Source organism: Cololabis saira, chromosome 3 (genome assembly GCF_033807715.1).
Source record: "Cololabis saira isolate AMF1-May2022 chromosome 3, fColSai1.1, whole genome shotgun sequence".
Taxonomy (NCBI): domain Eukaryota; kingdom Metazoa; phylum Chordata; class Actinopteri; order Beloniformes; family Belonidae; genus Cololabis; species Cololabis saira.
Window position 1 is genome coordinate 6,370,846 of NC_084589.1, and position 72,089 is coordinate 6,442,934.

Consider the following 72,089-nt stretch of genomic DNA (forward strand, 5'->3'; position numbering starts at 1 on the left):
TAACAGGGGACATATTCAGGTTTTTAAAAACCCGAATATGAGCAAATTGGGGTTATTCAAAGGGGTTATTGGTGTTTACATGGCCGTGCAAATACGGGTTATTGCCAATATTCGGGTTTTAAAAGAGTTATTGATGCATGGAAACGTAGTCTGTGTGCTGTGTGGATTCTGTTCTCACTGCAAACGAACCGCTCCAGGTCTGGAATGGAAGTGAGCCGAGACCACCTCTCCTAGGAGATCTCAGCTCGCTTGTTTTGTCCCGCATCCCAGCGCGATTGCTGTGTTCACATATACCAAACCAACCGATCTTTAGGGGGAAACGCTCCCTGTTCCAAACGGTTGTAAAGTGATGATGAGAAAGGAAAAAACCCAGGCCTAGACAACTGTGTGTGTGAAACAGCTGCCAGCTCCCTGATCTAGAGACTGGAGAGGTCCATCTCTGCCCAGGGAGAAGACACTCGGAGGCGTTTCATTGGTTGGAAATAACCAGTGTTGTTGGTTTGTGTGCAGGTGGGAGGAGCTGACGGCGCCCCCTTCAGTGTGTTCCTGCTGTGCTTCCGTCTGCAGAGACATGGACCACTGTAAGTCCTGAAACAGCTCACATTAACCCAACTACACCCCCGCCGGTGTGTGCAGTGGCGGAGCGCGGGTCTCAGTACAGAGGGGGCGGAGCTTTCTCCATGGGCCCTTATGATTGTCATTTTAACGTTCAACAACACCTCATCCTACCCATCAAACAACATTTATTCTCACTTTTATTGAGCTAAGCCTATAGGCCTATGCTGCAGAAAGAAGAGTAAAGTCACAAACTTGTTCAGAAGAACACACACACACACACACACACACACACACACAGGCGTGACAGCTGTCAATCACATGGCGATGAAAACTCAGATAGTCACGGACTGACGGTCATCTCCTCCATGGCAGCAAACTTGTTGAGTCGGCAAATTGGCTGTAACTGTTAAGGCTGATTTATGGTTCCATGTTACCGTAGGGTACGGCGTAGCCTACGCCATAATGTACGGCGTACCCTATCTTAGGGCGTAGGATACGGCGTAGGCTACGCCGTACCTTACGCCCTAAGATAGGGTACGCCGTACCTTTTACGGCGTAGGCTACTGCATAGGGTAGGGCGTAGGCTACTGCGTAGGGTAGGGTGTAGGCTACGCCGTACCCTGCTCCCTAAGATAGGGTACGCCGTATCCTACGCCGTAAAATAGGGTAAGATACGATATCGATATTCTAGTTACATACCAATTTTACTTTGGCAATGGAAGGGATTCTCAAAAAAAACTAAGGGTTGGTAGAGGGAGCAATGACCAGGAATGACTTAGGTAGAGCACTGGGTGATTAAAATGGTGAAAAAATCTGAATAAAAAATTAATTATTAATTAAAAAAAAAAAAAGTTAAATCGAAACTTGGATTTATGTATCGATAATCGTTCCTACACATGTATATCGATATTTTTAACGGCAAATGTCAAAGGAAGTGAATCATCCGTTCATGAATCTTCCACAAAACCCTCTGTTAGATTTTTGGGATGTACAAAGTGATACTGACCAGTCAGTGCAGACATTTGTGTAGTCTGGCGTAATCCGTGTTTCTTAAAGACGTCTATTATTTAATACTTTTCTAAAGTCTGTTTTCTTCTCAGCTTTCAAGGCCAAGGTCAGAAGTCCGGGCTGGCTCGTTGGGCCGGAGGAGAAGAACCCGGACATGGACGCCATCCATTTCCAAGCCGAGGAAGGAAAAGACTCAGCGGGCCAAGGAGAGGAGCAGGACGACGGGGTGGACGTGGTTCACAAAGAAGACCGGGAGTCCAAGACTGTGGAGGGGGAGAAGAAAGGGTGGAAGCTGGGCGTTGTTGTCCCGCGGGGACGAGGAGAACCGGAGCCCAGCGAGGATGAGGCAGGGAGGCCCCTGGAGAAAGCACATGGCAGCACGGCATCTGCTGGAAATGACAGCTCTCCAGTCGGGGAGAAGGTCCCGTATTTTAGAGATGATTTTAAGACCTCCGGGGACAACACGAGCACGGCCCTGGAGTTCGGTGTGGAGTACGAGCCCAGCGTTAGCGCCGGGGATGTCCTGAGAGTCTGTCCTGACGGGGACGACGGCGTCGGCTGCCGCGACACCAAAGAGGCGGCTCCGCGGAGCTTCACCCCCGATGATGGGAGAGGTTCTCCCGATACAGAAGATGTGGGGATCCATTCTGCCACCAAAAAGTATGAAGGGGTTGTTCCTGAGCCCAGAGTGACGGGGAAGGGTGGGCTGGAGTGGAACGAGCTGGACGACCTCCCCTGGTCCAAAGAGGGGAATAAATCCACGAGCAGCGTGGCCCAGATCCTGCCCGTGCTGGATCCGGCTGAAGCTCCTGAGGGAAACGAGCTTCAGGTCGGAGCGCTGAACTCGTCTGCTTTCAGAGACCTGACCTGTGTAGACGCAGAGTCAGAGTCTGGAAGTGAAGATGGGCCGCTGCAACTCTGCAGGTAGGGATGGGAATCGAGAACCAGTTCTTGTTGAGAACCGGTTCCCAGTGTTTCAATTCCTTGGAATCGTTTGCCTTTTTTGCAAACGATTCCCTTATCGATTCCAGTGGGCGCGAATGCACACGTTGCGCAACGTGCGCATTCGCGCCCAGCAGGAAAACACGGGGACAAAGCGGCATAAACGCTCGAAAGTTTGGTTACATTTCACCAAAAAGGTTGACAACAGGGCGACAATACTTGCAATGTGGACATTTCACCAAAGGGGGGAAACTGTTAGGACTCGGCCGGCTGATGCGCTGGGAGCGCGGAGTCAGCCGGCGTGTGGTAAGGCTGATTTATGGTTCCGCGTTAGACCAACGCAGAGCCTACAGCGTAGGGTACGCGGCAACGCACACCGTATAAGATATAAAACAGTTATCCTAAGGGTTCTTTTTTCCAGAAAAAAGAAACCTTAGGATATCTATCTGAAGACATAATGATCACAATACAACTATAAAACAAAGTTGATACTAAAATTGTTTGTCCTTTTTTCCAAATGAGAATCGATAAAGAATCGAATCGTTAAACAGAATCGAAAATGGAATCTGAATCGGAAAAATCTTATCAATTCCCATCCCTATCTGCAGGTTTACCGGAGGAGTGAAGGAGGAAGCGTCCGGGGATGTGAGGCTTCAGAGCTCTGCATCGGCCACTTCAGAGCCCGTCCACGAGGGACATCCCAGCCATTCGGCCGTGGTGACGGCCACCTCCACCTCCGACCAGGACCAGGACCAGGCGGGGGGGCCGTGGGTGCAGGCCGGGCCAGCTGAGAGGGAGCCGGCACTTCTCTCAGGTTAAACGGCAGAAGACACCTAGGAAGCATCAAGGACAGGCTGCTGGTGGGACGACCTGGAGACCTGAACTCATCCCATAAACTGTTTTTGTTGACGAGTGGAATGAAATGATGCAATCTAATCAATCTCAGCCTCCAGGTTAACAGTAAACCCAAAGAGTGCTTCATTGAGACTGATTTTTCCAGACGAGGAACAAGGAGCACAGGGTCATTTTAGCGTCTCTTGATACGTTTTGGGAAATCAGGCCGTTTCTGAGCAGCAGCCAGCTTCCAGGATTTTAATTCAAACTCTACAGCTCCGGGAGTTCCTGGTGTCTTCATGAGTCTCATACCGCGCCAGAAACCTCGGAGTTCCCACACCTGAACACGTTTGAACAGCATGTACCTTAAGAAAAATAAAATCCTATCTGACTACTCAACTGGTCCAAATCCACAGTTTTGTGTATCAGCTGCAATTTCCAGAATACACCCACTACTAAATTACAATCAGCAAACATCAGATATTTAGGCATAGACATCTACCCTAGGCTGTCAGAGCTCACAATTTAGTTTTATGTTCAGGTCAGCACGCAGCTCCCGAAGCTCCGGCCTGCAAACATGCACAAAAGAGAAAAAAGGGGGCCAGCACAATAAACTACAGGAACGATGGACAAAAATGATAGCTATGAGATATTTATAATAAATGGAAATGGAGAAGAGACTAAGGAGAGAGGAGAAGGGTGAGAGGCACCGCGCAGTGGATCATGTCGGTGCCCCCTGCAGCATAGGCCTATAGCAGCATATCTACCACCAAGCTATATTTGAGACTAACTATTATAGTCTTGTTCTATAGCTGCAACTATGACTACTGACTCTAACACACTAGAGTTTACACTAACTAGAGATTTACCAACACCAGCTAGAGGTTTACTAAACACTAACTATAGGCTTTACTAAACAGAAATGTTTTAAGTTTAGTTTTAAAGGTGGAGGTGGTGTCAGCCTCCTTAACCCAGATTGGAAGTTGGTTCCATAGTAGTGGTGGCTGATAGCAGAACGCCCGCCCTCCAAATCTACATTTAGATACTCTAGGAACTACGAGTAAACCTGCACCCTGAGAACGGAGAGCTCTGCCAGGAACATAAGGCACTTTCAGGTCTTGTAAATACTGCGGAGCTAAGCCGTTTTGGGCTTTATACGCTAGTAATAACATTTTAAATTGGATTCTGAATTTTACAGGTAGCCAATGGAGCGACGCTAACACTGGAGAGACGTGGTCTCTCCTGCCGATTCCTGTCAGTACTCGTGCTGCTGCATTCTGGATCAGCTGGAGCCTATTCAGCAAATTACTTGGACATCCTGCTAACAACACATTACAGTAATCCAGTCTAGAAGATACAAACGCATGAACTAGTTTTTCTGCATCACTCTGGGAGAGGATTTTCCTAATCTTGCGATATTACGGAGATGGAAAAATGCTATTTTACAAACCTGATTAACATATACAAATCCTGATCGAAAACAACACCAAGGTTTCTCACTGTTGCACTGGAAGCCATCGCAACACCATCTAGTCCCTTCCTAAGATGCTCTGGACCAAGAATGATAACCTCTGTTTTATCTGAATTTAGAAGCAAGAAATTTCTGGACATCCAGTCCTTGATGTCCCTAATCCAGGGCTCTTCAACCTTTTTTAATCCCAGGGATCCTTGGATGAGAGAAAACCAGAGCAGGGACCCCCGCTTGGAATTCTTATTTTTTCACTTTTTTTTTTTATATGTTTCAAGTTTTAGTAACATAACTTTTGAATGTGTTTTATTCTGCTTTTATCACCTTATTAACCAATTCCTGACTGAGTTATTAGCTACATGTGTTTATGGTTGATGAAACTTTGGCCTTGTCAGACGTGGAAGGAGTAACGTTAGGCCGAGCTGGAACGTTACAATCTCCAGCTTTAGGCTTCGTTATTGTCACTAATTTATCCTTCAGGTCTAACTAGCGTTAAATATGAAATAGCCAAGTCAATTTCCAAACAAATCTTTTCTTAAACTTAAACTAGCTGGTTTTTCTGCTCTAAAGTTGACATTAGTCACATGACTCACGTCATGGAATCATTTATGTTATGAGTTGTAGACTAAATAGTAGATTATTATTGCCTGTTAATGGAGTTTTCTCAATCACATACAGGACTGTCTCAGAAAATTAGAATATTGTGATAAAGTTCTTTATTTTCTGTAATGCAATTAAAAAAACAAAAATGTCATACATTCTGGATTCATTACAAATCAACTGAAATATTGCAAGTCTTTTATTATTTTAATATAGCTGATTATGGCTTACAGTTTAAGATTAAGATTCCCAGAATATTTTAATTTTTTGAGATAGGATATTTGAGTTTTCTTAAGCTGGAGAGACGAGTGGGAACATGGACGTTTTCTGAATTCTGTTTGAATGTTGTCACCACCACTCAACTCCTTACAAATCAGACCAGGGCAGACAGGAGAGTATCTAAAGCAGCTTTATCAAACATCAAGGAAACAGTCAGACTGGCTGTATCTGCAGTTACAGTTGTTTAATGGAGAACAAGCGTCTAATCGTACAACATTTCAGCAGCGATCCAAAGTACTCTGTATTGTTTTAATTCAGCTGTGATGAGGAGTCCTTGATCCGGGTTAGGGTGCAGTCCTGCGTCTGCAGACCCGGTCCCCAGAGGTCCCCGGGGGTCCCGTCCGGGACCTCCTCTCAGCAGAAGAGCTCTCCCACCACATCTAGGAGTTCTTCTGCGGTACCTTGATGGTCACCTGGAAACCAGAACAAACCGGATTCAGACAGAAATCATGGAGGCCGGACCGTTTCCTCGTTTATACCGTGATAAGTGAAATCCACGAAGTACCAACCTTTATGTTTTTTTTTACAATTATTATACAAGGCTTCAAATTGCAGAGATCAGCCCCGCCCCACCACGACCCCAGTTATTGGATTTGAACGGAAATGAAAAATGATTATGAAATCAAATACAATAAGTACAGTAGGATAAATAGTGACTGGTGTGTATTCCACTGCTCTTCTGATGCTGCTGCATCCTGACTCTGTAGTGTCTTTTTCTTCTAAAGCCGCGGTACAGGAGTGTTTTTTCCAGAGAAGAACATAGTTATGGGTCGTTGTTGTCGCTCTTTTTTCTTCTTATAAACCGACACCATGGATTATATCTGAGACTGTAATGAGCGATTCATCAAAAGGTCCCGTTCTTGAGCTGCTGCTGAAGCTCATTGGCCGTTCTCAGCTTGTTGCTAAGCGACCAACGTTATTGACACAGGAAGTGAAGAAGCGGGGAGACTGTTTAGCCCGGGGATCAGCAACCTGCGGTTCTAGAGCTCTTTAGCACCGCCCTAGTGGCTCCTGGAGCTTTTAAAAAAATGTTTGACCTTTTTTTTCCTTTTTTCTTTTCTCCTTTTTTCTTCTTCTTTTTTTCACTTTTTTTCTTCCTTTTTCCTTTACTTTTTAATCTGAACATTTCAATTTTTTCTCGATATTTTGACCTTTTTTCTCAACATTTCGACTTTTTTCTCGAGATTTTACTTCAACATTAATCTCGACATTTCAACTTTTTTCTCGACATTTCCACTTTTTTTTCCTCGAAGTGCATAATGAAAAAATAAATCTTCCCCCAGTTCTAACTAATATAGAAACATGCAGCATGTGTTGTTTTCATTCTAAGGCTGATACAAGACTTTTCATTTTTTGCAGCTCCAGACATATTAGTTTTTTGTGTTTTTGGTCCAATATGGCTCTTTCAACATTTTGGGTTGCCGACCCTGATTTAGCCAATCAGAATGCAGAACACGATACACAATGCAAATCCGTGAAGCAGCGAGACGGGAAAGGTGAACCGCGTTTTAGCCAGTGATTGCTGTACTCTGGACCCTCCCTGTACCCGGGACGGTTGTTTGGGGGGCTGGGAGAAGGCCTTCCTGGAGGGGGGGCTCCCAGTACGGGGGGCTCCCAGTACGGGGGGTCCCAGTACGGGGGGCTCCCAGTACGGGGGGTCCCAGTACGGGGGGCTCCCAGTACGGGGGGCTCCCAGTACGGGGGTCTGGGTCTCCGTACAGACGCAGCAGGACTGGGGTCGCGTTGCTGGCAGCAAGTCAGACTGGTTTCAGGTGGGAGTTGGAACCTGTCAGTCGTTCAGAACAGCAGCCCAGTGATGGAGGGTTCATCTCTGATTCCTCCTGTTGGCCTCATGGAGCCTCATGGAGCCTCATGGAGCCTCATGGAGCCTCGTGGAGCCTCGTGGAGCCTCATGGAGCCGTGATCTTCAGCAGGAAACACAATCTGGACCCCCAAACCTGACACCAACAGCAGAACCGCACACAGAACTACACAACTACACGACGTGTAGTTACCGTTTTCACTTCCGTGTAGTTCTCCAGGCCGTACTCTCCCAGCTCTCTGCCGATTCCTGAGGACTTGTAGCCTCCAAACGGAGCCTGAGCTCCAAACACGTCGTAGCAGTTGATCCTGCAGAGGAACGGACACACACAGTAACGTTAATACTAACAGGGAGGAACAAGCACTAGATGATGTTGGTGCTGAACTGTCCAACTACATATCCCAAGATGCTTCAGGAACTTTACCAATCCTTTACCTTCCCGTCTCTGATTGGTCAACTCTAGGGGTGTAACGATACACTAATCTCACCATACGATACACGATACTGAGGTCACGATAACGATACGATATTATAGCAGTATTTTTTTAACAACCTTGAATGAGGAACATATGACTGGAAACAATTGTTTTTTATTTGAAAGACACAAAATACAAAACAATACTGTGCGTTTGCCCTATTGTTCCAGTTTGTAATGCTTTATAACTGTTTAAGTTTTAAAGAGAAAGCCAGGCCAACCATTTTCCACAAACTGAACTAAAAGTAAATGTCAGGTTTGCATTATGATCTTCAGTTTCATACAAGTACAAATATTTAGAAACACACTGAATAGTGTTGTGCGTCGCCCATGTGAAATCTGGACTTATAAATGTATGAATATTTTGTGATTTTGAGGACCTGTAAAACCAGACTTTGCCCCTTCTTCCTGAAGTCCTGCGACCCCCCGCTGCTAACTCCTGGTTATCTCGGCCTGGGTCGAGATAGTCCGTTTACGACCCCACTGCATGGCCGGAGATCAAAACAAGGACCCAGCAGGGTTTCTGCCAGGGAAAACAGACTTCCTTGGGGTTTTATGACACCTAAGCAGGGGTCGGGAAGCAGCGGAGCCCTAAAACCAGGCCTCTTTGGACAGACACAAAACCTACCAGCAACCCCCCCAGCCTGGAACTGGCTTTAATGTGCCTCATAAAATGGCGACCGTGCCATGAACCACAATCCCAGCATGCCTTGCGGGATGGGGCGGCGCCTGAAAGCGCGCACATCCAATCGCAATGAGGCACCGATGACGTCACCGCAGCGCGCGTAGGATCAAAACCCCTGCCGCTGCTCCTCCTCGCTCTCTTCCGATCACCCTCTCATCCGAGCTGGATCGTTTGGCTCTGGGCCAAGATCCCATCTCCCTTTCTCCCCCCGGCTGGGGGGAGGTGTAAGGCCCCATCGGGCCGCTCCGTTGGACCTGCAGCCCGTTGAAGCCGCGGTGCACGGAGCTGCCCCCATCTCTTCTCTTCCGATCAACCTCTCTTCCTGAGCAGCAGGACCAAAGGATCCCATCTCCCTTCTCTCCCCCCGGCTGGGGGGAGGCGGAAGGGAAGGCCCGCAACGGACCGGGCCTGCGGAGCTCCGGCTCCCATTGACTCTCTTCTTCTCCTCTTCTACCCTTCTCAACTTCATCTCATCGGCGCTGGATCTTTGGCCAGGCCAAAGCATCCCATCTCCTCTCTCTCCCCCCGGGCTGGGGGGAGGCAGGAGGCCCGCACCGGACCGGGCCCTGCGGGGTCCGGCCGTTGAAGCCGCGGTCCCCCGGGAGGCTCCGATTTCTCACTAAACTCTGTTCCTCTTTAAGTTCACAGATCCAAGCTTCCGACGCCCACGCGCTCCCGGCAACCAGATCGGGACACAGCTGCGATTCAGACTGAACCCCCCTCCCCGCTCCGAGCCCCTGTCTGCGAACCGGCGCAGGGATCGGGGACGGACGGCCGGCGTCTCGCCCGGCGTGAGCTCTCCCGGGGCCCGGACGGCCGCGCGTCGGCGACCGGCGCAGAGAGGGAAGCACGGCAGGAGAAGACCGGTCCCCCCGCCGCGCCTAGGAATGCGTGTGAGCCTCCGTTTGGTCCGGAACCACGGCCCGGCACGAGGCGGCCCCGCCGCTGTCTAATCCGTTTCAGGGGAAGGGACGGGACGCGATAGCCTGACTGCGAAACCCCAGCAGGACCGCGAACCCAGTCACAAACCCGCAGGCACCCGATTCCGGATCCCAGAGGAGACGTGAGCCCGCGTAGCAGTGATCAGTAGGATTTAAGAGTGTTCAGAACTGTGTGTGAGATTGTGAGACCTGGGTTATCAGTAACTTAAGAGTGTTACAGAGCTAAATCTGTGTTCAGAGCTGAGATTACACCACCATCATTATAAGGACTGTTTTCATTAATTTGTAGTCACTACTTTCTGCTAGTCATTCATGTTTTAAGGCGCTGTTTTCTGCAGTTGATCACGGTTTAACACCGGGATCACCATCCGTTCTAATTGCACGTGGCCAAGAGGGCGCGTCCATCTTTAAAAGACCACAGGAGCCTCGCTTGAACTGTAGATGTTCTGTATCTTCGTTATTATTGCTTGATTTCTTTTTTTTTGTTTTCATTCCATGCATTTAACTTCCATGTCCTATTTTTCTAGTGATGTTTTTCTAGTTAATTAATTGTTCCATGATACTTAAGCCATTTCTGCCATCAGGTTTATTTGGGTGTTGCGTTTATCATCTTTTGACACCCGTATGTAAATAAATTCCGATTGATTTCTTTATGAGTGGTTGTGTTATTTCATGCAAGATTTGGTCACAAATTGATTTGTTTAAGCAGAGCCTAGTGTTCGGATATCACGCCTTCACTGTTATTCTGTAAGATTTGCTGTTCTGCAGGATAGTTCAAATCATAATGAGACTGATTTTCTGCTGTTAGTTATCGAATCCCACCGGAAGTAAGGCCCCGGCGGTGGTGCCCCTACGAGAATTATCATTTTTGATAATACAATTTGATAAATAGTCAACTTTATTCATTATTAATAATTCTTTAATAGAATTATCATTAGCCTTGATAACTGGACAGCCAAGCTACCTATGAGTTGCACAACAATAGTTTCTCTCATGTATGACTTGACTTTTTTCTTTTCCAGAAATTTAACAACTAAAATTAAATAAATAAATAAATAAACTATGAAGTCCCAAACTCCAAATGCAACATGACTATTATTTAGCCTATGGCAGAGCTAAGAGCTTACAATGTTTAAGCCTTACAATGTTTGCAGATTGTTTGCTCCTTGTCAGCCACTCGGTCGCCTTTTCTATCCACAATTGGAAATCCAAAATGTCGCCATACAAGTGACTTAAATGTGGTGGGAGCGTCTTCTATTGCTACGCTGTTCTCCATTCTACTTGTAAATCTTACACGCACACTCTGCTGCAACAAAAGCATTGGAAAGATGGGAGAGGGGGGAGCGGCGCAGATTAGTCACCACCAGCTCAGAGCGCCCTCTTGTGTTAAAACAAAATCACTACATTGAAAAAGAAATCAGCGTCTGCTTGTATTGACTGGATACATTTGTCCCAATATCAGCTACAGTTTGTCACCTCCACGACACGTATCTTGACGTTTTTGTATCGCAAAATTTCGTGGCACGATATATTGTTACAGCCCTAGTCAACTCTGCTACTGCGGTGCGGTAGCAGAGCTCCAACCGTTTATCTAACTGTCCCTTTGTAAAAACATGGCTCTGTTCAGATCACATACAAAATATAAAAATAAATCAGGAAAATCACTATTGGCAAAATCCTTCATCTACAATACTCAACAATACAACATGCGGCACACAGCCAGCCTATCAGACGGAGCAGGGAGGGGCTTAGCATGGCCATAGTAGGACTAGAACATTTATGTCCTGCAAAGCGTGTGGAAAACTCCCACGATGTCAATCAAAGTAATTTAACTTGCCTGACTTAGCTTATGCTAACCAGTGAAAGGACAAGGCTGGTGGAAAGAGCAGACAGTGATGGGTGCGGTGTGTGGAGATTACTGTGGTGAATTGTGTTGCAGTAAAGTACAGAAAAGTCAAAGTTTTGTGAATAAAGTTGAAATTTCAACTTTATTCTCAAAATTTCGACTTTATTCACGAAATTTCGACTTTATTCCTGAAATTGTATTTCAACATTAAAGGGAAAGTTCGGTTTTTTACAACCTGGCCCTTATTTCTGGCATTTTTTATGGTCGTATACTCACCCAGAGGTGTTTGGTGTCATTTGGAGTCTTTCGGAAGATATTAGGAGTTTTTTGCGAGCTGCTTCTCCATATAACGGTAGTGAACGGGGCACAGCGGGACACAGACGATGCAGCGTCTAAATAACACATGATTGCCGCAAAACTCTTGAACTCATGACGTCATCTCTGTGCGCGCATCGCAGACACAGCTCCGTGAGTTCGCTACTGTTAGTTTACTGATAGTTATTTGAAACATGTCTGAATATTTGTCAAATTCTGAGGTTGTGGACGACGACTTTGAATATGATGGACGTCCTTACCGTTTTGAGCCAGAGTATACGGCTGAAGAGCTCACTGAACGGAGGACAGAGTGCTGCACAGAGATGACGTCATGAGTTCAGAGGTCTTGTTTACAAACTGATTTATTTATTACACAGACAACCCCGGATGTAGACAACAGGTCCTGGAAGCAGATCTAGTGATTCATAAAAGAAATGAAGAGTTTCGCGGCAATCATGTGTTATTTAGACGCTGCATCGTCTGTGCCCCGCTGTGCCCCGTTCACTACCGTTATATGGAGAAGAGGCTCGCAAAAAATATCTTCCGAAGGACTCCAAATGACACCAAACACCTCTGGGTGAGTATACAACCATAAAAAATGACAGAAATAAGGTCCAGGTTGTAAAAAACGGAACTTTCCCTTTAATCTCGACATTTCAACTTTTTTCTCGAAGTGCACAATGAAAATAAAAATCTCCCCCTCTCATATTTTTTCTCCTGCATGGCCCTAATACTCTTCAATACATTTCAACTTTATTCACAAAATCTTGACTTTTCTCGACATTTTAACTTTTTTTTACTTTTTTCTCGAAGTGCACAATGAAAGAAAAATCTTCCGTAGTGTGAGGGATGCATCATGTGTAAATACGTGGAATGTGTGTTATATGTGTTGCCCCATGAGGTCCCCGCTGCAGACGCACATCTCCAGTGCTTCTGTGCACGAGCCATGCCTTCATCTACATATTCATCCATGTGTTGGGGGGCATGTTGGGATGCAGTGTCTTGCCCAAAGAAATGTGCTAATGTGAGCTATAGATGTGAGGGTTTGAACCCCTGATGTTCTCCCAGCATCAGACCACAGCTCAACTATTACCCATGATGCAGCACTCACCAGACGGTCCCGGCACGCAGCCCGTTGGCCACGTAGTGGGCCTTATCGATGTCCTTGGTGAAGATGCCGGCGGCTAGGCCGTATTTACTGTCGTTGGCTCTCGTTATCACCTCCTCCAACGTGTTAAACTTCAGAATCTGCATGACTGGACCAAAGATCTGGAAGACAGCACAGGAAAGACAAAGACTTCATAAACTAGGACAACTTTAACAAGCGCTGAAGAGCCGTGACGAGCTGACTTGTTGCTGACTTGTAGGCCAACGACAAGTCAGTTTGTCCCAGCTCTGTGACTCTGGAGCAGCACACGAGCTGCACGCCGTCTTCTGAAGGGTGGAGATATTCATTCTTTCATGATCTTTCACGATCACACTGGTCTGACGGCGATGCCGAGCATTTAAAGAGGAAGCCCACTGGAGCAGGCTTTGCTGACTGGTTGAACGTTAGACTGTTGGGTTATTTGTTATTAACGCACCGCTGCAACGCACTAGGCACGCGGGTTAAACAGCTGGTAGGGAGATACCGCCGAAAGGAGGAACTTCAATGAGAAACGACATCAGATCTATGACGAATTTAAAAATGCTCATTGTGACAGCCGACACAAAGCTGGACACTATTGGCACTTTTCCACCAGCACCTACTCATCTCAACTCGGCCTGGTTTCTTTTCCACTACAATTCAGCACCTGGAGCAGAAGTAGGAGGTTGGAGTGAAGCTGCTGTGACGTATTTGATTGTGTGATCTAAACTAAGAAGAAAACAACACTATTTTCAAAACACCTACAGTGCAACAGTTGAACAATAAAAGAGAGGAAAGAACCTGGCTGGTCCTCCTAACTTGTGTCTCCAGTCCAGTCCTCTTTCCCTAATAACGACACAATTGTCCAGTAGAAACTTGTGACTTGTTTCCACTCAAGTCAATTCTCCCGTTTTGGCTGGGAAACTACCGTAGTTTACCCCTCTTTCCCGCCGTCCTCCTGTATTAGTATTTTCCTGTAAATTTCCCGTTTTAGAATATAATAATTTTTAAAAAGGGTTATTGTGCCTTTTGCACCTCTCACAAGGTTAGTGGCAGCAAAGGGAACAAACTGGAACAACAAATCAGACCAGGTTGTCGTAAGACATCTTTTCTTGTTGTTGTTAAATGGAGGTCAACCGGAGGTGGCTCTTTGTTAAAATGGTTACCATGGTTACAGCGCCACCTAGCATCACGGAGTCAGCCATGCTCTGGCCATTTATCAGATCTCTGAACAGCATGTAAACTCAGACAAGTGATCCGGACTTCTGCATGTCGTTATCTGATACGATCAGAAATCTGATACGATCAGAAATCTGATCTCTTTGCTGCATGTAAACGTACTGACTGACACCTCAAGAGAACCAGGACCGTACATCTCTACAACAGTCCAAAGAATCATGTGAACCCCTCAGGCCCAAAGCTGCCCCTGAGACGGCCCCGTTCCCCCACCTCCTCCCTGACACGGCCCCGTTCCCCCACCTCCTCCCTGACACGGCCCCGTTCCCCCACCTCCTCCCTGACACGGCCCCGTTCCCCCACCTCCTCCCTGACACGGCCCCGTTCCCCCACCTCCTCCCTGCCCCGTTCCCCCACCTCCTCCCGGGCGATGGTCATGTTGTCCTGCACGTCTCCGAACACGGTGGGCTGGATGTAGTATCCTCGGTCTGCAGCCACTCCTCCCCCACACATCAGCTTGGCTCCTTCCTTCTTCCCGGTGCTGATGTAGCCCAGGATCTTGTTGAACTGCTCCTGGTCCACCTACATCACAGAGGGAACGGGCTGGGGTCTCAACTCACTCCAAACAGAGACCGGGACCGGGTTCTACGGTGGCCCACAAGGGCCAAACGCACTGCAACGTCCTAATGCGTCTCAGTTAAGGAAAACGGCTTCAAGTACAGAAACGATTCAAATTCACAAACTCAAAACGAGGTACAAGAAGAGGAACGTGGTGCAAATGAAAAAACCTGCTGCAAAAAACAAAGACAAATGCAGCATCATCAAACGCGCTGCAAATAGAGAAACGATGCAAAGCACAGAACGATATAAAACAAGAAACCATCTTCAAAAGAAAAACACTTTATAACCGGTTACCAAACCTGCAGGGGGCGCTCTCTCTCAGCGTAACAGCTCAATGGACAGACACACGGATGTAGAGAGAGACTGAACAGCTGACTGTAACGTTAAAATATAATAAAGAAACGTCTCGTAATGTACAGCGTTGTACAGGGATATAAATCACATTATATCACATAACCGTTCCCGCTGTATGTTTAAACCATGGATGTAAACACTGTGGTTCAGTCAGCTGTTCGGTCTCTGTTACGCTGAGAGCGCCCCCTGCAGGTTTGGTAACCGGTTATGAAGCGTTTTTCTTTTGAAGATGGTTTCTTGTTTCATATCGTTTTGTGCTTTGCATCGTTTCTCTATTTGCAGCACGTTTTTTTCATTTGCACCACATTCCTCTTTTTGTACCTCGTTTTGAGTTTGTGAAATCGTTTCTGTACTTGAAGCCGTTTTCCTTAACGGAGACGCATTAGACCGTTGCAGTGCGTTTGGCCCTTGTGGGCCACCGTAGGGTTCTGCGTTGCTTACCTGAGGCCCCTGCTCCGTCTTCAGGTCGAAGGGGTTCCCCACCACCCTCTTCCGGGCGCGCTCGGCGCTGCGCTCCAGGAACTCGTCGTAGATGTCGGCCTGGACGTACGTGCGAGAGCCGGCGCAGCAGCACTGGCCTTGGTTGAAGAACAGAGCAAAGTGGGACTGCTCCACGGCCTCCTCCACTGGACAAGGAAAGGAGAAAACTTCAGCAAGGAAAGTTTGTATAGCACGGAGTCGGCAACCCGTGGCTCTTTAGCGCCGCCCTAGTGGCTCCTGGAGCTTTTTATAAAATGTGTAACCTTTTTTTCTTCTTTTTTTCCTTTTATTCTCTTTTCTTTCTTTTTTTTTTTCCTTTTTCCTTCTTTTTTCCCTTTTCTTCTCTTTTTTCTTCCTTTTTCCTTTCCTTTTTAATCTCGATATTTCAACCTTTTTCTTGAAATTTTGACTTTTTTCTCGACTTTTTTCTCAACATTTCGACTTTTTTCACGAAATTCTGACTTTTTCCTCGATATTTTGACTTTTTACTCAACATTTCGCCTTTTCTCAACATTTCGCCTTTTCTCGAGATTGTACTTCAACATTAATCTCGACGTTTCAACTTTTTTCTCTGAATTTTGACTTTTTTCTCGAAATTTTTACTTTTTTCTCGACATTTCGACTTTTTTCCTCGAAGTGCATAATGAAAAACAAAATCTTTCCCCAGTTATAACTAATATAGAAACATGCAGCATGTGATGCCTTCATTCTAAGGCTGATACGAGACTTTTCATTTTTTGCGGCTCCAGACATATTAGTTTTTTGTGTTTTGGGTCCAATATGGCTCTAAAACATTTTGGCCAACCCCTACCAACCCCTGGTACAGCACAATTCAACACAAGGTAATTCAAAGTGCTTTACATCAACATTAAAAGCAACAAGACACAATTAAACAGTAAATAACAGATAAAATGATAAGAAAAGAGGTAAAATAATAGAAAGCGCAAGTTGTTAAGCAGTAAGGGTAGTAGAGTACAGCAGGTACATCTCATTTAGGCCTGTGTTGAAAAACATGTCCATCCATCCATCCATTATCTATACCCGCTTTATCCTTTGCGGGGTCACGGGGGTCTGCTGGAGCCTATCCCAGCTCATTTCAGGTGAGAGGCAGGAGTTACAGCCTGGACAGGTCACCAGTCCATCACAGGGCCACATAGAAACACACAAATCATGCTCACAATCACACTCACGCTCACACCTACGGACAATTTATAATCACCAATTAACCTAATATGCATGTTTTTGGACTGTGGGAGGAAGCCGGAGTACCCGGAGGAAACCCACGCAAGCACGGGGAGAACATGCAAACTCCACACAGAAAGGTCCTGCTGGGCCTGGGAGTCCAACCGGGGACCTTCTTGCTGTGAGGCAACAGTGCTAACCACTAAGCCACCGTGCTGCCGAAAAAACATGAAAAACATGTATTCTCATTAATTCCTAAATATTGATTCGTACGTCTCAAGATCGATTTATTTTCTGTATTTTTTTGTTTATGCCCAAACAAGGAATGTTCTGTTGGACACCAGAATAACTAGTGCCATGTTTTTGCCTTTAAATATGTTTAAAAGTATGAAAACATGAGTTTTCAGTTATAATTGCATAAATTATCTATATTTCTTTGATTTATATACTGTCTTGGGGTTACATTTGCATAAAATGCTAAAACCAAATTCTCATAAATGGGAAAAAATAAAACCGATTTCATCCGTCTCTGTTTCCTCCCTGGATCTGTTTGGTAATTCTGCCCCACGATGTTTCTGTTTCAGTTCTATCAGCATTCTGGGAGCTGATTGGTCCTTACAGCATCATTAGCTGCAATACTTGCTGTTGAGTCTACATATAATACTAGTATTCATATGTTGCAGAACTACAGTCATATCATTCATGCAACAGCTCAAAAAACAGTTTTAATAACACTAACCCAAATCAATATCGGAATCGTCGATTCTGAATCTTAAGAATCAGAATCGAATTGATTCCTGACATTTGAATCGATCCCCAGCCCTAATCTCATTCTTACAATGGCAAGAATTACATTTCTATACGGTCAAAACGTGCAAAGACCGGGTCAAATACAGTATTACAAAGGTAATCTGTGCCGATTCTTGCGGTGAATCGGACCAATTTGACAATTCTTCAATCAAAATAAATCACCCATTTCAGAGCTTTTCCAATCTAAGGAGCAAATCAAGTTTAAGGTGATTTCATAGTACAAGTTTGGTGGAAAGCAGGCCACCCTGCCAGGATCCAGGCTCCTCCTACGGAGGACCTCGGACCGGAGCCTCACTGCCTCCTGGCTGCTTTAAACTGGACCAAAAACCAGAACGCTTTGGGCCATTTCATGTGATATGAAATGCGAATGTAAGCATGGGGAATGTTATGGCGTTTTTCCACCAGCACCTACTCAGCCCGACTCCACTCGGTTTGGTTCTTCTCCACTAGGGGTCTAACGTGCTGAGTAGATACTTTTCTGTATCTATTCTGCCGATGTTCTAAGCTGCTGAGTCGGCTGTATCTGACATCATCACACTACAGATGTTCATAAACCTGGTGCTGAGGAGAGAATTAAAAAGATCTAGACGGAGATAAGGAACGACCAGATCTACCAGGAGCTCTGTCTCTTCATAGCTGCTCACGGATCCAGCTGACTTTTCAGCAGCGCCGAGACAAACTAACAAAATTAAAAAGCGTCGCCACTTGAATCTTCTCTCTCTCTCATTTTTTAACTTGATATCAAACACAAGCCACAGATCCAGCAGCACATCTATCATCTCCTCCAGGTTCTACATCTTTACACTGCAAAAACTCAAAATCTTACCAGGAATATTTGTCTTATTTCTAGTTAAAATCTCTCATGTTTAGTCAAAAAATCTCATCACATTTAAAACAAGAGTCATTACCAGAAAAATAACTTATTATTTGACAATTTTCACCTGTTTCAAGTAAATTTTCACTTGAAATAAGTAGAAAAAACTGCCAGTGGGACAAGATTTATCTTTTCATTACAAGCAAAAAAATCTTTTTCCACTGGCAGAATTTTCTACTTATTTCAATTGAAAATTTACTTGAAACAGGTGAAAATTGTCAAATAACAAGTTATTTTTCCTGGTAATGAGTCTTGTTTTAAGTGGAATGAGATTTTTTTGACTAAAAATTAGACATTTTATCTAGAAATAAGACAAATATTCTTGTTAAGATTTTGAGTTTTTGCAGTGTAGTGTTGTTGTCGTCTCCGTTTAGATACACAATCAAATACGTCACAGCAGCTTCACTCCAACCTCCTACTTCTGATCTGGATATTGAAAAGAAACGAGGACAAGGCGAGTGGAGTCGGGCTGAGTAAGTACTAGTGGAAAAGCTCCATTATGTTGGTTCTGATGGAGCAGAGACAGTGGTGACTGTCCCCCCCCGGCTGCTGGAACACTCACTGTTGGAGTCAGACAGGATGATGTTGGGGCTCTTCCCCCCCAGCTCCAGGGTCACCTTCTTCAGGTTGCTGGTTCCTGCAGCCTGCTGGATCAGCTGGCCCACCTGAGGACAGAGACAGGGATGAGCGCCCCCTGCAGGTCACCGGAAACCACCTCATACTGGTGCCCCAGGGGTCCAGTTTAGGCCCAATACTGTTTAATTTATATGTGCTTCCGCTTGGGGACGTCATCAGAAGCACGGCATCAGTTCTCATAGTTATGCTGACGATGCACATCTGTACATCACCGTGTCTCCTGGAGACACAAAACCATGATGCCCTTCTTAACCCTGGTACTGTCTTTAGGTCAAAATGACCTGATTATCCTGTCCTTCTTTCATCCTGCTCTCTCCTTCCTTCTCCCTTCCTCTTTTCTCCCTTCCTTCTTTCCTAAGAAAACTCAAATATCCTATCTCAAAAAATTTGAATATTCTGGGAATCTTAAACTGTAAGCCATAATCAGCAATATTAAAATAATAAAAGGCTTGCAATATTTCAGTTGATTTGTAATTAATCCAGAATTTATGACTTTTTTTTTTTTTTTTTTTTTTTTTTTTTTAAATTGCATTACAGAAAATAAAGAACTTTATCACAACATTCTAATTTTGTGAGACAGTCCTGTACATTGTCACGCATTTGCTTTTAGCCGCGGGCAATAAATTACAGGCTTTTCTAACTCTCTCGTCTCTCCTTCACTTCAATTTTTATGTTTGTGCCGCTCACTGCTTAGTAACTGTTTAATAAATACAGTTTTGGTAAATTTGACTTAGTTGTGATTTCCCCCTTTTTGCATGAAAGTTTAAAATGAGCATATATTAATGCAGTATGAACAAGAATGTTTTAATGTGGACAAATAGAATCATCATACTGGTGTGATTGTATGTATCAAAGTGTTAATTCAAGGCTAAGGCAAAATATCAAGATATATATCGTGTATCGTGACATGGCCTAAAAATATAGAGATATTAATAAAAGGCCATATCACCCAGTCTAGTTACAGCCATGTTAGTTTGTCATCTGGTCATTTTGATGGCTAAGCACATCTCAATCTTCAAATCCAACGTTTTTCCATCCAACAGAGGCGAGCGTCTTCTCTGGGACGGATGTTTCATCTGTGCGTTCAGGTCCAACGGCGTTCATTTGGGTCAACATTTACCGTACTGGCCCGGATATAAGACGACCCTGATTGTAAGACGACCCCCTCTTTTTCAAGACTCAAGTTTGAAAAAAAAAAAAGACTTTTTGAACAACAAATTCCATTTTTATACAGAAAATAATTACAGTACATCTGAAACAAATTATTATAATAATATATTCGAGAGAAAAAGCATGTTGTTTTGCCTCATTCAAATCATCACATTGAAGTTTGCATCATTACTTCTCTTCAGCCGTCGGTTAACCTCCACCCACTTTTCTCCAGATTGTTGCTACGTTTCTCCATTTTCTGTTATCTCTCCTCTTATTTTCATCTCTTTTCTTTCTTACCGCTATTTTTCTTTCAGCCAATCAGCACAGTGCACATAAAGACATGGCTCAGAGGCTGAATTTCTAATTTATTTAGCAAAAACAATCAAAAGCTTGTTTTTAAGACATTCAAGGCCTGTTTAAAATAGGTATTAGATGCCATAATAGGTCCCCTTTAAGTTCAGCATTGGCTTTAAAGATATCTGGCTCCCTCTAGCGTTGTGAATGGGTATGTCTAGACCCCGAATGGAAGACCTCCACTTTTCAGTCTTATTTCAATGCAAAAAAATCCCGTCTTACATTCGGGCCAATACGGTAAATGTTGGGACTCCTCTACTTGAGCCCGGCTGGTGTAACTGGTACATGTAGGGATGGGCCGTTTCCGGCCGTCCTACCTCTGTGGATCCGGTGAAGGCCACCTTGTCCACGTCCATGTGTCCCGCGATGGCAGCGCCGGCCGTCGGCCCCATCCCAGGCAGGATGTTCACTACACCTTCAGGAAAACCAACCTGGAACACAACCAAGGAAAAGACACAGTTATCGTGAAAACTGAAAAAAAGAAGACAAAAACTACACGTACTAAGTAACTAACTGACGTACCTCTTTGATGAGATTGGCTACGTAGAGCGCTGTGAGCGGCGTCTGCTCGGCAACCTTCATGACCACGGTGTTGCCCGTGGCCAGGGCGGGGCCCAACTTCCAGGCCTGCATCAGCAGGGGGAAGTTCCACTGCAGGAGAAACAACCGCTCTGTCTGACAACTTACAACTTAACATGATAAACACGTTCACGTCTGGAACGGACGAAGAGTGTCAGGGCCAGGCAGGAGAAAAATACTAATATTTTAGAGGAGGAAGATTTTTTTTCATTATGTCATTATTACGTCGACAAAAAAGTCAAAATGTCGAGAAAAAAGTCGAAATGTTGAGAAAAAAAAAGGCGAAATTTCAACTTTATTCTTGAAATTGTATTTCAACATTATTCTCGACATTTCGACTTTTTTCTCAAAATTGTATTTAAAAAAAAAAAAAAATCTTCCCCTCTCAAATATTTTTTCTCCTCCTTCTACAAAAGAGTATTAGGGCCATAAAGGAGAAAAATAAAAATAATATTTTAGAGGAGGAAGATTTTTTTTTCATTATGCACTTCGAGAAAAAAGTCGAAATGTTGAGAAAAAAGTCAAACTTTCGTGAAAAAAGTTGAAATGTTGAGGAAAAAAGTCAAAATGTCGAGAAAAATGTTGAAATTTTAAGAAAAAAGTCGAAAGGTCGAGAAAAAAGTCGAGATTAATGTTGAAGTATAATTTCTAGAAAAAAAGTCGAAATGTCGAAAAAAAGTCGAAATGTTGAGAAAAAAGGTGACATTTCTACTTTATTCACGAAATTTCGACTTTTTTCTCGAAATTGTATTTCAACAATCCCAACATTTAGTCTTTTTTCTCAAAGTGCACAATAAAATAAAATCTTCCCCTCTCAAATATTTTTTCTCCTGCATGGCCCTGATAGTCTTCCGTAGGAACGACATTAAAGACAGAAGATAAAAAGTACCGGTATTATTTGTCCACAGACGCCGACGGGTTCATGTCTGGTGTAGCAGAAATAGTCTCCGTCAATAGGGATGGTCTTCCCCTCCCACTTGTCCGCCCACCCTGCGTAGTACCTGACACAGGAAACATGAGAAAACTGAGAAAACTGCTCCTGGTAGAAACACAACCCACAATGAGATTGAGATACAGGACTGTCTCAGAAAATTAGAATATTGTGATAAGGTTCTTTATTTTCTCTAATGCAATTAAAAAAACTAAAATGTCATCCATTCTGGATTCATTACAAATCAACTGAAATATTGCAAGCCTTTTATTATTTTAATATTGCTGATTATGGTTTACAGCTTTTTAAATTAGATTCATTTTAATCGCCTGACAGCACTAGTTAATAGTAAAGAACATGAGGTTCGTTACAATTGCGTGCAACAATATCAGAAAAATATTTAGTTTTTTCAGATTTAAACAGTTTTTTTAAAATATCTGAGCCATGTTTCCTTTAAAATGTCAAAAGATACATGTAATTTATCTTCTTTCCACCTGCGTTCCACCCATCTCACTGATGTATTGAGCTCTCAAAGAAAGTTTTCAAGGATGCCTGAAGGCCCCACAATTGAAATACATTATAAAAACAGATCTTTTCATAAAGGAATACAGGACTGTCTCAGAAAATTAGAATATTGTGATAAAGTTCTTTATTTTCTGTAATGCAATTAAAAAAAAAAAAAAAATGTCATACATTCTGGATTCATTACAAATCAACTGAAATATTGCAAGCCTTTTATTATTTTAATATTGCTGATTATGGTTTACAGTTTAAGATTAAGATTCCCAGAATATTCTCATTTTTTGAGATAGGATATTTGAGTTTTCTTAAGCTGTAAGCCATGATCAGCAATATTAAAATAATAAAAGGCTTGCAATATTTCAGTTGATTTGTAATGAATCCAGAATGGATGACATTTTTGTTTTTGTAATTGCATTACAGAAAATCACAATATTCTAATTTTCTGAGACAGTCCTGTATTAAAAAAAAAAACCAATACAATATTTTAATAAACTGATAAGAGTTTAAAGTCTAGTGAGTAGTTCAGAGTTTGAACGGTGTCTGTAGCTGAAAGGATGCTGAAGTAATAAGGTCTGGAAGAGGTGGAGGTTTTTCAAGGATTTGAATATTTCCCCATTATATTTCAAAAGTCCTTGGAAATCCTGGAAGTTGAAGGATTTAAAGCAGACGTTTTCAACTGGTTTTGTCCCAGTCCCACCATTATAACCAAGAAGCAACTCCGGGACCAACTGCTTTTGGGGATGTTTGTTTTATTTTGCACCTTTCTTTTAAATAAGAGTATGGGCCTATAGGCTATTTATTAGCATCAGTGTCTATTTGTATTTGCACCTTTTACTATAAAAAAAAAACAAGACAGTCAATGAAAAATGACCAATAGGAAGCCAAGAGGGCTTATAATATTACAGTTCACTCTCACTCATTTGACATCATTTGGATGGGTAAATTATTCACAAAAATTAATAGTAAATGGAAAATAAATTGAGTCTAAAGAATAAATATATATTTTTTAAATTATTATCGTTTTCCATTTACAATTTCACGGACCACCTGCAATACCGCCACGGACCACCAGAGGGTCACGGACTACCGGTTGACAATCCCAGATTTAAAAGGACCAAATGTCATTGCAGTGACACGCTGAACGAGCTGAATATGTTGATATCTGAATGGTTGCAACAGCTCAAAAACTGTGGAAGGAGTTCATTGGCATTAGACGTCTAACGGGTTGAAGGGTGATCACATTCCTGACTGGAGGGGGGGGGAACATTCCTCTAATCCCCCAGAAAACCATGAAGTGCAGTGTTCTGTTTGTTACCTGAGGCATTTCACCACGGTGGGGATGTCCACCATGTAGGAAATGGCATACGGCTTCCCGTTGTCCAGAGTCTCCAGCTCCTGCAACAAGAACACAATCATGTCTGCACAATGTTGGTGAACCGGATCTACTGCAGCAACTACAGGCGGGAAGGTGGGAAGGAGGATGGTTCTCCCAGCTGGTACAGATCCGTTCAGCTGACTGAAGGCATTAGTACCTAGAACCATTTCTCTCTCGGAAAACTGCTCTGCTGAAATGATTCCTCCTCATTTCATTACAAAAACCTCAATAAAGTGGCAGCTGCTGGAGGGAGATGGACAGAGAGCTGGAAGATAAGATAATAAGATATAATAATAAAACAATATATAATAATAATAATATTTTTTTCTGCCACTTTATTGAGGTTTTTGTAGTGAAATGAGGAGGAATCATAGAGATAACTTCTCATTTCAACTAACTGGATCAGCCGTTCCTCATCATTCCTACAGCGCTTTTAACCGGCTTTCAACGCGAGCGACAGGAAGAAAATAGAAGCTTGCAGCCAGTTTGGACAGATATGTAAAAAATTGTTTAATTCTGAATTATTTAATTCTGAATAATTAATTCTGAATGAAAAAACATCATGTAACCGTGGCCATAGTCCATCTCACTGAACACCTAGTAATGGGTCCATCACTAGTTGGACCAGAGGGCTGGGAGAGGACTGGGAGAAGGTTTACCTAAGGGCCCGGCTCACAGCGCCTTGGTCCCGGGGACTTGACCCTGGGTCCTCCAGACCCGAGCCCACCTGGGTAACCTAGGCGACCACTCCATCCTCTTTCCTCCAGATCAATAACCTGAGGAGACCCCGCCCCCGGGTGGTTCCACTTACAGCCAGGTAGGCGGCGTCTCTCTCGATGGCGTCGGCCAGACGGCTCAGCAGCAGACCGCGCTGGGAGGCGTCCATGCGTCGCCACGGCGACCCCAGCCTGAAGGCATCGCGTGCTGCCTTCACAGCCCTGTTCACATCTGCCTGGAAATGCAGTTAGAGATACTGGCATTAACGGAGGAGAAGGATCCAGGGGTAATGTCTGTTTATTGATAAGCACACAGCATCTAACTAAGCAGCATAAGAAGAACATCTCAGTAACCTATATATACACACACACACACACACAGGACTGTCTCAGAAAATTACAATATTGTGATAAAGTTCTTTGTTTTCTGTAATGCAATTACAAAAACAAAAATGTCTTACATTCTGGATTCATTACAAATCAACTGAAATATTGCAAGCCTTTTATTATTATTTTAATATTGCTGATCATGGCTTACAGCTTAAGAAAACTCAAATATCCTATCTCAAAAAATTTTAATATTCTGGGAATCTTAATCTTAAGGTGTAAGTCATAATCAGTGTGTGTATGCACGCACGCACGCACGCACGCACGCACCAGAGCTGTCACAGCCCTACAGTGGCTGTGTAGCTACTGTTGTATTGATTTGTGCTGTAGAGTGATTAAAACTTTTAATTGGGGCTAATTATGTGGAATTAAAATGTCTCAAGAGCTCTGGAGGAGGGCTCAATTGTTGAAATGTGAAACCTTTTCTTTTGTTTTGAAACCATAAAAATCCATCCTGTGATTCACGCACACGTGAAATGAAAGCCTGCAGGGTGAGCTGAGGTTTCTCTGGAGAACCAAACAAGACCTCAAGAGAAACGGCCGACACAACCCTAAACTCCAGATTGTGTGTGGTTTTCCTGGTTTACCTGGTCGGCCTCAGCGACCTGACAGATGACCTCCCCGGTGGCCGGGTTGATGGTGGGGAAGGTCTTCCTGCTCTGCGCGTCCACCCACTCGTTGTTGATGAACAGCTGGAACATGAACCACAGTGTTACATAAGCAACACTTCTCATACAAACACTTCAATGCTCTAACGGCGACAAGCAAAACTAATATGTCTGGAGCCGCAAAAAATGAAAAGTCTTGTATCAGAATGAAGGCAAATGACGAAAGTCTAAATGTCGAGAAAAAAAATGTGAAATGTCGAGAAAAAAGTCGAAATGTCAAGAAAAGTCTTAGAGATTAAAAAAAGAAAAGGAAGCAAAAAATGACAAAAAAACAGGAACCACAGTGTTACATAAGCAACATTTCTCATACAAACACTTCAATGCTCTAACAGCGACAAGCAAAACAAATATGTCTGGAGCCGCTCTAGAGCCGCGGGTTGCCGACCCCTGGGTTAGATGAACACAAACTTCTTTAATTCCTCTTCCAGAGCCGGAACCGTCTCCACGACGGCCTGGTCATGTGAGGGAGACGTCCCAGTTTCAGGGAGTCTTTTATTATTCCATTCATGAAGATACTAGTTCAGTTTCACTGTCAGTGTTAAGCATCCTTGTGAAATTAATATGATTTCATGTAAACAGAAGCTTAACTATGCTTATTTTATTTGCTTTTTGAACGCATGTTGATTTATTTCTGCCAGGCTTTAGTCTGGGGAGATCACGTCTAACAACAGAAACACCAGAGAGGTTCATGGAGCTCTGGACCTCCGTTTCTCCAGTCCCGTGTTGTTCTGGATGGTTTGTGCTGGCCACTAATGATCCCTCCTGGATTTGGCCAGAGAACAGCCAGGCTGGTTGATCTCAGGGGGGTTTTCCTTCAGGCTGCAGCCCGTCTGCTCCGCCCCAAACAAGGTCACTGCCCGACACTGTTGTGCAACTTCCTACTTCTCATGAACTGTTTCAAAGTTCAGTTCACACAGTTCAAAAATGAACAGTTCACGTTCATAGTTCACCATTTTCATTTTGATCTAGTTCAATTTCAGTTAATTTCAATATTTTTAGGTGAGAAGTACGAATGAAACGCCCCCCTATCCTAAAACTGTTCACTGTATCCAGTACTCGAGTTGTAACAATAAATCAGGGGGGATGGTGGATTTTATCATATGGGGACAGATAATTTGTGCTGATTACAAATAATATAATATATTACAAATAATAGCAGTGACCAAAACACCTGCAGAAATACTGCAGGAATGACATAGCAGCAGTTAAATGCAGCCTTCTGTAAGCTTTAAATATCCACTGGGCTTACATCAAATACATCAAAACACAACAATAAAAAACACTTTTCTGAACTTATCAATATGACTCTGTCCTTCACAGGATAAGTAACATGGATCACTGCAAAAACTCACAATCTTAACAAGAATATTTGTCTTATTTCTAGTTAAAATGTCTCATTTTAGTAAAAAAATCTCATTACACTTAAAACAAGACTCATCACTGGAAAAAACAACAATTTTCACCTGTTTCAAGTAGATTTTCACTTGAAATAAGTAGAAAAATCTGCCAGTGGAACAAGATCTTTTTGCTTGTAATAAGAAGATAAATCTTGTCCCACTGGCAGATTTTTCTACTTATTTCAAGTGAAAATGTACTTGAAACAAGTGAAAATTGTCAAATAAGTTATTTTTCTGGTGCTATTTTTCTGGTGATGACTAAAACCCCGTACACACGTAGCCGGGTATCTGCTAAACCCAAGATATTTTCCTACGTTTGGACCTGTCATCCACATTAAAACGCAAATAAACGAATGTTTATGTAAGACAGTGGTCTGAGTGTGTCAGTAGGTGTCGCTGTTGCACTGTCGGTGTCTCAGTTCTCGCGGTTCTGAATTACGTCCCGTGCGGGCCGCCATGTTTTTCAGTTCATCTTCCATGTGTTGTAAGGTAAGCATGGTTTTTGGGTGCCCGAATAATCCTCAAATATCAGTGCTAAAAACCACCCATCCACTTAATTTGTGCTCTGATTCTGTTTGTTTACATTGTACACTACGTTCTGCCATGACTTTGAATATTTTTTAGATGTGTTTTTGTGATGTTTAAGAGACATGGTAATTTCGGCCAGCACATTTTCAGCTTTTCTGGTTATTGAGTTGGGTTAAGCATTATTAGTATGCTGTGAGCCCTTACAATGTTTAATCTGCGAATAGTGCAGGACAAAGCAGTTCTTTTATCTGTGAATTTATCATCTCATCTGTTGGTTTGTATCTCATATTTTATAATTGAGTCCTTTCTAAGGTGTATTTAATTTAATTTGACAGTAACCCTTATTTTTAATATTATTTGGGGGAAATTACATTATTATTGTTTGAGGAATTTATTGATTTATTTCTAAAAGGCAGTTCATCTTCCATGTGTTGTAAGGTGACCTGAAGAAGGATTAAAGCGAAGCCAGTCTCAACCACAATCCCGAATCCAGTGTGTGGTGCCTCCTTCTCTCTACAAAACACCCCACGACGACCACATTAAAACACAACGCAGAGTACAGGGGATGTGTAGAGAGGCCACGGTGGTATTCTTCCACTTCAACGCTGTGGGTTACATCTTTGGTGCCGTGACCCCGGATTGTGTCCCTCTGAGACTGTAAACTGAGCCTGACGGTGCCCTGCAGTCACAACCCCTTGTTCCAGGGACTTTGCTGTGGTAAAGCATCAATATATCCTTCTGAAGTGTTGAATGGAACTTTAATGTGTTTGCTTTATCTGTATTTTTGGTGTTAAAAAAAAAAAAAAAGGGAAGAACTGAATTGCCTGTTTTGATTGTACTATATTAGGACAAATGGGGTGTTTAATTCTGTCATATTACGTATTTTGAAAAAAAAAAAAAAGGGAAAGTATTCAAGCTAACATTGCTAGTAGCTTTTCTCTTTTCTTTGACCATATCTGCATAGTTGAGTTTAATTCATGTTTGATGTAAAGTTATACATTTACCCCAGATAGTGTGCATTGAAAAAAAAAAAAAAAAAAAAAAAATGTCGACTAATTTTGCAGATTCTCAAATGAGTTTAGTGTCACCCTCTGCCGCAGCCCCAAGCAGTCAGCATGCCCACAGTCCGGCAACAAGCCATGATCATGACCCGCACAATACATATTCCAACCCTATGAGTGAGCGAATAGTGGTGGAGGACGGCTCAGTGAGTGGGCAACAAGCTGTGAGACCTAAGTTGGTCAAACACGACACCAGGTTTGCTGAACCCCACCTGATATACCCCATCCAAGACCGCCAGACCTACCAGCAGCCCCCGGGGTCTGAACTAGGCCTACAACCTTCCCCAGTACCCCGACCCTATGCTAAACATGGTGTCACTCCAGCCAGTACGCCCACCCAAAGAGGCTTTGCAGCCCCAAGACAAACCCTCTTGCCCCGCTTTGATGTCCCCCCAGCCACAGAGCCAAGACACCAGGTATACCTATCGAATGACAGTCCACCAAGCGTGATGCCCCCCTCAAGTGCCCCGATAACCCATTCAGCTGTGCAGTCTATGACGGGCTACTCCCGCCCACCCCAAGCTCACCTCCATGGGCCCCCTGCGCCCCTGTCTCCCCAAGGGCCTCCAGCCCATGCCCTTCAAGATGTACAAACCATACCGCAGCCCACCATGGCTCATCCATCTCCCTCCCACTACTCCCAGACCACCCAGCCTGGCCCCCAGGGCTACAGTGGCTACTCACAATCTACCCCAATCTATCACAATCCTCAGCTAAGATATCAAACCCCTCAAACACTCCACCAAATGAATACCACCCCTCCTGCTGGGCCAACTCCCCACGTGCAGCCAGGACCAGCCCCTGCCTATAATTCTCAAGACTGTACAGTCCCCATACCCCAACTTCCTGCCCATACATGGGACCCAAACTCGACAACGCCCAGCCCCCTAAATGCGGCAGGTGCAACCTTCGGTCACACAGCCCCCATTCATACCCCTATCTCTGTGTACTATCAGACACCGGCCAATAACCCTCAAGCTGCCACACTCCCTGGTGACTTCAGACATTCCACGCCACTGCCTCCTCCTTCTGTCCCACTTTGGCACCCATACCAATCCAACCCACCCCCGAAGACCTCTGCCATCACCACTGCTAACTCAGGCCCCCCCCAGATGACATACGGTGGGTTCATGCAGACCCATCAGGTCAAGAATGTCCAAGTGTTTACAGGTAGTGCTGATAGCAAGATGCTGGTTGATGATTGGATACGGGACATGCAGTATCTCCTGGAAGCAATAGAGCTTCCTGCCCACCTCCGCTTCTCTACTGTGGTTCGACATTTGAGTGGTGAGGCCAGAAAACTGATTCTTAACCTGCTCCCCCGAGAACAGATCCCAGAGAAGGCATTTGAGGAGCTCAGGGCAGAGTACAGTGATGCACAAAGCCTCTTGGATCCACTAGCTGACTTCTACGAGCGTAGTCAACGGCCAGGAGAGTCTCCATGCTCTTATGCTATTGCACTAGAGTCCACATTGCGGGCTGTGGAAGAAAGTCAGAGAGGAGGTGAACCCTTTTCTGATCGTGACAGTAAACTCACCAGACAGTTTCTAAGAGGGCTTAATGATGAGGAGGTCTATGCGAGAATTGCACCGATGAAGCCCAGGCTTCTAAGCTTCAGAGAACTGCAGGCTGAGCTAAGAAACCTGGCGAGAGAGGCTAAAAAATTTCAGTCACAACAGAAGCCAAAGAAAACGTATGCCCAAGTCCATGTCACACCGGCATGTGAGGCAAATGTGAAAGCAGAAAAAACAAAGCATGCCTCAGACTTATCAGAACTGACTGAGATGGTCAGGATGTTAGCCCTCAATCAACAGGAACACATGGCCAAGCTGTCTCACCTTGAATCGAGAATCTCTGCCTCACCTCCCATCCTCCCAGCGGGACCTCAGCCATCTCCTGTAAGGCCCACCCAGAGTGCAAGTGTTACATGCCACCGGTGTGGAAAGCAAGGACATATAGCCCGGGTCTGTAGAGCAGTTTTCTCAGGTTCCCACCCAACCTGGAACCCTCAGCCCCAGCCAGTGACCCCTGCAGAGGGTACCATCCATCAGTCAACCCATCCTTTAAACACCTAAAGCCCATGGTAACCGGGGCAACCATGGGCCAGCAGCGAGGTCCCCTATCGCTGGACAGAGAGGACATTGATGGAGGAGAGGGCCCGTCCTTGGTGGGCCCCAGGAACGAGGGAGAGGTGGATGTCAATGGTATGAAATGCAGAGCTCTCATAGACTCAGGCTCTCAAGTAACCAGTATCACCCACAGCTACTGGCTTCACCACCCCGCCCTCCGAGAGCAAAAGCTTCAGCCCTCTAAAATACCCATTGAAGGTGCCGGAGGGCAGACTGTGCCCTACTATGGTGTCCTACATGTCACACTGAAGGCGCTGGGAAAAGAGTTCGAGACTGTTCCAGCTTTTGTTGTTCCAGATTCCGATTATCGCTCCTCGGTCCCTCTACTTATAGGGACCAATGTCATTCGGGCCTCTATAAAACACCTCCAAGCAACTTTTGGCCAGCAGTATCTCCACAGAGTCAAAGACAGCCACCCAGAGTGGTATTCAGCTCTACAGGGGATTGGTGGCACAGAACAGGGTGAAATAGACGACATGGTGGGCCCAGCTGTGTACACTGGCCATAAGATTCGCATTCCTGCAGGTAAAGAAATGGACTTAACTTGTAAAATTAAAGCTGGCCCACAGAGAAAGACTTACACAGCCCTGATGGAAGGCCACCCCTCCCTGCGCCTCCCCCACGACCTCTTTGTTGCCAAGGTCCTTGCCGACGTGAAAAGAGGCTGTGCCCCTGTCAGGGTGATGAACCTGTCACAGCGAGTGATTACAATCAAGCCACAGACTCACCTCGCTAAGGCTTTCCTGGTGGAAAGTGCTGTGGAGGTCCCTGATGGGAAGCAGGAAGAAGGTGACAAGTTAGAGGATGACAAGGCTTGCCTGAGCTTTGGTCAGGTGGTCACAGGCTGTCCTGTGGACCTCAGCGAGGCAGCAGTGGAGGATGAGCACCAGCGCTCTCTCCTTCAACAGTTGGTGGAGCAAAACACAGGTGTATTTTCTCAGCATCCCACGGACTATGGTCACACGAAAACAATTCAGCATGAAATCCCGCTGGTCGACTCAAAGCCCTTTCGGCTGCCATATCGCAAAATTCCCCCCTCCCAGTGGCAGGACGTCAGAAGGCTGTTGACAGAGATGGAGTCTGCAGGTGTCATCCGGCCTAGTAAGAGCCCATATGCATCACCAGTGGTTGTTGTGACAAAAAAAGATGGCTCCCTAAGGCTGTGCGTAGACTATAGGAAGCTTAACTGCTGCGGCACAAGGGACGCATTTCCACTGCCGAGGATAGAGGAGGCTCTGGAGGCTCTGGGGCAAGCAAAATACTTCTCCACCCTCGACCTCACATCTGGTTACTGGCAGGTGGAAGTAGCGGAGCAGGACAGACACAAGACAGCATTTAGCACTCCTATGGGGCTATTCGAGGCTAACAGGATGCCGTTTGGGCTGCAAAATGCTCCATCCACCTTTCAGAGACTAATGACCTGCTGCTTTGGTGATCTAAACTTCACCCATCTCTTGATCTACCTGGATGACCTCATTATTTTCTCTAAAACCTTTGATGAGCATCTGGAGAGGTTGCAGCTGGTGTTTGATCGGCTTCGGCAGCATGGCCTAAAGTTAAAGCCTTCCAAGTGCCAGCTTGTGAGGAGGGAGGTCCAGTATTTGGGCCACTTGGTGTCTGCTGAGGGAGTTAGTACAGACCCAGAAAAGATCTGCAGGGTCAAGGACTGGGCACGACCTGCCAACCGGAGGGAAGTGCTTCAGTTCTTGGGATTTGCAGGGTACTACAGGCGATATGTGCAGAACTACTCCACCATGGCTGCCCCACTGTATCGCCTCACCAGTGGCGACCCCAGGAAGAAGAGGAGAGGGAGAAAATCGGGTGCAAATCCAGACACGCCCTTCCTGTGGACGAGTGAGTGTGAGGAGGCATTTCAGTCCCTTAAAGGGAAGCTGACGACTGCACCAGTGCTCGGCTACCCAGACTACAGCCTGCCATTTGTTCTCCAGACCGACGCCTCAGGGGGAGGCCTTGGTGCTGTTTTGGCTCAGGTGCAGAATGGGACTGAGAGGGTCATAGCTTATGCCAGCAGGGGTTTGAGCCCAGCAGAGACGAAATATCCTGCTCACAAACTGGAATTCCTTGCTCTGAAATGGGCTGTGACTGATAAGTTTTATGACCATCTCTATGGCCGCAGATTCACTGTCCAGACTGATAACAACCCTCTGAAGTATGTGATGACCTCGGCAAAGCTGGATGCTACAGGCCAGCGGTGGGTGTCTCGTCTGTCTGCATTTGACTTTGATATCCAGTATAGGAGGGGTCGGAGTAACGCAAATGCAGATGCCCTCTCCCGTCTGTCCAATCAGGAAGTCACCCAGGTCTTGCAAACTTGCCCCCAGCGGGTGAGGTCGGGTGGAACACCAGAGCCAGAGAGCCCCCCAGTTGAGAGCATTGCAGCGTCTGAGGTACCTGACCACAGGCTGCCTCTGGAACCCAGCGAGCCCTATGGTGGTGTGGGGACGGAGTCGCTCCCTTCCATGACAACACAGGAACTTCGTGCAGAGCAGAGAGGAGATCCTGTCATTGGCCCTGTCGTGCACTTCAAAAGCCGTGACCACAAACCAAGTCACAGTGAGAGAGTCGGAGGTGGTAGGCAGGTCTGCCTTCTCTTAAAGGAGTGGAGGAGGTTGGTGATAAGGGATGGCATCATGTATCGTCGTATTCAGGACCGCCAGAGAGGTGCAGTGGAGCAGCTAGTACTGCCAGAAAAGCTTCGAACAGCAGTGAAAACTGCTCTGCACGACGACTCTGGACACTTTGGATTTGAAAGGACATTACAGATGATAAGAGAGAGATTTTACTGGCCAGGAATGTTCCAGGAAATCAAGGCTTGGGGTGAGCAGTGTGAGAGGTGCTGCCTTCGGAAGACCCCCACAGCAGGTCTCAGGGCTCCCCTGGTCAGCATCCACAGCAGTGCCCCCATGGAGCTTGTATGTATTGACTTTCTGACTCTAGAGAAGTCCAAGGGTGGTATTGAAAATGTGCTCATCGTTACAGATCACTTCTCCCGCTTCGCCCAAGCCTACCCCACTAAAGACCAAAAAGCCTGTACAGTGGCCAGGGTATTGTGGAGAAATTTCTTCTGTCGGTTTGGTTTCCCAGCAAAGCTGCATGCAGATCAAGGGCGCAATTTCGAGAGTGCTGTTGTGAGAGAGCTTTGTAAGTGCACTGGCATCACTAAGACCCACACAACCCCTTACCACCCCCAGGGAAATGGGACCACTGAAAGGTTCAACAGAACACTCCTGAACATGCTGGGGACTTTAGAGCCTCACCTGAAGCCCCGCTGGCATGAGTATGTGGATGCTATGACTCATGCTTATAACTGCACCCAACATGACTCCACTGGTTATACGCCATACTATCTCATGTTTGGTAGACATCCCAGACTGCCTGTTGACCTGATTTTTGGTCTCCCCACTAACACTGAGCCATGTGGGTACAGTGAGTATGTCCAGACTTTGCATGACTGTCTGTCACAGGCGTATGCCCAAGCCAACCAGATGTCTCGACATGCTAAGAGCCAGCAGAAGAAACATTATGACCAAAAGGCAAAGAGTCAAGTTTTCAGCCCAGGAGACAGGGTCCTCGTCAAAGTGTGTCATGTGGAGGGACGACAGAAGCTTGCAGACAGGTGGGAGTCTCGACCATACATTGTGGTGAAGAAGCAACCCGGCATACCTGTGTACGTGCTGCAACGAGAGGGTGGTGAAACACAAAGAGTGGTGCACCGTAACCTCTTGACACAGTGCATGTTTCTCCCAGTTGAGCAGGTCGACGAAGCGAGAGAAGTTGTCGAGCTGGATTTGGATGCAGGAGAGGCAGAAACAGTGTCGGATACAGCAGAGGGTGTGTGGATGGACGATACAGAGGAAGATGTGGATAGAGCACAACTGGAGGCAACAAATGGACAGGATGAACGTTCAGAGGATGAGGATGTGGACCTGGAGGCAGGGCAAATGAGTGACGAAGGAGAGACAGATGGAACTGTCCGTGGTGCTGACACACCAGAAAGTCCCAGTCCCCCTCGGAGAAATCCCCCAAGAAATCGTCGTCCCCCAAAGAAGCTGTCCTATGAGTCACGGGTGAAGGAGTTGGAGAGTGACCAAGAAAAGATAGAGAGAGGATGGAAATTATGGCAGAGGGTGAAAGCAAGACGAACAACAGGACTTGCCTAACACAACGCATTTTTTTTCCTGCATACACTGTGTTACAGTGGATGTGCATATTGATGGTAGAACACCTTTGTGAATCACCAAACCTTCTTTGATTCTATTTTAGATTCTTTCGGTTATTCTTTATTCAAGTGCGTTGGGTGGTTTCTGTTGTAATTAGTTGGTTCTGATGACTGGGACGCCATCAATTAAAGAAGGGGCAGATGTAAGACAGTGGTCTGAGTGTGTCAGTAGGTGTCGCTGTTGCACTGTCGGTGTCTCAGTTCTCGCGGTTCTGAATTACGTCCCGTGCGGGCCGCCATGTTTTTCAGTTCATCTTCCATGTGTTGTAAGGTAAGCATGGTTTTTGGGTGCCCGAATAATCCTCAAATATCAGTGCTAAAAACCACCCATCCACTTAATTTGTGCTCTGATTCTGTTTGTTTACATTGTACACTACGTTCTGCCATGACTTTGAATATTTTTTAGATGTGTTTTTGTGATGTTTAAGAGACATGGTAATTTCGGCCAGCACATTTTCAGCTTTTCTGGTTATTGAGTTGGGTTAAGCATTATTAGTATGCTGTGAGCCCTTACAATGTTTAATCTGCGAATAGTGCAGGACAAAGCAGTTCTTTTATCTGTGAATTTAACATCTCATCTGTTGGTTTGTATCTCATATTTTATAATTGAGTCCTTTCTAAGGTGTATTTAATTTAATTTGACAGTAACCCTTATTTTTAATATTATTTGGGGGAAATTACATTATTATTGTTTGAGGAATTTATTGATTTATTTCTAAAAGGCAGTTCATCTTCCATGTGTTGTAAGGTGACCTGAAGAAGGATTAAAGCGAAGCCAGTCTCAACCACAATCCCGAATCCAGTGTGTGGTGCCTCCTTCTCTCTACAAAACACCCCACGACGACCACATTAAAACACAACGCAGAGTACAGGGGATGTGTAGAGAGGCCACGGTGGTATTCTTCCACTTCAACGCTGTGGGTTACATTTAAAAAAAACTCCGGGCAAAGTGAAGATTTTTGAAAACTCTGTTTATGTAGATGCGTGTAGACCTGGTGTAGACAGAGACAACCGGAGTTTTGTGTTTTCGAACGTCACATTATGCGCCAAAACAACAACAAATCTGCTCTGAGTCTGACGTCTAACGTGCGACCCAGAACTACAGGTGATCCACCATCTGTTCTCCAAGCTATTTATTAAATAAATGGTCTCTGCTCTGGACACCATTACACCAACGCAGAGCCTACGCCGTAGGGTACGCGGCGCCGCGCAGCCCTACGCCGTGCCCTACGGCGTAGGGCTGCGTCGATTTAACGCAGCAGCTCCGTGGTGGGACACGGGCTCGTTACCCGAGAATGAGGCGCCGCTCCCGGGGAAGCTGCGCCGCAGAAGCGGCCCGGTGGCCGGAAGACCAGATGATCTACAGGTTTGAATGCTTATGAATGTGGTCGAAAACGCAGATCTTCGGTTCTGTGTGGAAGGTTTTTTTTTAAAACGATGTAATGTGGATACAAATTATTTTATAAACGGAGGGGGGGAAATATTCGGTTTTAAAAATACCCGGCTACGTGTGTACAAAGCCTAAATGTTGAAATAGCAGTAAAACCACATTCATTGATGAAATGACATAAGGGATGGAAAGGAGGGAGGGCAGTTTTACAGGGGGGATGATTTGGACCGTTTTTATTTCAGGGGGGATGAAGCTTCATTGAGCTTCATTTTCGTGTAAACGAACGGCCAAAACACATGAAAACACCACCGTTTTTACTACGTGGAAACAGGGCCTTAAACTCACATAATGTGAACAGTTCAAATTCCAGTTCCTGATCTGCAGAATGAACAAGTTCACGTTCAAGTTCTTTATTTGCAAATATGTTGTGTTCAGTTCAATGTTCTCACAGAAATGAACGTGTTGAATGAACACAGCAGTGCTGCCCGCTGGGCCCCGTAACCCCGTACATGTGTGACGGCTCACAGCGGCCCCCCCAGCCTCCCCGCCCCCCCCAGCTGCTGCAAGGACTAGGAATGGGCGATATTTTACCGTTCACGATGTACCGTCAAAAAAATTCCCCACGGTAAGAATTTGTCATCTCGCGGTAAAAACCATAAATTCCCGTTGATGACGTTTTTGTGTAACAAACATGGCGGAAGGCGGATCTGAGAGCGAGGAGCTCGTTGTTAAACGAGGCTCCAGCTCCGTTATCTGGAACTGGTTTGGATTTAAAAAGAGTGACGAGGAGCAAACATCTATTATGCAACAGAAGGAACAAAAACAGAAGGAAATGGTGTTACGTTATGAAATAACGTTTGACTATTACGAAAAAAATTGCAATAGTATCTAATTTGTGGCATGTTCCAACCACAGGTTAATTTACACATTTTATTTATATTAGAAGAAGTCATTGATGGGATTTTATTTTCAGTGAACTTTTATTTATTTGGCCTGTTTCTTTATTTATCAGGTTGTATTTTTTTCTACTTTGTGATTTTATAAGCTAAGAAACCTTGAAGGACAATGGTACTTTTGATGTTTGCACTGTTATCCCACTGTTTAAGCCATGCAGTTTGAATAAATGTTGAATCTGTTCTTACATTTCAAACTTGTTTCATTTGAGTCGTTACAGTTTTGCAGTACCGGTGTAACTAATTTAATTGGTTTTTATTAATTCAATATAATTGGTGTAGTTTAGTAGCATTTAGTATCTTTTAGAGCAGTGATTTGGCTCCAAAGACTGAATGTGGTGATAGATTTATAGTTACAAAGGTGGAGTTGAATTGGTATTTTTTTTATCATCGGGATAAATGTCAGAAATTATCGTGATAAATTGTTTAATCCATACGGCCCATCCCTAGCAAGGACCCCAGCTCTGCTCCAGCACCCTCCGGTAGGAGCACCGGCACCAACGCCAGCTCAGCTCGCTGACCCTGAACCAGTGGCCAGGCTCCCCAGCTCTCACTCCTGTTCTCCCGGGGAACTGATAGCACGGCCCAGTTCCAGTTTGACCAGCTCACCTCCATGACTGGATAAGGTTTAGCCACATGAGCTACCACAAGGCTTCATGCGCTGACCTTTGCTCCTTTTATTGAACTTTTATTGAATTTATTGTACGTTTCCATGCAGCAAAGAGATGTGATTTCTGATGGTATCAGATAAACATCCAGAAGACCCAATCACTTGTCTGAGTTTACATGCTGTTCAGAGAATCAGATAAATGTCCAGAGCATGGCTGACTCCGTGACGCTATGAGGCGCTGTAACCATGGTAACCATTTGTAACCATTTCAACAAAGAGCCACAGGTTGTTTTGTTTGGCGCCAATGTTACGCCTTCCGTATATTTTTCCACTTTATTTTGATCTGCTCCGGTGTCCCGATGAAGCTTCTGCATCTCTTTCACCATCTTCATGTTGGTGTTTAAACAACTATTTAACACACGCGTCTCCTTTCACTTCTGGGTGAATGTCCCAGAGGAAATTCTCCAGCATGTGCAGACTGCAATATCTGATGTCTCCGTAAACATGGAGTTAACATTCTGACTGTGAACGAGTTATCTAGGTGTTGCTATCCGATCATTAAATGTCCGTTATAGGTCAGAAGTAGATCGGATTGAGGTGTTTACATGCAGTTTAAAAGTCCAACCGATGTCTTATACGATCAGAAATCTGATTGAACTGCTGCATGTAAACGTACTGAGTGGCATGACTCAGCTGAGTAATGGCTAGGGTGTGGAAGTGCAGATGAATGAGTGGCTTGTTTCCTCATCTAGAGGAACCTGGGCTGGACTCCTGGCACACTCCTATCCATCAAGGACAAACCCTGGTGCAGCCGCTGATAAGACCTGAGCTACGCCAGTTTGGGTTTGACCGTGTTTACCAACACGTTCCCGTCTAGTGTAGTGCCGCTAGCAGACGCAGTATCGCTTTGACTCGTCCTGTTCCCCTCTTTCCCGGCTAAAAACGTGGTGCCAGGGCGGCGACCGAGCCTGGGTTCACGGCGTTCAGCACCGCTACAGCAGGACCTGGTACCTGGTCTTGCACGGACCCTGGGCACATAAAGAACTTGAACAAGTTCAAGTTCTTTATTTGCAAATATGTTGCGTTCAGTTCAACGTTCTCACGGAAATGAACGTGTTCAATGAACGTGTTCTGCTGGGCCCCGTCCCCTGTACATGTCTGACGGTTCCGAGCTCACACACCTGCAGGCCGGCCCAGTTCCAGTTTGACCAGCTCACCTCCATGACTGGATAACGTTTAGCCCCTGCACTGCCACAAGGCTTCCTGCGCTGACCTTTGCTCCTTTTATTGAACCGCGGCATGACTCAGCTAGTAATCTCTAGGGTGTGGAAGTGCAGATGAATGAGGGGCTTGTTTCCTCATCTAGAGCAGGATCTGCAACCTGCGGCTCCGGAGCCGCATGCAGCTCTTCGTCCTCACGGTAGCGGCTCCCTTTGGCCTTGGAAAAAAAACCCAACATAAATAAATGATATTTTTCCAAATTCATTTTTATTCATATTATTAGTTTATTTTGTTGGGAACTTGGAGTTTGAGTTGGTGCCATCTAATTTTAAAAGAAGTATTTTTTAATTTCTAATTTGTCAACTAAAATATACGTCAGTCCCATAACGTCATCAGCCATAATCATTTGCCTTCATCGCCAACGTCGCCGGCTTCCCTTCGTGCAACAAAAAAATTTAACGTGGAAAGACATTTCCAAAACAAACTCTGCCTGAACCGGAACTGCTACGAAAATCTGAAGAGAGCAAACCATCTTTCAAGAAGCGGATTAACCTCCCAACAGTCAACCCTGCTGGTTCTGCAGCAGCTCTGGAGGTCGTAAAGACAGGGAATATATGAAAGATTCATTAATACAAATACCAGAGCATCTATTCTTTTATTTTATATTTATTTTTAAAGCTGCAGCTACATTTTTTATTCATATTAAAGTTGGGGTAGTTTTTATTTTGCTTTTACACAAATATAGACTTAAATAGGCCTACAGTTCACAGTTTCATTTATTTCAAAGTACGCCTACAAAACTTCCTGTAGACCTGAGGTCTGCTCCAACTGTCAGCTCCTTCAAATCAGGGTTAAAAACATTACTGTTTACTGAAGTGTACTCTTAAATTAAACCTGCTGTACTCTACTGCCCTTATTATTATTTTTTATTTTTTTTGCTTGTGCTTTTTATTATTTTACTTCTTTTCTTATTCTTACCTATTTGTTATCATGTCTTGCCACTTTTAATGTCAATGTAAAGCACTTTGAATTACCTTGTGTTGAATTGTGCTATATAAATAAATTTGCCTTGCCTTACAAATGCACACCACACTTCTGTTATATTTATTGGTTACAACAGCTAAAATAAATAGAACATGAAAACTTTTAAAATCTGTTATTTTTTGCAGCACCTGACCATTTCTTTTGGTAGAAGTGGAGGTAAAATGGCTCTTTTGATAATAAAGGTTGCAGACTCCTGATCTAGAGGAACCTGGGCTCCTGGCACACTCCTATCCACCAAGGACAAACACACACACCCTGGAGCAGCCGCTGATAAGACCGGAGCTAGGCCAGCTTCAGTTTGACCGTGTTTAGCAACACATTCCCTTCCCCAGGTGGTACGTGTGTGTGTGTGTGTGTGTGTGTGTGTCTAGTGTAGTGCTGCTAGCAGACGCAGTATCGTTTTGACTCGTCCTGTTCCCCTCTTTCCATCAAAGAATAAATTCATCTGATTCTACGTTGACCCTACGTTAACTAACCAAGAAAACATACCTTCTCTATTACTGTCGTACCCATTACACATAAATACATAAACACACAGACTCCCAGAGATCAACTTCTACCAGTGTTTACACATGCGACAAAGTTAATCCTCCCTCTTAAAGCTCTGATTCCTGTACCAACTCAGAAATATCATACCAGCTCATCCCAGAACCTAGATTAATTTACATTTACCTGGAATCAGGCATTGAGGCCTAGAATTGTCAAATTAGTTTAATTCACATACGAATTGTTACAGATTACTTTTGTAATACTGTATTTGACCCGATCTTTGTACATTTTGACCGTATAGAAACATAATTCTTACCATTGTAAGAATGAGATGAACCTGCTGTACTCTACTGCCCTTACTGACTAACAACTGGTGCTTTTTATTATTTATTATTATGATCCAGGTTTCTCCTTATGATCCAGGTCCTGGTCCAGGTTTCTACCCCCTTATGATCCAGGTCCTGGTCCAGGTTTCTACCCCCTTATGATCCAGGTCCTGGTCCAGGTTTCTACCCTCCTAAAAGGGGAGTTTTTCTTGCCACTGTTTCTTTGACAGTTGAAATTGTTGAGTCCTATAAATATTTAGGCACTATTATTGACAACAAACTGTCAGACTTGATATATAAGAAAAGCCAGCAGCCTTTTTTGTTTTCGAAAACTTTCTAAATTCCAGGTGGATTCTTCCCTGATCACTATGTTTTATCGTTCTTTCATCCAATCTGTTATCACTTTTTCTTTTACTTGTTGGTTTCAATCTTTGAAAGTGAAAGACAGAAACCTGCTCAATAAGGTTGTCAGTCTAAGCAGTAAAATCATTGGGTCAGCTCAACCAACCTTACAAGGCAAACTCCATGTTGTCTGATTCTCACATCCCTGAATAAACAGTTTCAGTTTCTACATCAGTTACTGCTTAGACTAACAGATACAAACACTCCAGGAACTCTACACTCTACACTCTCACTCTACAAAGGAAAAGGTAGTGGGTGAAAAAGCCTTCCCTCTTAAGCTTAGGTCTGTACTATGATGTGTAACCTATTGTAATTTATTATGTATATTTTATGTATATTTAACATTGTGTGCTTCTCCTGTCGCAAAACTAATCGCCCCCTTGGGGACAAAAAAACTTGATTGATTGATTGATTAATGTAACAATAATAATAATATTTTTTGAAGATTAACAATTGTGTAGCATGTTTTCTTTTTGTGAATTATCTTTGTCATCATAGAAAATAAAACTCCAAATAGTTCCCAGTTGGTTTTATGACCTTTTACTGGCAGATACACACCAACAGCAAAACAGCTGCTTTTCTAGAGGTCTGCACGTCTGCCGACCAGCGAGCCCGTCATCCAGCAGCATCTACACTGCAAAAACTCAAAATCTTAACAAGAATATTTGTCTTATTTCTAGTTAAAATGTCTCATTTTCGTTTTCATTTCATGTTTTGTTTGTGGTTTTTGTTGCAGATTTCCAGTGCTTAACGTGTGCCTCCGTGTGTTGTTGCTTCCTGGTTTAGCAGCGGATGTCACCCCCCCCCCCCCCCCCCAAAAAAAAACCAACTCACTGGGTTTGTATGTATGTATGTATGTGTGTGTGTGTGTATATATATATATATATATATATATATATATATATATATATATATATATATATATATATATATATGTGTGTATGCATATATATATTACCATATTTTCTGGACTATATGCCGCACCTGCATATAAGCCGCAGCCGCTCTATTTAAAAAAAAATAATAATAAAAAAAAGATATACAAGCCACATCTGCTCTTTTTAAAAAAATAATAAAAAAAGATATACAAGCCGCATCCGCTCCATTTAAAAAAAAAAAGATATGCAAGCTGCAGATATTTATGTTGTTAGATTAGATATTTACTACATGTACAGAAGGATTTTGAACTGTAAATGATGTACATGTTTGTACCTAAATAGATCTTTCCTAACAGTGTCTTTTAACACAGCAGCAACTTTGCTGATTAAAACGGGACAGAACCAAGAGAAAATAACCAGTATTTATCTATCTGTTTGAAATCTGCTTCTACCTACTTCTATCTGCTAAAGAAGTAGCGTATTCTTCTTTGCATTTATTTTCTCTTAGTTTTGATTCTAATTCCGGTTAGAGCGCCCCGAGCGGTGGAAGAAAAATCCACAGAATAGCTGCACCTTTGTATAAGCTGCATGGTTGAAAACCTATGAAAAAAGTAGCGGCTTATAGTCCAGAAAATACGGTAAATATAGTAACAATGCACATATGCCTTAGGTTTCTACCAGCATGGTATCAACCATTAATATGTGTGCAGACAAGGTAAAAAAATAAATAAATAAAATGTCTCATTTTTAGTCAAACAAATCTCATTAAAAAATAAAATAACTTATTTGACAATTTTCACCTGTTTCAAGTACATTTTCACTTAAAATAAGTTGAAAAATCTGCCAGTGGAACAAGATTTTTTTATTGGAATGAGAAGATAAATCTTGTCCCACTGGCAGATTTTTCTACTTATTTATTTCTACTTATAGTTTTAAGTGTAATGAGATTTTCTGACTAAAAATGAAACATTTTAACTAGAAATAAGATAAATATTCTTGGTAGGATTTTGAGTTTTTGCAGTGTAGAACTCCTGTGGAACCAGTAAAGGTACCTGGTACCCAGCTGATCCTTCTCTTTACTCCAGTGAAATACTCAGAGGTGGTAGTAACGAGTTACATTTACTCCGTTACATTTACTTGAGTAAGTTTTGGGAAATGTTGTACTTTTAGGAGTAGTTTTGAATCACTATACTTTTTACTTTTACTTGAGTAGATTTGTGAAGAAGAAACTGTTCCTCTTACTCCGCTACATTAGGCTACGTTGAGCTGTTACTTTTCTTTTATCCCTTTTATCCGCGTACGCGTCAATCTCATGACATCACTGGTGATTCTTTGGGAAAAATGTTTGTTTTTGCATGTTTTGTCACATTTACACAGACTCAAACACACACAGAGTTTCTAAGAGTTCATGTTTGTTCTAGTTCTGCTGGTTAAAAAAGAAAAGTACAAAGGCTGGAAATTTTGTGCTACTTGTGCTTAATTTATTTTTTTATTCTGTTATTATTTTATTTATTATTTATCAAAGTACTTGAATTTACTTTAAGATTATTTTAATTTATTTTATTATTTTATTGATTTAATTTGCCTGAAGATGATTATTTTGTACTTTTGTCTGTTTGAATGGTTGTGTTAAAAAAATAAATCAGACGTTACTCAACAGTTACTCAGTACTTGAGTACTTTTTTCACCAAGTACTTTTTTACTTTTACTCAAGTAATTATTTGGTGAGTACTTTTTACTTCTACTTGAGTCATATTATTCTGAAGTAACAGTACTTTTACTTGAGTACAGTTTGGCTCCTCTACCAGCTCTGGAAACACTAACAGATGTTTCTGGACGAGGGTTCAGAACAAACACAGCGACTATTCCCTCTTTATTATTATAAAGGCAGGGACGAACACACGCCCCCGTCACGTCAACATGAATACATCCACTCAGGAAAACTTTATCTGCTCTTTGCCGATACTTTTCTGGTCTAAATCCCCCTGAACTCGGCCCCCTGACACCTGCTGGCTCCACTTCCACCTGGATCTGGACCAGTAGCCTATTACGCAACACTGTTACGCACAGCCAGAACAGAGCTGAAGCTGGATTTATGGTTCTGCGTTAAAACGACAGCGTAGCCTACGGCGTAGGGTGCTCGCCGCCGCGTACCCTACGCCGTAGTGCCCTGCGTCGGTGTAACGTGGAACCATAAACCAGCCGTGCGTCGCCCCTACCTGGTTGAAGTGGACCTCCGGCTGCGCGGACGGCACCGGGATGGCGGCGGCGGACAGGTGGCGCACGGACGGCCCCGCGGAGCGACGCACGACCCGGGGAACGAGCCCACACACGGCGGAGCGGAGCATGGTGGACGGTTCTGGAGACACACGGACACGAGTGAACCGAGTGATCCGAGGCTGCACGGCCCCTTCCTGTCCCCCCCGGCCCCGCCCCCTGGACCACGTGGCCCCGCCCCCTGGACCACGTGATCCCGTAAAGGCTGATTTATGGTTCAGCGTTACACCGACGCAGCCCTATTTATCCTTTATTTATTCAGGAAAGTCCCATTGAGATACAATATCTCTTCTGCCAGGGAGTCCTGGTCAAGATAGCAGCAAAAAATAAATTCAGTTTCATATAAAAGAAAATACATACAAGGACAAGTAACTTTAGAAAGAATTCATGACAAGAATGACACTTGATTAAAAACAATGACATTGTTCTGTAAAAACTTATTTTAACATGTGTTTGAACATGTTAAGAGACGGTAAATATTTAAGGTTGAGTATGTGTTGTAGCTCATTCCAAGCTTGCGGTGCATAAGGAAAAGGCTGATTTACCAACTCTGTTCCAGTGCTTGGGACCATGAGGAGAATTTTCTCTGATGATCTAGTGTTATAGCTACTAGAGTAATATTTTAATAAATTGGATATGTACAGCGGTAGTTTACCTAGTAATGCTTTTGCAATAAATATTAACATGCCGTACGGTATGTATGTTTAATGCAGATCATAATTCAGGTTTAACACCTGTCCAGCGGCCGATCCGGGGAAATGTCGCCACCTGCTGGACGGACAGGCGCACCGCAAAAACACGTTTTTTTCCAACTTGTGACTCTGATGACGACTCTGATCTTGGGCAAGACACTCAGAGGTGTCTTCAGTATTCACATTCATTACTCAGGTAGAAGTATAGATACTAGAGTTTAAAAATACTCCTGTAGAAGTTGAAGTATCAACTCAAGTTTTTTACTCAAGTAAAAGTATAAAAGTACTGGTTTCAAAACTACTTAAAGTATAAAAGTAAAAGTAATGTAAGGGGAAAAAAGCCATTAAGGACAAAAGCCATTGAAAATGAATGTATCTTAGTATAATGCAAATATATTAAAGAAGCATATCTGTGTACTATTGAGCATTAACATGTGTTTCAGAGAGCAGGAGATATGATGACTAGTTACCTATAAGTATTGTAATGGTGCAAAAAGTCAAACTTCAATTCAATTCAATTCAATTTAATTTTATTTATATAGCGTCTAATACAACAGAGTTGTCTCTAGACGCTTTACAGAGACCCATACCCAGAACATAACCCCCGAGCAGTTATTACATAAACAATGGCAGGTAAAAACTCCCCTAGTGGGAGAAAAACCTTAATCCAAACAGTGGCAAGAAAAACTCCCCTTTAGGAGGGAAGAAACCTTGAGCAGGACCAGGCTTATCAGGGGGGACCCTCCTGCCGAGGGCCAGACTGGTGGGTCAGGGACGGCAACAGCACAGCAGGCAGGTGGAAGCAGCAACGGGATGACCAGGGGTGGGGACCGCAGGCCAGCACACAGCTCCCGAAGCTCCGGCCCAATCAGCAAGTCCCAGGTTGGGGTGCAGGGTCGGGGAAGGGTTGAAGGGAAAGGGTCAGGGAAAGACTTGTGCTCCGTAATGCAAGCTACAAGCCACCCACGACCACCTGCAGGTTCCGGTGTCCGGCAAAGGATGCTGCAACATGGACAAAAGAGAGAAAAGGGAGGAGAAGGGGGGGCCAGCACAAGAAACTACAGGAACGACTCTGACACACTAAAGTTTACACTAACTAGAGATTTACCAACACCAGCTAGAGGTTTACTAAACACTAACTATAGGCTTTACTAAACAGAAATGTTTTAAGTTTAGTTTTAAAGGTGGAGGTGGTGTCAGCCCCCTTAACCCAGATTGGAAGTTGGTTCCATAGTACTTCAGAGGCATGTTATCATTTATCCTAACCTTTATTGGAATGTACATCCAAGTTTAGTTGCAGGAATCTGAGGGAACGGATGGAAGAACAAAACTGGACAAGAACATCTGAAACAACCACAACCAAATTCACTCTATCCGGATGGAGCAATTTAACTGGATAGTTTTTATTAAAGGCCGAAATGAAATAGAGTAACGAGGCTGTTTTTAAAATGTAAGGAGTAAAAAGTACAGATAATTGTGAAAATGTAAGGAGTAAAAGTAAAAAGTCGTCTGAAAAATAATTACTCCAGTGAAGTATAGATAACCAAAATTTCTACTTAAAGGAGCTTGAGGCCGGATTGTGGCAAGATTTATGAAAAAAATCCGTATACATTTTAAGTTTTCTAGTAATAATGTCAGATGAAGCGTTCCAAACCCAAAAGAATGATTCCTCTAGTGTATCTCTCCTTTGCCTTGAACAGGCTGTGTGCTGCAAAATGTGCTGCAATTCGGTCCCGAATTTCCCGCACTGGGCTGTGGATGTGACGTCACATGACGCTGCATGTGCGTTCTCCCCGTTCTCCCGTGCCGGCTTCACTGTTGGCTGCAGTACCCCCAACGGCCGTCGTGGTGAAGGGTGGCGCTAGAGAGTCTCATTTCTTAAAAGGAGCCTCAAGCTCCTTTAAGTAAGGTAACAAAGTATTTGTACTTCGTTACTTGACACCTCTGAAGACACTGAATCCCCAATTGCTCCTGGTTGTCAGGCCAGCACCATTGTATGGCAGCTCAGCCGACAACCGGTGGGTGAATGTCTACAGTGTGAAGCGCTTTGGGGCTGGAGGAGTACAGCTGGAAAACGCTATAAGTGTAAGCCATTTACCATTTACCAGCTAAAAAGGCATGGTGAACTCCAAGAGCTACAGCTTTGTTCAGCGATACCATTTTCCACCGTATAGTCAACCTGTTCTTGCAACCGGCGACGCTTATAGAATAGAAATAGAAATAGAAAGCCTTTATTATCATTATAATGGTACAATGAGATTAGGCAGCAGCTCCGTAAAAGTGCACACATGCAAAGACTATTTAAACAAAGACTGTGTAAACAACAAAATGAGAAACAGGAAACAAATATATATACACACTATAAAAATGAATGAATGAGAGAATAATAATGCACATGAATGGGTGGAAGAATATTGCACATAATGGATAGAGAATATTGCACATAATGGATAGAGAATATTGCACAGTATGAGGAGCTTATTGGTTTAGAAAGTTCACAGCTTTGGGGAAGAATCTGTTCCTGAGTCTGTTTGTGCGGGTCCTTATGGACCTGAAGCTCCTGCCAGAGGGAAACAGGTCAAAGAAGTGGAAACCAGGGTGGGTGTTGTCCTTTAAAATGTTCCTTGCCCTGCTGAGGCAGCGGGAGCTGTAGGTGTCAGACAGGGAGGGCAGAGAGGGCAGAGGGCAGCCCATGATCTTCTGTGCTGTGTTTGCCACCCTCTGCAGCCTCTTCCTGTCTGCTTCTGTGCAGCTGGAGTGCCACACTGTCACGGCATGGGTCAGCAGGCTCTCAATGGTGGACCGGTAAAAGATCAGCAGCAGCTTTGTGTTCAGGTGCTCCTTCCTGAGCACCTCAGGAAGTGCAGCCGCTGCTGAGCCTTCTTAACTAGTGCAGTGGTGTTGACAGACCAGGGGCCTTCATCCATCATCTGCCATCATCCAATCTGTTCTCTGCTCTTCCATCAGGATCAGCCACCAAACTGGACAGGCACAGACTGCAACAGACAATCAGGTCTGCAGAGAGGATAGTTGGGACTAACCTCCCATCTATCCAGGACCTGTACCGGTCCAGGACCAGGAAACGGGCAGGTTGAATCTCTGCAGACCCCTCACACCCGGGACACAGTCTGTTCCAAGTCCGCTACAGAGCACTGTGCGCCAGAACCTCCAGACACAGAGACAGTTTCTTCCCGCAAGCGGTTGCTCTGATGAACTCCCACAAATAATAGTCTCAGAGTAACCAAACATGTGCAATAAAAAAAAAAAAAAAAAATCATCTAGCACCCTCTTTAATAATCATGTCTGCCTCACTCTGCTGCACCTCTCACTTTTGTATTTCTTTTGTATATTTTTTTTCTTGTATTTTTTGTATAATTTGTCTGTTAAAATTGTAAACAGGTTATACTTATTCTCACTACCTCAAACTGCTGCACCTTTAAAATATTTATACTGTACATAGAAATACATTTGTTTATTGTTTATTGTTTATTTTTAATACCAAAGAGCGAAATTACCGGAGTCAAATTCCTTGTTGGACAATGTTCGAACCTGGCCAATAAAGCTGATTCTGATTCTGATTCTGATTATGTACTAAGAGTGCGTGAATTTCAACGTGAAACCGAGCGTGGAATTTACACGTAACAAACAATTCAGATGTACAAAGCTGTGCGTACACCCAAATCCACGCAGGTTGCTCTGTACATACCAATCAGCGTGGAATTGAGCACACATGCGGGAGCGCAAAACTCCGCCCTGACTCATGATCATAGTAGAGTATAAAACAGCAAGTGAAAATCATCCAAATAAACGTTGGAAATGGCGAAAGCGACAACTAAAAAGCGTAAATACACGGAGTGTGAGCTGGAGACACTACTGACAGAGGTGGAGGCCAGGAAGATCGTCCTGTTTGGTTCCCTGTCCTCTGGAATAAACACCAAACACAAAAAAGGCGAGTGGGAGTTTGTGGCTGCGTCCGTAAACGCTGTGGGCTCCGAACACCGCAGCACACAGGAGATCAAGAAGAAGTGGTCAGACATGAAGGTGGAGGTGAAAAGAAGAGCGGCTGCACACCGGCAAAGTGCGGCCATGACGGGTGGTGGAGCAGCACGGAGGAGCTCACACCGTTTGAGGAGCGCGTGTGCGTAATTGTGGGTGAGACCGTCCTCACAGGCATCCTACCTGTCGGTGAGGGCGACACCGACTCATTTGAGCAGCCACATAAAGGTAAATTAACTCCTTCAAGTGTACCATAGCCCACAGTGAAGTAAACTTATTTATGCTTGCATTGAAATAATAAACTCGAGTGACTGAAGTGATATGACAATTTTATTCAGATGATGCCACACCGGGAACCTCGGGGGTCACAGCTTCCTCCCTCCCATCTGAGGAACCCCGCGCCCCCGGTGCCTCCAGTCCTGAGGTGCGTCCGACCGGCCTCATGCTGACGCAGGTGGTTCTGGAATTCTGTCGGGGAATTGAGGAACTAAATAGAACCATGACACGCATGGCTGACACACTTGAGCAGAGCAGTGCAATAATAAAAGACGTTAAAAAATTAACCTTGACTACCTTGACTGAGTTTTCCATCTATAGTGTGTCAATGACACGTTGTCGGGCCCGAATGGCAGCTGCATGGGGTTGCACAAGGGGGGGTGCTGGCTCTGACTCGTCTGCTGGCTCCTCCACCTCTGCCAGTGGGACGCCATGGCAGTGCCAGATTGTGCAAGGTGGCACAAGCAATAATGATGCGGCCCACCTTGTCGGGGCGGTACAGCAGCATCCTCCGCTCCTGTCCAGACAGCACCACCGACATTTCAGCTGCCCGATCGCTCGCTCTACAACAGCTCTAGTGATGGTATGGGCGTGGTTGTAGGCGAGCTCTCGGGCAGTCTGGGGGTTGGTGAGGGGGGTCAACAACCACCCCTTCAATGGATAGCCGCTGTCACCTGACGGGTTGTCAATGGACACCAATGAACTGTGAAGTGGCTTTATTGTGGACATTGTAAGCGATCACTCACCAAGGAGCCATCCATCCTGCACCCTGCCAGCTTGGAGCCTCATGCCCACCAGGCTGTTGGTGAGGATGTAGGAGTCGTGGGTCGAGCCAGGCCACCTTGCCACAACATTTGTGAAGCGCATCTGTGTGTCACATATGATCCGCACGTTGATGGAATGAAAGTTTTTGCGATTGACGTACGACAATTCATCCACCGATGGCGCCTTAATTGCAACGTGTGTGCAGTTAATCACACTGACATTAGGGAAACGGCAATCGCTGTAAATTGTGAAAATCGAAATTGAAAATGCCGATGATCCCGTGATTCCCGTCCCATACAGCTGGCATTACCCGGCTCAGTGCAGACTGGCTCATTCCTGACCGGTCTGCCAACTCGCGCTGGTAGGACCCGGTAGCCAGGAAACCAAGTGTGGTCAGCACTTGCAGGGGGACAGGTAGTGCGTGGCTCCTCCTTGTGCCCCTCTCCAAACTCGGACCCAACTCAGCACAGAGTTCCAAGAGGATGGCTCTTGGAAATCTGAAACGGCTGAACAGCCAGTCATCATCGTGGGCCAGTAAATCAGCGTGGTCCCTCAAGACGCGCTCCCTCCTGATCCGGCCATTATTGCAGTCGTCTACCACGAGCAGCACTGCCATTGTGATTTGCACAGGTTACGTTGTCCTGCGGCGACCTTTATATGTTCAGACCATGTGGTTAATTATGTAATTGGTGCCGTTCCACCCGTGTGTCACTTATTTGGTGATGTGGGGACTGTCGTGTCCTTCATGTGGTCGTGAATTTATTGTTGACGTCAGGTTTCCTCATATTCTGCACTTCACTGCATCACCAGTGAGTGTCGCTAATGGACAAAACCTCAGAAAAGTGCGTGAGTGAAGGACCGCAACTTTCTACGTTCACATCATTCTTTGTACATCCGACCGTGAGCGTAGAAAGTGGCGAACGCACATTTTTTGTGCGCCGCACTCTTAGTACATAAGGCCCCAGGGCCCTGATTTATCAATCGTTCGTAGAAAAGGTTCTAAATTCTGTCGTAGGAATGACATTTAGAATGTGTGTAAGTACAAAAAGATCCGGATTTATCAAACGTGCGGACGCTGGTCGTACGCACATCAGTGATGATAAATCCCACCTGTTCTTAACTGCCGTGCTCGCGCCGGGTGAGGGTCATTTGCATACAGAAACGCCTCCAATTAACCATATATGGCAGCAAAACCCTTCAAAAATGCGAGAATTGAGCACCTCCCCCTCACCGAAATCATGGCAAAGAGGGCGAAGAAAAGGAATTACTCCGACGCTGAGATCGAGGTTCTGGTGGGAGAAGTGGAGAGCAACCAGAGATTACTTTTTGGAAACTTAAATGCAGGTGTGACCAATAAAAAGAAGAGTGCTGCGTGGGAGAAGGTCACTGATGCCGTTAATTCCGTTGGGTCAGAGGCAAGATCACCCTCAGAGATTTAAAAAAAAAAGTGGTTTGACATCAAAATAGGTGGCAAAAAACGCGTCACAGCCCATCGACAGGAGACATCTGCAACCGGAGGAGGACAGGCTACCACGCAGCTGTCAGCGATGGATACCCGTGTTGCCAGCATCATCGGGGACACAGCACTGTGTGGTATAATTCCCGGAGGAGACACAAACACACTCCCACCAGCTGTACCATCAACAAGTCACACTGCAGGTAAAATAAAAAGCTGAGCTGAGGTGTTTCACAAACATTTATTTAGACAGTTTAATGTGTGAATTTGAATCCAAATAAATGTGACAACAATGTGATGCTTCTTTAACTCGGACACTCAAGCCAGTCCAGCCTGCGCTCAGGAGCCGGAGGCGGTGGAGGAGCCGGAGGCGGTGGAGGTGGAGGAGCCGGAGGCGGTGGAGGAGCCGGAGGCGGAGGAGGAGCCGGAGCCGGAGGAGGAGCTGGAGGAACAGGAGCAGCCAGGGCCATCCAGAACCCATTGGGTGCGCCCTGGGAGGGTGAGGATGCTGTCGGAGGCAGTGATTCAGAACCAGTAGGACACCACCAGATCCATCAACGACATAAGGGATCAACTGAGCACCATATCAAACACCCTACTTCAGATGAATGAATCTCTGAAACAGATTGCTGCATGCGCAGCGCAGATGTTGAAGAAATAAAGTAAAACATGTTGAATGATGTTGACATTATTTTCCCACGCACACCGTCGATCCGAAGTCTCTCAGTTTTCAAAGATCGGCTAACAGGCAGACCTATGGAGCCAAATCAAGGCAAAAAGGTTTGTAATTGAAAAACTGAGATTTGAACCTGAAAATTCAAGTTTTGATCATGTACCTTTCTTTGTGATCTGAAAAAAGGATCTGATACTGAAAAAAAGAAACAGTAGAAACATAAGTTCATGATCAAAACTTGAATATTCAGGTTCAAATCTCAGTTTTTCAATCACTAAACTTTTGGCCTTGATCTGGCTCCATACAGACCTACCTAATATCCCTGTATGATCCTCTCTCTCGTTTGAATGGCAGCAGCATTAGGGGGTGGGAAAGGCTCTGCGTCGGGCATGGGCTCGTCTGCTCTGGGGGGTTCCTGCAGAGGGACACCTTGTCTGATGGCTACGTTGTGAAGCACAGAGCAAGCCAAGATGATGTTGCAGACTTTTTCAGGCCTATACTGCAGTGTCCCCCCCGCGCTGGACAGGCACAGCCATCGGCCTTTTAGCAGGCCTATTGTGCGTTCAACAACTGTTCTTGAGCGTGCATGGGCCCGGTTGTAGTGCTGCTCCTGCGGGGTCCTCGGGTTGGGTACGGGGGTCATCAGCCATGGCTTTAGTGGATATCCCCGATCACCTATAGAGATGTTATAATAAGCCATACGACGACCAGAAAATAATTTTGAAATGTTGGAACACTCACCGATAAGCCAGCTATCCTCAACAGCTCCTGCTTGGAGGTCCAAACCAACAGCTGTTCTGCAGAATGAACGAGTCGTGCGTTCCTCCAGGCCACCGGGAAACAACGTTTGTCTGTTATTTGCATCGCAGATTATTTGTGTATTTATTGAATGAAATCCTTTCATGTTGACGTAACTGAATTCATTGCGTGATGGTGCTTTTATGGCGATGTGGGTGCAATCTATGGCTCCAATTATGTTTATGTTTGGGAATCCGGCGATGGCATGAAATCCTCGTTTGATCTCGACTTGTTGCTGATGTGCGAATGGGAACTGGATGTAAATTGGGGCGAGAGAAATTATTGCATCCAACACTGCCGGCATGATCCTGCTAATTGTCGGCTGCGAAATGCCACATGTCTCCAATCTCTCTCTGAAATGTCCCGGTGGCCAAGAATCCCAGGGTGGACAGGAGCTGGATGTGCACAGGAATGGCTTTGCTGCGTTTTGTCTCTTGCTCCAACATTGGTTTCAATTCGCTGCATAGATCCATCAGAATATGTTTTGGGAAGCGGTACCTGCTGAGAAGCCACTCCGTGCTCTCGCTGAACAGGTCAGCACGCTCTTTGAATACGCGCTCTCTGCGGAGCGCACGATTCTCCAAATCCTCCATATCCTCCATATCCACCATATCCTCAAGTTCCTCCAAATCATCCAAAAGTACGAGATATGCCATGGTACTTGTATTTTCTTTTCAGATTGTCCTGCCAAAGCTGTCTTTTATAGCAGTCACACCAGTTATTCACACTGTCTGCTGATTTACTAATTGAGTATCTTTATTCATTAGAGGAAACGGGGAACATGTGTGAAGTTTGAGATCACTGAACACTGACTCTTTGAATGGGTTCTATTTGTAATTTCACTGTTCTACCACTAGGTTTTGTGTGTACGCATGGTCGGAGCTGTGCGTATATTTACACGTGTTTCTGCGCACAGGTACATGTTGATAAATACCATACTTTGCGTGGGAAAGCTTGTACGCACGCTTTACGCACAGATCTGTGCGTACGAACGATTGATAAATGAGGGCCCAGGAGAGGTCTGCAGTGATGTGGACGCCCAGGAACCTGAAGGACTGCACTTGCTCCACACAATCACCGTTGATGTGCAGGGGGGCGGGGGCGGCTCTGTTCCGCCTGAAATCCAGGATGAGCTCCTTGGTTTTGGTGGTGTTCAGTGCCAGGTTGTTCAGTGCGCACCACTCACCGAGTTTAGGGACCTCATCTCTGTAGGCCGCCTCGTTTCGCCCTGTGATCAGCCCCACCACTGTTGTGTCATCAGCAAATTTGACAATGGTGTTCTCCGGGTGGGCGGGGCTGCAGTCCGATGTGTAGAGGGAGTACAGTAGTGGGCCCAGCACACAGCCCTGAGGAGAGCCAGTACAGTAGTGGGCCCAGCACACAGCCCTGAGGAGAGCCAGTGCTGAGAGAGGGAGTACAGTAGTGGGCCCAGCACACAGCCCTGAGGAGAGCCAGTACAGTAGTGGGCCCAGCACACAGCCCTGAGGAGAGCCAGTGCTGAGAGAGGGAGTACAGTAGTGGGCCCAGCACACAGCCCTGAGGAGAGCCTGAGGGACCGAGTTTCACGCACTGGGGTCGGTTCACCAAAAAGTCTTTAATCCAGGAGCAGGTGGGTGGTGGGAGCCCCAGGGTGGATAGCTTGGGGATTAGAATGTCCGGTATTATTGTATTAAAGGCTGAGCTGAAGTCGACGAAGAGCATCTTGACGTAGCTCCCCTGTTTCTCCAGGTGACTCAGCACGGAGTGGAGTGCGATGGATATCGCGTCTTCCATTGATTTGTTTTGCCCGGTATGAAAACTGGTGTGAGTCCAGGGTGGGGGGGGGTTCACGCGGTAAGCATGCTGGTTTATTGGGGAAGAATCACCCACATCAATGTCATGCTGAAGCACATTTGTACGTGTAGGCACGTCTGAAAACAAAGAAACATGAGACCTAATGAATTTGACCACATCCTCACGCTTCGACTCATCCAAATGAGAAAAACTCCCATCAAGTTTTGACAACATTTCGGAATTTTTAAGCAGTCCCTGAATGACAGCAGTGGACGGACGGGTGACGTGTGGAAGGGGATGACGAAGGGGGTGTTCTTGGTCCGTGGAGCACATACAATAGTGGTGTGCGGGACAGAGGTGGAACATTTCGTCACATCAGTCACAGACCTTTTTCTCCTGGCAGCGGTGCGTTGAATGTCCGATGGGGACCGAAGCATCAGCAGGGTAAACGCCACGAGGCCCAAAAAAGCCAAGATCACCAGACAGCGCAGAGCCATGTCTTCTTTTCTTCACCGGTTTGAGACGACAGGTCCCTATTGGTTCCTGCCCCCTTTGTAGCCGGACTTCGTTGCTACTCTATCAGTAGATTCTCACTCTGGCTCGGTGATGATGCGCTTACAGTGTGACTGGTGGATCCAGGAGGGCATTTCCGCAATTTTAATCGCCGTGGGTGTCGTCAGGAGAACTTGATACGGCCCGTCCCACCGTGGCGCCGCCCAGTTGTCTCGCCGTAGGACCTTGAGTGCCTGTAAGATAGGAGCAGAAGACTCTGGGAGATCATTGTGTTCCTTGATAAGCCTGTGGGAAAACATGCTTTTCATCCAGTCTGCCAATGTGTGCTCATTATCACTCTTGGTTAGAGGGGTGTCTGTATTAGGGAGGGGGAACCTCCTCTCATGTACTATTTCGAAGGGAGTTAACCCTCCGTGGCATGCAGTAATACGCATCCACATTTTAACTAAAGACAGACAATCGGGCCACGGTCTTGTAGTTTCCGCCATAGTTTTTCTGAGCCTCTCTTTTATCGTAGCATTGGTTCTTTCCACTAGTCCTGCACTTTGGGGGTGATATGAGCAATGATTCTTCAGCTCAAACCCCAGGGTGGTGGCACACAATGCTAACACTTCATTTACAAAATGAGTTCCATTGTCTGATCTTATGATACAAGGAATACCATAAGTCGGGAAAAAATGTGAACACAGGTGTTTAGCCACCGTTACAGCATCACAAGGCTTTACAGGGTACATTTCTGGCCATTTAATGTGTGAAAATGTGTCTACTATCTATGGGTTAACCCGTGACTCATCTGTGCTGCCGCTTTAAAAAGTGACTTGGGAAGGATCGGCTTGCCATTTACATACTGATCATCATTTTTTATTTTTTTTATTTTTCAGGTTTCTTAGAATAATAAGCAATGGGCCTGTGTGTTGAGCCTTTTTTTTTTTTTAGTTTAAACGGCTTTCATAAAACCTTCTGGTACATCAACCAAAGGATAAAACGGTCTATGGTAATCAGGCAAGGCCAGGACGATATTTGTTTGCAACAACTCTTTCAGTGTTATGAATGCCTGAATAGCGGCTGGGTTCCAAATGACCTTGGCCTGGTTTCCCAGATCAGTTAAGTAGTTCTTAACAGCGAAAGACTTCTTTCAAACCATCTTAAGGAGCCTGTGAAAGAAGTCTTTCGCTGTTAAGAACTACTTAACTGATCTGGGAAACCGGGCCCTTGTCTGTGAGAGACAGGCTGTTACCATAGATAATGTTTTGAATAGGCTGGATAACTTTAGCATACTCTGGAATCCAGGTCCTGCAGAAGTTACACAGCCCCAGAATCACAAAGACAGCGATAGTTTTCCCCTTGAATACTGAGGGTTATGAATGGCAATTCATTATTTTGACGGGCATGTTTAAGGGCTGCAAAGATGTCTACCTCATCGTTTGGACCCTGTTTCGGAGGTTCAGATAATAGTCATTTCTGTTTGGTCTGAGTTGGGATCATCTGGACGTTTATCTTGCTGTGGCTGTTTTCTTTTATTTGCAGGATTAGTCTTGCAATCCCTGGAAAAGTGTCCAGGTTTCCCGCAATTTGCATCAGATTTTCGTCTGTTTTCCCGATTTCATCCTGCATTCCTCCCCCCTCGTCTATGGTGGAAATGATCTCGTCCCCGTAGATTGCGCATCCTGAAATGGGTCTGCAAGACCATCATCATCATCATCAGCTTTCATCATTTCATCTTTGGACCACGCTCTAAAAACTACAATGGTCGGGTTATCATCACCACCTTGACCGTAACACGGATTAGCCACCTGCATTAACGGACAACTCAGGTGGGTGTGGGGCGCAGCACATCCTGGGTCAGATTCAGAGTCCGAGTCAGAGCCGGAGCCTGAGTCCGTTTTACCATATCCAGGTTTTTGTTTTATCTGTTTAAGGTCGGACACAGGATACAGGTCTTTTTGTTTGCGAGGTTCAACTTTATGTTTTGTTTTTACGTCCCGGGTTGGTAAAGACCGAGATGGTGCAGAAAAGGCACGTTTCGAGATCTTCTTCAGTTTAACAGGATCTCTACGATCCTTACGGGAGTCACGCGTATTCGTCTCAGCAGTCTCAGGTTCGTTTTGGTCAGAGTCTGAGTCTGTCATTAGGGCGTCCCCTATTTCCTGTTTACTCCTCTTTCTCATTCAAATTAATCAGAATTTATTTACAAAAGTCCTAAACAAAACTTGGGATAAATTCCGATGCTTAAACTACACATAAACAACTAACTAAACATTAAACACAAACTTCCGATCATCTATGTGTGGGTTTGTGTGTCAGTGTGTATGTGTGAATTATTTCTTTTCAAACTAAATTCTTGAGTGAATTTTTTAGAGTGAACTAAAAACATGTGTGCTTATGCAGTGAAATGCCGTCCTGAACACGACTTCACATCTTCTTGTCAGTTTCATTAAATCACTAAGGACTGATGTGACATCACACTTTGACTAGACCTTAAAAAAAAACTAAAATTGTTCAGTCCCAAAATACTCTGACTAGTTGTCACAAGCACTGGACGTGCTTGATTAATTGTAGTGGTTTGTTGACTTACATTATAGAAAAAAGGTCCCCACTTGAACTGTATAAAACGACCTGAGTCCACTGTTTACTGATATGTAATGACATAAGTTCCCTCTTAGATAGTATGAGTGACAATCACACTCCAGCATGGATTAATTTTTTTTGTTTTGAAAAATATTTTTATTAAATTTTTCACAAAACAAAACATGACAAACAGCTCAGTCACGACAAAGAAAAAAAATGCATTCAGGCGCAGGGAGTATTAAAATAAAAATATATAAATAAAATGGGTAACTATATAACAATGGGCATATTTACTGTCCTGTAATCTCTTTTCCAATCTTGTACGGCAAGACAAGGCAGTGTCCAAATCGAGGCCGGTTTTAGGGGGGGGGGGGCAGGGGTGGGCTGTGCCCACCCGAACGTGCATCCTGCCCACCCAAAGGTTATGGGGATCCTTTGTTTTTATAATTTTATTTTTAATATCACAAAATATCTGTTCCGTTTCTGATTGGGTGGCAGGACACTGCGCATCATTTTTAGACACAACAATCAACGCATACCGCAAAAGTTGTGTCTCGGCGGAGGGACCCGGCATCCCAGCAAAATGAGCACAACAGAGTTCGGAACAGCACACAGAGCAAGCACTAAAAGCTGATTTAGGGTTCTGCGTTAAGTCGACGCAGAGCCTACGCCGTAGAGTACCGCGGCATATCCTACGTAGCAGGCTCTGCGTTGGTGTAACGCGGAACAATAAATCAGCCTTGAGGGAGAATGAGCCGCGTGGAAAACCCCCTACACATAACCACGCCTCCAGCAACAGGTCCACGAATCAGGAGTTCTACATGCTCAAACACAGAAAATACGTTTCAGTGTTTTTTTGTGTAAAAGAAAATAAAGTTTATAATCACTGCCTCAGTGCTCCCGTCTGCCCACTCTGCTGGTATCAAGAAAGAGAGCGACATCGCCGATTCGCCGACATGCATTGTTTCTTTAAGCCTATAAGGAAAAGCCTCCGCAACGCCTCTCTCCATCCCGGCCAGGGCGGAGACGCCTCTCTATATCCTTGCGAGGGTGGAGAGCGCCAGTGCGGGTGGCGGTGGCTGCGGTGCCGTGCAGGCTCTGGAGACGCCAGCCTGCCGCGGGACCTTTTAAATCCACGCAGAGCCTACGCCGAAGGGTACGATTGATTGATTGATTTAAAAAAAAAAATAAAAAAATCAAGAAAGAAGAGAGCAAAAAACATAAAATAAATGCAGCCTCAACAGGGCACAAGCCAGTGTCCTATTAGTGCCGGTCCCAGGCCCGGGTAAATGCAGGGTAGTGTCAGAAAGGGCAACTGGGTTAACATACTGTTGGTCAAAGAAGGAGAAGGTAGATGAACTGATATGATGATAGCATAGTTTTCTATGCATTTCGGGGGTTTGACCCCCCAAAATTTCTTCGCCGCAGGCAGCGTCGCCCACCCTACATTTCAGTCTGCCCACCTTAGTGGGCCTCACTAAATCCAGCCCTGGTTCAAATGAAAACCAGAGGACGGCATACAGACATAAGGCTACAAAGTACACATTTGGCAGTGAACATTTGAGAAAAGTCACATAAACAGGCTAAGCCAGGGGTGGTCGGGATCTGGTCCTCGAGGGCCGCAATCCTGCATGTTTCAGATGTTTCCCTGCTTCAGCACACCGTGATAAAAGGAGCTGTGACACCAACAGAGCTGTCCAGACCTTGATGACAAGCTGGTGACGACCGTTAATTTGAATCAGGTGTGTTGATGCAAGGAGACGTCTAAAACATGCAGGACACCGGCCCTCGAGGACTGGAGTTTGACACCACTGGGCTAAGCTGACCTGGGGAATCCCCGTAGCAAGGTGGATGACAGCGTGGGCCTGAGAGGCTGCAGAGGTGGAGGCGGACCAGCAGCCAGAGCAGGGCGGTGTTACGGAGGAGGCGGTCCTGGACACACCAGCTCCAGAGCAGGGCTGCGGCGTGGAGGAGGCGGTCCTGGAGGCGGACCAGCGGCCGGTGCGGGGCCGCGTCGCAGAGGAGGGGGTGGTCCTGGACACACCGTCTGGCACGAGGCCACCATCGGCCCGGTCCCGAGAGCGGCGTTCCCGCTGGTCGGCCCGGCGCCGAGGGCGACCCCCCGACCGTTCCCGCTGGTCGGCCGGACGGCCTCCCGACGGGTCCTAGCAGCCGTCCGGGCTTCCTCTCCCGCTCCGAGGGGGCGGGGGGGAGTAGGCTCGGCCGGACGGACCCTGGCGCGAGTTTGGCGTTGGGAGTGTGTGGCAGGAAGGAGGAGGTGCAGCCACTCAGGCTGACGGGACACAGGTGTGGCCCGTCAACCTCTCCACCCTGCCAGCCTTATAATGGAGATACAGAGAAGCTGTCGGTGGGAGACTGAAGCTGAATCTGCTGATGTCGGCTGGTGCTGTGCTTGTGCACGTGTGGCGGTGTGTCTGGTGAAATAAAAGGGTTCTGCACTAAACTCCGTGTCCTCTCTATCCGGTCGGTCTGGCCCCATCGCACTCGCCGTGCTACAGCGACCAGTATGTTTGTAGCATCACGCATGGCCAAAGGCAATGAACCTAAGTACCAGTCTCCAAGTTACATTTCCAACATTTTTACATTGTGTACTTTTTTTAAAGTTCTGCATTAAGGTTGTTTGATTCCCTGCTCCTTTTTATAATTGCATTATTTGTTGCTGTTGGTAACTTGCCCTCTCCACTGTGCAAATAAAGAGCGGTTAGTATGTGAATTGGTTTCTCCAATTCTTTTGTATGCAGCGGGGGTATGGGGGGGTGTGGCAGGGTGGAGAAGTTGATGGGACACGCACCTGTGTCCCATCCGCCTGAGTGGCTGGTTCTCTCCACCCTGCCTGCCTTATAAGGCGGAGCGGGACAGCAGGAAGGAGTTCGGTGCAGCTGTGTGATGCTTGTGCACGTATTGGCGGTGTTTTGGTGACAAATAAACAGGGTCTGCACGAAACTCTGTGTCTCTCCATCCTTCGGTCCGCACCGGTAGCACTCGCCCTGCTACATCTGGCGCCCAACGTGGGGCGCGAAGGACGGACGAGAGAGGCATGGAGCGGGCCCTGGACGCGCTCGCCCAGGTCTTGGCGGACCTGGCCGCCCTGCGCCAGGACCAGGGCGGGCATCAGCTCGCTGTGTTGGCGGCTTCGATGCCCGCGCCACGTTTAAGGTTCGCCGCAGCAGCGTGGGAGGAGCTGGTGGTGGCGCCGCAGCTCAGAGGCCGTGAGGCAGAAGCTGCAGGCCGCCAGGCGACGGCTCCCGAGACGGCGGGGCCAACGGAGCGACCCATCCCTGCACCCCGCCTGAGGTTCACCGCGGCAGCGCTGGCGGCGCAGCTTAGAGGCCGGGAGGCAGAAGCTGCGGGCCGCCAGGCGACGGCTCCTGGAACGGAGTCGGCGACGGAGACGGAGGGGGAGACGGAGGCGGAGTTGGCTGGGGAGGCGGCTGCGGAGGCGCAGCCGTCAGCGACGGCGGGTCCCGCGGAGACGGGGCCGGACCCGCGGCCAGAGCAGAGTGTGGTGGAAGAGGCGGTCCTGGAGGCGGACCAGCAGCCCGCGCAGGGCTGCGTCACGGAGGAGGGCGTGGTCCGGGACGCACCAGCTCCAGGACGGGGCTGCGCCGTGAAGGACGCGGTCGTGGACGCACCGTGTGGCCCGAGGCCATCATGGGCCCGGCTCCGAGAGCGTCTTCCACGGTGGGCGGGCCGACGCCGGGGGCGACCCCCGTGACCGTTGCGCTGGTCAGGCCGACGCCGGGGACGACCCCCCGACCAGGAAGGCCCGGAGGGTTCCGAGCTTCCTCTCCCGCTCCGAGGGGGCGTGGGGGGGGAGTAGGCTCGGCCGGACGGACAGACCCCGGCTCGAGGTTGGCGTTGGGGGTGTGTGGCAGGGTGGAGAAGTTGATGGGACACGCACCCGTGTCCCATCCGCCTGAGTGGCTGGTTCTCTCCACCCTGCCTGCCTTATAAGGCGGAGCGGGACAGCAGCAAGGAGTTCGGTGCAGCTGTGTGATGCTTGTGCACGTGTTGGCAGTGTTTTGGTGACAAATAAACAGGGTCTGCACGAAACTCTGTGTCTCTCCATCCTTCGGTCGGCCCCGGTAGCACTCGCCCTGCTACAGGGGGTAAAGAGTTATCCAGAGTGAATGCTATCCAAAATCGGGCTATTCGTTGTTTTTTTTTAGGCGTGCACAAATTTACTCCTGTGCTGGCTTTCCGAGGTAATATGGTAACATATGCGTGTTTAATCAAGCAGAAGGGGGAAATGCTTAGACTCTGGAATTGTCTGTCTTCTATGCCAGAGGCTAGAATAGCCCAAAAAGTTTTTAATTGGGATAAAACACATAACTATCCTTGGTGTCAGGGAATAAATGCTATTTTTAATGAAATCGATCTACAACATATTTTTATAAATGGTCAGCGGTGTAATATTCAGTATGTGAAGCGTATTTTATTCTTTGAGTATAAAGAAAAATGGGCCAATGACATTTGGCATAAACCAGAACTTACCGGTGGATGAAGAATATTTATTGTCCTGAACCTTATGCGACTTTACCCCTGGATAGATTAAAAAGATCATTAAGTGCCCAATTGCGAACTGGGATTCTCCCTCTGGCCATAGAAACAGGTATAACTCTGTTCCTGAAGAAGAAAGATTATGTCGTGTTTCAGTGGTGTAAAGTACTTAAGTAAGATTTTTGAGAATTTGTACTTTTATTGATACTTTTATTTTTCTGTACTTTTACTTCGTTACTTTATCAAGGAAAAAAAAAAAAAAAAAAAAAAAAAAAAATCGTACTTTTAATCCGCTATATTTAATATTGGACACGTCGTTACTCGCTACAAATTAAAGTCTTACATTAAATGAAAATGTAGGCTATTGCCGTGAGAACAGCACAGCGGGGCTGCGCTCATAGAGTAGCCTATAAGGGGCTGCTCATAGAGTAGCCTATAAGGGGCTGCGCTCATAGAGTAGCCTATAAGGGGCTGCGCTCATAGAGTAGCCGATAAGGGGCTGCGCTCCAAGTTGGGTGGAGTTCTGCTGCGTGGCTACTTTGAAGACAAGCAGTGCTGAAAAGGAGGAGGAACGACACACGCTCTCAGAAGAAAAGCAAGCTCCGCAAAGAATAGATTCCGACCTGGACATGGATTCCTCTTCAGAAGAAGTCATTGCCACTAGTGCAACAACTTCTATCACTGATTGTGAAGAAGGTGAAATACACCCGTGGCCTTACCTAGCGACGATGTTTGAGTTCATTCGGAGGGAAGAATCCTCCTACCGACTGAAATGCAAGTTGTGTGCGCCTGCAAACAAGGAACTGTCTGCGTTCAGCAACTCGCCCTCAAACCTCAAGGTGCACGTTAATGTATGTCTTATGTGCCTGTGTAATTCATAAATATTGTCAGAATGTGGCAGGTCGGGTGTTGCTCTGCTCCACCCCCTCCCACTCAATCGGCATCACAGGTGCTTGATTGGCATCACCTGTTAAACACTGCGCTCCTGCAGGGCGCATTCTCTCCCTGGCTTTGAACTGGAAAGGCTGTGTCGGCGTGCTCCGGTTGTTTGTCGTGCTCTGTTCGCTTGGTGTTGGCGTGATTATTGTGTGGTCGTTCGCAAGGTAAGTGTGGGTGTGCCAACATTGTGCAACGTTGGCACATTATGGTTTAACAACCGCCGTGATTATTGTTGTTCTCAGTGTTGGCCGTGTCAGTTGGGTTGCAGCTGGAGGAAGTGTGGTGTCCCCTCTGCTGTTTTGCAGACTGGGACTGGATCGTGACTTTTAAAGCTGTCCATCAGTAAGCATGCTCGTTTTTTATTCATCTTTGTTGGCTATAGTAGCCCTGTGCTAACAGCTGTTGCCCTCTGCTCTGTCCTGCTGTAGCTGCGGAATCTGCAGAGGTTTTGTCTCTCCTCCTGCGCTCTGAGGATGCACAGCTTATTGCTGACCATCACGGCCATCTAAGTTAAACATCCGCGGCCTCCAGCTTTGGTGCAGCCGCTCCGTTTTCACTCTGTCTTCCACGCCATTGTTTTAATTCTGGTTGCGGCTTTCCACGCAGCATCAGACTGAAGCCCCACCGCAATCGTTGTTTCTTTGTTTGTTGGTTTATTTCTTTTGTTTATTTTTGGTTAATTATTCATTTGCTTTCCGGTTCCTCCTTGGGCCAGCTGTTTAAAGCATTTTTCTTTCTGTTTATTTATTTTCTTTTTTTTGAGTCGCATCAGGGGCCTGTACTACGAAGCAAGTTCAACATACCCAGGATATCTTTATCTTATCCAGATTCACTAACCCGGACAATTGCAATCACGCTAAGCGGTCACATGACGGTGGTTATCAACTCGGTATATCAACCCAGCTTTCTCCAATCTGGATATGAGTGCGTGCACATAAAAGGGGCGGTGTTTTCAGCGCATGACCAATCGCAAGCATGGAGAAGTCCGCTGTCAGAGCCGCTTATTTCAGTAGCGAAGAGCAAACAATAATTTTACGGAAATATGATGAGTATAGGCATATAATACAGGCAAAAAGCAACACAGTTGCAGCTGCAAAATGCAGGAAAGACAGCTGGCAAAAGATCGCTGACTGTATAAATGCGTAAGTTCATAGGGATATAAACATCACTGCCCCATCATTAGGGCATAAGTAGATCTGACTATAATTACAGTTGTCTATTCTGTTAAATGCATGTGTTGCTTAGATGTATTCGTATGGCGTGTATGACAATTGTAGCCTCATTCCTTCAGCTGCAACCCCAGCGGAGTGAAACGCACATGGGAGCAAATAAAAAATAAATATAAAAACATAATTCAAAGCGGTAAGTAGGCTCACTTTCATATCTTAGAAGTACAACAAGTACAAGGCTTTAGTGTTTCTATCACTCTCTGTTTTAGGATGATATCAGTATACAAAAGCACAATGAAATAGCATTGACATTACTTGCAGCAAACAGAAAAAAAAATGACAAGAAGAAGACAGGAGGGGGCCCTCCTACGCAGGAGTACACTCCTGCTGAGGAGCTGGCCCTCTCCAACAACGAAGGTCGCCCTTTAATGGATGGAGTAGAAGGGGGTGTTTCTTCAGACCCTGGTGGCAGTGGCAGCTGCTCCCAACAGGCCACATTTGTACAGGGTAAGTGTCAATGTTAAAAGACTGAGTTGCTAATAAAACAAAATTATATACAAATTATTGTGGGAGTAAGTAACATCGTTTTACTTTCTCTACAGTTGATGGGGAGACATTGGTGCTGCTGCCACCACCCACATACACTCTGTCCCATACAGAGGTAACAGTGGAAACAACCTGTCATATACACTGCCATGTCATCTGTGGTTGCTGATCATGGATTAAATAGACCATTTACATGTCCTGTGTTTTCAGGTGGAGGATGATGAGACAGTGTCTGTTTGTTCAGAGAGAGCTTTGGCGGTACACTTAAGTCTTTTTTAATCAATTTTATTCAGTTGTCAATTTGCCCATCTTAACACAGGTGGTGAGAGTGTGGACACTTGGCTGTAATTGATTTCCCTTTAATTTCTTGCTAATGGTGGTGGTCTGCACATGGGAGTAAAAACTGCTTCAAGTGCTCTCTATCCTAATATGAATCAATTGCTTCCATTGCTATGATCCTAATTTTGCAGGAAGAAGGAAATCTTCCTCCCCCTGAGCCTATGGCCTCCACATCTAGGCCAAGGGGATCACAAGTGGTAATGAATTAACCTTCATTTAAATAGGGTAGTCAAGAGTAACATTTGCACCTTTCTTCAAGTTACCATAGCAAAGTGACAATGCTTAAATGTCACAGCTACTGTATTATGCGTTTGATTTGTTTCAGGTTGGAGCAGACAATGTGAGAGCTCTTTACAAAAGGACACTGGAGCTAGATATAGAAAACAAAAATCTTGACATTGAGTACAAGAAATACAAAATAAAGAAAGTTAAACTGGAGGTGGAGAAACTGGATCGTTCATACAGGTACTCATCAGGGAAAGCAAAGGGGTTTTGGCGGTCCCTGAATACGCGTTCTCTTCGGAGGGATCCTCTCACGATCCGCGCACCAAGCTCCACTGGATTCTCTTCGAAAGGGCATGCCATTTTCCAAGAGAGCTGATTGGTCAGTGGGCGGTGCTTTTATACCCGGCGATCTGTATCTCGAACATAACCTGCTCCGGAGCAGGTTAGCTGTTCAGCATAAGTTACCATGGCGATGTACCCCGGTAAGAAGTGAACCACCGTCGTAGTCCTGAAAACCCAGGGTTAAACCTGAAGTTACCTCGCTAACCCCAAATCCCGCTTCGTAGTACAGGCCCCTGGTTATTTTGTTTAGTTTTATTTTGGTTACATTTCTGATTTTGTCTATTGAGCTATGGGTTGCCACCCATAGCTGAGTTATTATTTAAGTGTTTGTATTTACTTTAAAACAATTAATTTGTATTCTTTATGTTGGTGTGCATGTGGGTGTGAATGTTGTGTGGGAGTGTTTTAGAATAGGCCATTTTAAATATTTGTATAACCTAACCCTTGAGTGTCACTTCACCTAATTTTGTTTCTTTTCCCCTGGACAGGAGCTGGGTAGTGCGTGGCAGACCCCCTGGTGGTGGTCCCCACTCACATCCCTTAAGTTGGTGTGGCACGTGGTGGTTTGGTTTGTAGTATTGTTGTGCGTTTTAAGTTTCTTTACTCTGTCCGCCTCCCTGAGCGTGGCCCTGTTCCCCCTTTTTTTGTGTAATTTCCCCCTTAACCTACTGTGGTTTTAGCAGACACTCGGGTTGTAGAAAACCTGTTAATTTTAGTAAACCATTGTTGAATAAAAATAAGTTATATATTTTTGGAAGTCCGTCTCATGTCCTCTTTTAACCTTGGTGTAACGAATCTGTGTGACCTCATAGTAGACCCAGTACCGAGTCGAGATTATTTCCTGGGGTGCAATTCCCCAGGTGGCGTTGTTGGACAACTTCCCCCTCTGCACTACGCCTCGCCACTCATACAGTACAACTACCGTATTTTTTTTTTTTAAATGTACCGCGCGCCCAATTACGCAATGCGACCATTTTATTATCGTAAAGGCTGATTTATGGTTCTGCGTTACACCGACGCAGAGCCTATGGCGTTTAACGCGGATCCATAAAGCCTGAATTATGGTTCTGCATCAAATCAATGTCAAAACTACTTGGACAAAAGATGATGCTACAATCAAACTGGGTGAGCACATTGACATAATGCATTTTTACTTGTATAATAGTGATTCGTAGTTTACAACGTTAGTTCAGGGAGCATACACTTGAGAGGTTAATACACTGCATTGTAGTATGTGGATGTATAGTGTTATACAAGACACGTATATACTGAAGTGGCAATCAGCTGACCAATTTGGGAGGGGTATTTAAGCTCCCCTAATTGTCTGATTTCCATCTGCATATGCATTCCTGGTTGTTATTATGACTGTCTAATTGTGCTGAGCAGGGAGAAATAATGCATCAGAGTTTGATTGGAGCTTAACCAGCGAATTTCAGGAGCAGGACCACGCCTCAACCACGCCTCTTCCGGCAGCACGCCTCTCCGGCATACCTTCAAATACTAACCTAAACCTCAGTTCATCTTCACTCTCGTTCTTTGCACCAGAGCTGAAAAAACGTCAAAACCAGCACTCGCATCTCGAATCTCGAAAAACTTCTTACCTTTCAGACATGGATCTCGTCTCGCTGTCGCCATCAGACGACGACCTGTTTTCAGGTGATCTCCAACAAGTTTCGGAGGAGGAAAACTCCTCAGCCGCCGCGGTGCCCGAAACACCGCTCTCCCGAGCCCGACAGCCGCCCAGAAAGCCGGCAAGCCGGCCAACTTCTGTCACTTCAGCCGTCCACATTCCGCCCGGTTCATCCCTTCTGAACATCCGGCATTACTGCAGCTCACCATCTTCCAGCCTTTCCAGCCCACCTCCGCCATCGGAGGGAAGAGGACACGGACAATCCGGATCAGCCCATAGCCGTCGTCGCAGGTCCCCAACTCCTTCTCCCACGAGGTTAACTCAAGCTCCGCGCCATCGTTCCGACGACACAGGCTGCGCAACGCGCCGGAGGTCCCAGGGTCACCACGCTCCAGCGAGAAACCTCGACGGCCGGCCTTCTGCAAACATCTCGGACTTGACCGTTGCCACCCTCCAGAAAACACTCCGGTATAAAAGAATCCCCTTTCTCCGCACGGATAACAAAGCCAAACTTTTCAACCACCTCATGTCAGCCTGCCATGCCAACAGCCCTGCGGACACAAGTTCACTTCCGGATGACGTCATCAAGCCAACTCCGACGGCGCGCCGTGACGTCAACGCCCCCATTAAAAGGGCCACTCCAACTAAACCCTCCGGATCAAAAGCAAAAAACCAATAAACGGAAGCACGGTCAAAAAATAGCCATCGGAAAAAGAAATACAGGTAAATCACCTACTTCAGCAGGAGCACACAGCCTCATCATTTCTGGAACTTCCACCTCCCATCCGGATTTCCACCCACACCAGCAGTCTCCTCCCTCCCTCCCCAAGGTCCCTGGCACCGGGATGCCACTACAGCAGCTAGATCCGGCTGGGGTTTCTGGCACCGGGATGCCACTACAGCAGCTAGATCCGGCTGGGGTTTCTGGCACCGGGATGCCACTACAGCAGCTAGATCCGGCTGGGGTTTCTGGCACCGGGATGCCACTGCCCCCCTCAGCCCACCTCCAGCACCTACAACAGCTAACTTCAGCCGGGGTTACTGGCACCGGGATTGCCGCATCCCCCGCTGCCAGCCTCCAGCACCTAGCCCACCTCCAGCACCTCCAACAGCTAACTTCAGCCGGGGTTACTGGCACCGGGATGCCAACGCCCCCCACTGTCCACCTCCAGCAATTACAGCAGCTAGATCCGGCCGGGGTTTCTGGCACCGGGATGCCCGCACCCCCCGCTGCCCACCTCCAGCACCTAGCCCACATCCAGAACCTACAACAGCTAACTTCGGCCAGGGTCACTAGCACCGGGATGCTAGCACCCCCTGCCATGCCCTTCCAGCAGCCTCAACTGCCAGCGGCTGAAGGGGCTCTCGGCACTGGATTGCCAGGATCCTCTGCCTCCCAGCTCCATCAGTTCCAGCAGGTTCCCTCGGTTGGAGCCACAGGCATCGGGATGTCGGTACCCGGCCTCCCTCCCACCGCATTTCAACCCAGTTTCCTTCCTCAACCCGTTCCGGCCCCGCAGGCAACTAATCATTTCACCCTGTCCACAGCTAATCCCGCCGTCCGTCATCCCAATGCTTTCGCTTCCCGCCCTTCTCCAGTTCCGGAGAAGGGCGGGAATATTGTTTTGTTCACAAACAAATAATAGAGGGTAACTACATTAATCTCGCACTCCTCCTCATGCCTTCCCTCCACCAACCACCCGCAGACAGACAGCTGCAAGACCATGAAGGGTGCCTCCACCTGAGAGGAAAGTCATCCACCCGTTCCAAAGAGCTCACACCGACCGAGTTTGTAAAGAGAGAACGCGTATGCAGAGACGTCATGTGCTCCACTTTTCCTTTCTGTCGCCAGGAACTGGACGACTATCTATCCAGTATCCTCAATCTGGCCTTCCGCTTCGGAGGCAACGGCTTCTACCTTTACCACATCCACTTCGCTTCCGAAGCTGCAGCTCGCCTTCAGCAGTTCAACGAAGCCACATACTGGGGCACACTAGACAACGAACTGTATTGCCGCATCTTCGCCGCCCGCACAGCCCTAACATGTTCTTTGTGCGGTGCCGCTTCGCACCCAGCTTCATCCTGCTCCATTCCCGCCCACGCCGGGCCTCATTCCACCCGAGCGAGACCTTCAGCTTTCTCCCGGTTGTCGTCAGCAGCGCCGCCAGCACCCTTACTTCCAAAGCACACATCATCCACCCCATCCGTCAGCATTCCCATAACCAAGGGCATCGATGCTAAAGGCAGGCCCATTATGCATCAAGGAGGCCGCTCCATTTGCAACAACTTTAACGACACCGGCTGCAATATGTCCCAGTGCCGCTTCCTCCACGTCTGCTCCTAGTGCGGCGGCGGACACCCCCCCCCCTTCCTGCCCGCACAACCCAACTTCGCAGAAACTAGGTGAGCATCTCTCTACACCTATCAACATTCCCGCTTTAGGGGTGGCACTTCGCAACCACCCTAATCCGTGCTTCGTTAAGTTCCTCGTCAAAGGGTTCAGTGAAGGTTTCCACCCCGGCATTATCTCACTTCCGTCCTCATCTTTCGAACGCAAAAAGCCGGAGTCAGTCGATCGCTTGCCCGCCAAGGAAGTTAAAGAAGGCTTCATGATCGGCCCATTCACTCATCCCCCCTTCCCGAACTTTCGAATCAGCCCCCTCGGCATTGCAACCAGGAAATACTCAGGAAAGAAATGTATCATCGTCGATCTCTCAGCGCCTCATGGAAGTTCCATCCCAAGCATCAATAGCCTGATTCCAAGCGAAGACTTCTCCCTTCACTACACCACCATCAACCACGCCATCGCCCTCATTAAACTCGCCGGGAAAGGGTCGTGGCTCTCAAAAGCAGATATCACCAGCGCTTTCAAGGTTCTCCCTATTCACCCAGACTTCTGGCAATACTTCGGCGTCCGCTGGCGAGGTGCATACTACTTCGCAGTCAGGCTCACCTTCGGCTGCAAGAGCAGCCCCAAACTTTTCGATACCTTATCAGAGGCCCTCTGCTGGATCCTCTCCAACAACCACGGCATTCCGTTTTCTCCGAACTCGGGGTTCCATTGTCCGCCGAGAAAACGGAGGGCCCCTCCACTTCCCTTGAATTCCTCGGAATCACTCTCGACACAGATCTCTTTCAGGCTTCTCTTCCAACCGAAAAGCTCAACCGAATCAGTCTTCTCATTTCCAATTTCCTCTTAGCCCCAGGCTGCACCAAACGCCAACTCCTCTCCCTCCCGGGCCACCTCAATTTTGCCATGCGCATTATTCCCCAAGGGCGGGCCTTCATCTCCCACTTGCTATCCATCGCTTCCGCTGTTCCATCTCTCTTGTCTCCCATCTCCCTAGACAATTCAACCTCCTTGCCACCTGGAATGGGATCACTTTCTTTTATGATGACCAAATGGCTCACCCCCACAATATCAATCTTTACGCCGATGCTGCCCCTTCAATCGGTTTTGGGGGTTTCTACGACGGCAGATGGTTTGCAGCAGGATGGCCCTCAGAGCTTGCAAACGAACACTACACGGCTTCTTCCGCTCTCTACGAGATCTATCCCATCACAGTGGCCGCCATTCTCTGGGGCCACGAATGGTCCCGCAAGTCCATTCTCATCTACTCAGACAACCTTGCAGTAGTCGACATAATCAATAAAGGACGCTCCAACTCCACATCCATCATGCCGTTCATGCGCCGCCTAGTCTGGCACTCAGTCATACATCAATACATCCTCCGTGCAGCACGTCCCTGGTCACTCAAACACCATCGCTGACTCTCTTTCTCGTTTCTCATTCCAGAAATTCAGAAGCTTGGCCCCACATGCGGATCCCTCTCCAACACCGCTTCCTCCTTATTCTGCATTGACTTTCAACGTATAAACCCAGCCCTAAGACATCTGATCATCGAATCCCAGAATGCCATCATCAACAGCTTATCACCCACTACCTTATCAGCGTACTGGACCGCCTGGAGAAGTTTCCGTCAATTTCACATTAGACACAACATAACCTTCCCATCGTTTGACCTCATCACCTTGTCTAGCTACATCACCTACGCCCATTCTGTAATGGCTATTAAGACAGACCATCAAAGTCTATCTCAGCGGTATCAATTTTTTCTCCAAGCTCTTAACCGGCAGTCCAAGCCCAGCCTCTAATCATCCTCAGGTTACCGCTCCCCTTAAAAGGACTTCTTCGTCAAGAACCAGC

The 72,089-nt window shown here is 45.9% G+C and overlaps 1 protein-coding gene and 1 pseudogene across 1 annotated transcript; one reads left to right on the plus strand and one right to left on the minus strand.

The window, feature by feature from the left end:
- Window positions 1-5,858: 5,858 nt before the first annotated feature.
- Window positions 5,859-44,801, minus strand: LOC133424906 (aldehyde dehydrogenase, mitochondrial-like). Its single transcript, XM_061715490.1, has 13 exons — window positions 44,604-44,801; window positions 25,636-25,740; window positions 24,757-24,897; window positions 23,886-23,965; window positions 22,007-22,118; window positions 21,061-21,189; window positions 20,856-20,969; window positions 18,959-19,061; window positions 15,492-15,676; window positions 14,493-14,657; window positions 12,885-13,042; window positions 7,705-7,819; window positions 5,859-6,102 (listed from the first exon to the last, which is right to left on the minus strand). Exons 1-13 carry the CDS (start codon window positions 44,730-44,732, stop codon window positions 6,070-6,072), a joined length of 1,569 nt encoding a protein of 522 aa, XP_061571474.1. The 5' UTR covers window positions 44,733-44,801; the 3' UTR covers window positions 5,859-6,069.
- A 25,690-nt stretch (window positions 44,802-70,491) lies between these two features.
- Window positions 70,492-71,759, plus strand: LOC133424228 (uncharacterized; annotated as a pseudogene).
- The last annotated feature ends 330 nt before the right edge of the window (window positions 71,760-72,089 follow it).

What these genes read in the sequence shown, in the direction of transcription:
- LOC133424906 (XM_061715490.1), bottom strand. Translation starts at nt 44,732, where the DNA reads ATGCTCCGCTCCGCCGTGTGTGGGCTCGTTCCCCGGGTCGTGCGTCGC. An exon ending in TAGCCAATCTCATCAAAGAG is followed by an intron (nt 20,970 to 21,060) that starts GTACGTCAGTTA and finishes GTTGTGTTCCAG; the next exon opens with GTTGGTTTTCCTGAAGGTGT. An exon ending in ACTACACGGAAGTGAAAACG is followed by an intron (nt 6,103 to 7,704) that starts GTAACTACACGT and finishes TCTGGTTTCCAG; the next exon opens with GTGACCATCAAGGTACCGCA.